We start from the raw sequence: 72,089 nt of genomic DNA, 5'->3' as shown, positions 1-72,089 counted from the left end.
CCTGCCTTTGGCTTTTGAAAAATACTTCCATATTCGAAGAAAGTAAGATTCGATCCCAAAATTCTTAACTATTTAATTGAACTATAATATATTCTTCATGTTACTTTCTTCAAATAATTACATTGTGAAACTCTGATAATGAGAATATCTAAATCTAGCAGAAAATGCAAACTGCATTAAATGGAATCGTTTTTGACGGGGTATAATTATAATGGGGATTAAGTCTCTACAGGAAAAAAATTTAGATTCCCAGACACTATTCTTCATGGGATCCACTATTTTTTTTTGAAAAAAAAAAAAAAAACACAAATAATATGGCACGTTTCTCCATGGGTCAGCAGGAAAATGGTTTCTAATTACTGTAACATATGAATTGAATTTCCCAATTATAATTAGCCTTTTGAAATGTTTTATGAAATTGAATTTTTTTATTTATTAGACACTATAAAGTTCACTTTTAAAGTTTCATGACAATGTATTAGTTAGGCTCTTAAATTGAACCACATTAAGATTTTGTTTCTAAAGGAGTTACATGTAGATAATATGAATGTTCTCCTAAGAAAGAAAGAAGCTTTTTTTTTTTCTTTTCTTTTTGCAATAACAATATGCTAGTAAGAATAGATTACTTTAATATTACCGCAAGTAATATCCTAAAGCGTAGGCCAAGGTCCAGAGCCCAGAGGGTAGTCCTCAAAATATTCACTTATAAAAGATTTTTTGATACGGAAATCATTCACTCATAGCCCCTAGGCGTCTGGAAGAGATGACCATCAAGTGAAACTAGTCACCAAAAGAGAATTTGATGAACTTGTACACTTGAAAAATAAAAAGCCTTCTTTGAATCTCTTAAACCACTCAATTAACATTGACTTAGCTTTTCCTAATCTTTTTAATTATTTTGAAAGGTTTTGGTATATTTTATATTTTTGGGTTTTAGATTCTGCATCCAAATTTCAGTTAACAGTTTTCTAATAACTAACAGTGATGCCAGCCACATCAAGCTAGGTAGGGCTACTAATCTCAGGGTAACCATGGAACTTAATCAAATTCTTATTCGATAAAAAGGAAGCTAAAGTTAAAGTGGAGGATGTTCATTCTGCTCTTGTAGATCATGAGTCACGAATATATCTTTTATCCGTAAAATAAAATAAAATATAGAATACCTCGGCATGCAGTTTATGTTAGAAACAAAGACAAATACACCTAGAACGAGACAGCTACTACGCCGGCCAATTCTTACACAACACACGTAATCAAATGATGTTTTCTATGCATCTACAATGTTCAACCAATCTTTAAAATTTTAATATCTCACACCCCCCACCCTACTGCAAGCCAAGCCTTGTTAGTTGTGTGAGGAACAGAGAGATCAGTATCAGTGTGTCTCAATGGAGCGAAAGTTGGGCAGAGAAAACAAAGGGTCTCTAAGCCTAAAAAAGAAGATGGCAGAGACACGTCGTAGAGCAGAACCGGCTCCGGACCTCACGGATTTCATGAACGACAGGTTTTTTGGGACAGCAGATGTGAACGAGAAAACCTATAACCTCACAGGTGGTGGTGGTGGCGGCGATGGTTCGGTAATGGATGATGAGGACGATAGCTTCGACAGCAGCACTAGAAGTAACAGTGCAAGGTTGACGCAAGAGTGGTTGGAAGAGGCACGACGGATTGTGGCTTCATCTCCTACAAGAAGTAACTCTCCGGGACGCCTTTTAGGGTCCCCAAGGTTTGCAACCACACAACCTGGCTCTGGCTCACCCCTTCCCTCATTGGATCGAACAGAGGCTCTCTCTAGGGCTAGGTCTGCTAGAAGGTACGTAATATCAAAGGAAAATATGTTTCATATCTATCATCAATAAAATGAACTATAAACAAGAGAGAAAAATTAAATTAAAGAGCTTATAGTATATTATAGCATGCATCACTAGTCATTTCATTTTTCTTACCCCTCTTATAATTTTTTTATTATTGTGGGATGAAAATCAAATCATATGTTATAAAATAACATTGATCTGAAAGTCGTTAATTTGAATTTGATTAACCCCATTGATAAAATACTAAAATGATAATAATGTGAAGCAGAAGCAGAGCAGTTGAAGGGATCAGTGATGAGATACTCTCCAAATCAGCAAAACACAGCCGCAACAAATCCGACACATTCACTCAACCTTCATCAGATGGGGATGGATCCCCTGCTACGGCGGTCCACAAATGGTTCTCAAACATCCTCAAACCCACAAATGAAACAACAACACCACCATCACCTCCCGATTCTACCCTTCCTCTCCCTCCTCGCCAACCTCTTCATAGAAAGTCCCGCTTCCAAACCGAGCCCTCTGCTGCACCTCACCCGCAGGGGACCCAACCCCCTAATTCCCGCCGAACCTTCAAGACTTCTACGCCGTCGCCGGATAACACCGACCGGCGAACACCACCACCTCAGTTCGATTCTCTACCTCTGTCGCCGCCGAGGAAACTCGTGGAATCCGCTCACCGGAGAATGATATCATCTTCCACGTGCTCTCTGGAGAAGATCGCGCCAAAGCATGTTGTAAAAGGAGAGGAAGTAACCCAAGACTATAGCCTCAACGGGTTCCTCAAAGAGCAGAGGATTTTGTTCCAGAGAATCTCCAACAGAGAGCTCCATGCAAACGCCAAAATCGTGCTTTCTGGGCCTTCCAACAGTTAACGAAAGAAGTGATTTTTGTTTTGTAGATGATGTGGGAATTTTGGAAAGTGATCAACTTTGTGTGCGATGCAGGTACAGCGTCAATGGTGGCCGCCATTTGCCATGCGTGGCTCTTGGGTCACAGGCACAGGGAGAACGTTAACGACGGTGGAAGTGAGAGCGTCGTGGTGGTGCCTGTGATAAATGTGAAACGAGGCTTTATGTGGAAGCAAAAACAAGCTGCATGGCTCTTTCACCATGCTGGTCTTGATGCCACCGCATTGCTTTTCGTTGATGAGGTTACCTTTTTTTTTTTTTTAATAAAAAAAATTCATTTTTCAATGTTTAAAATTGATTCTCATTTGACATGGCTAATTTTCTACTTTTTCGCTTAGACAAGTTTTTAATTATTGATATTTGTCAATGTGTGATAAATTAATACATGTTCTGCTGCATCTAGGATGTTCCATAGTTTTAATTTCATTTTTCGGATACACGAATGCCCCCACATGAAGTAGCTGCAGGTTGATATAGGATTTAATAATTGGTTGGATTAGACAACACTGAAATTATCTCTCTCGTGATCACTTATCTTGAAGATGTTTGAGGATGTTTTATATATAAATAGTAGGATGGATTGGTTTTGCTTAGTTTAGTGATCTGGTATACCGAAGCTTGTTTGCAGGTGGACATGGAAAGTCTTTTGGTAACTGGCCAACTAAGCGTCCTCGTGGTTGGGCAAGATGTCTTAAGCACCACTGGCGAGGTTGGTTCATATGAATTATTGATGAATCTGAAAAATGAATTTTTTTAAACTAGTTTGATCTTTATGAAATGCACCATGATGCATACATGGGGTTGAATTTCAGAATTAATTTTATGTCTTATTTTGTTCTTACAGGTTGGATCTCAGTGCACTGTTCTTACCGATAATTACTGTGAGGATGCCTATGATCTACTTCAAAGCCCTGTGCTGAAGAAACTATTGGTAAGTTTATAGTAAACTTAGTCTCTAGACAAACTTTTGGTGCCAATAAATTACTTTTTTTTTCCCCATTTCAAGAGATGCTTCTGAGGCTTTTTTGTGACTTAGGTTACTCTCTGCTTATATATTATTTTGCAGCTTGCTGGTATTCTGCTAGACACTCAGAATCTAAAAGCATCTGCATCAATATCAATGACAAGAGATGCAGAGGCAGTCCAGTTGCTATTGGTTGGCTCTGCCCCAAACTACAGATATGCTTTATTTGATCAATGTAAGGTTCTCCATATTAAAATTGAGTTATTGTGAGATTATTGATTATCAAGTTTAATATATGGAGTTGGTTTTGGTTCCTTGAAGTGATGCAAGACCAAAAAACTACTTCTTTTATCGAAGCTTTGAACCATAACTATGGGAAGCCTACTAATGAAAGTAAGTATCTTTGCTGACCTCTCCATACATGTTATTGGCTGCTCTTTCAATTGCAAAATGCAAGAACCATGACCTTGGCCCTCTGGCCGTGGTCGCGGCCTTGTTCCTTTAAATCTTTTCCGGTAACCTTGTTATTGAAATTGCAAAATGCAAGGACCTTGTTATGGAAACTTTTTTCGTGACCTAAAATTTTCAGTGGTGAGTCATTGGACTATACTATTTTAATTGTTGTTGTTATTGCCATACACCAAATATAATCAAAATACAGAAAAGTTGACGTAGTCATCATGCGCACGTGGCTCCATCTCTTGTAACTAATTTCTGTTAAATATTAGTTTAGTTACCTTTCTGTTATACAGTAGCGTGTCATGTAGTTGATTTTCATTGTATTAGCCTGTGTATATAAGGTGGTGCTACGTGCATCAGTGTAATTTCATTCTTCATTCTTCATTCTTTTATCAAAATGCTAAACATTGAGAGTTATCTTGACTAGTTTTTGGATAGAGACTTGATGGACCAAATCAATTAAGAATATGGGGCTTTTTATAATTTTAAATTTCAACAATGTCAAATGCACTCTAAATACAGCTTAGTTTTCCTTTCAAGTATGCTAGAATTAAAACGAGATTCTTTCTATTGGAGGAAATATATGAAATGTTTTTAAGGGTGAGAGTGGTTCAATTTTTAAAAATTCTTATGCCAGTTACGTAATATTTCTCCATCTCCTACTTTTCAATTGCAAAAAGAATAATCTGAACAGAACATTTGATTACCAAGGATATGGAACCTTATTTCGTAAAAGGAACTGCAAATTAAATGCAGTATGGACGCATTAGAATAGTTACCCCATTAAGATAATAGTAGCAGTTTTCTGTAGTTTGAAGATTATAATATGGTTAATATGCTTCCTGGCATCTTTCATTTGCACAATCTGGTTTAGACTTTATCCATGCAACTGATATTTTACAATCTGGTTTGAGTATTTCCTTTGTTCTTGGTAATCATAGGTAACAAAAACAGTGAAGGAAATATGGAACATAAAGTTCGGGAGTCTAGCTCCACATCTGACCGTGAAACCACCATGTCAAGTTCAAAAACAAATTCCAACGACACAAAAGGTTCTAAAACTAACAAGGTTTCACCAAAACCAGGTTATATTTCATTCTCTTTCCTTCTATTCCCATTATGGTTTTTAATCATGTTTAGATATTTTGAACTCTTTTGATAACTAAAGTTTCGTTAGTTATTAAACAGATATTCTTAGTAAGTCTGTTTCACTTTGTTCCAACTATAAATGTGGTGACATCACTTAACCTTGCAGTCAAACTTAATCCGTCACCTTTGCAATCTCATGCTCCACAACCAGCACCAGCACCAGCGAATGCAGAAAAGGAAGCCTCTCGTGGGAAAAACAAGTTCTTCTTGGCAAGGTGGTTTGGTTTTGGTTCAAAATGAGAACAGATATTATCCATGTATGCCAATGGCTATTCAAATTTTGCAAAATTCAAAAGAAAAAAAAAAACAAAAAACAAAAAACAAATTAGAAGCTTGTATGAGATATCGCTTTTTTTCCTTTGGCACATCATTGAAGATAAGTGTCTCGCTACGGAGTGTACATGTAAGTTTAAAAGGTTTGTCGCTTTTCCAGTTAAATTATTACCTTTGTGATAAGCAATAACATCAAGGCCTACTCATTATTTTCTTTGTTAAATCAGCCCCGGTCCTCTAGCCATGTACTTTCGAATCTTTCTGGGTGAGACCTCGTTATTATTGTTTTTGACGTTGAAGTGAATATTTAATCTAATCTCCTCAGGTCAAAATTGCTTCAACTGCTTCCAGAAAAAGACGAACTTTGTTTGTTCACTTGCTCATTTCTTTGGACCCCATAGAAAAAATCCACTATTTTTTATCTTGTAACAAATGCTGCTGTCATTTTTATATAGAGTTTTTGGTAGATGTATCGTTCTGTATACTATTAAAAAACTTATTACTCTGCGCGTAGCGTTGAATTAAATTAAGATAACAGATTTACCATAGGCCTACAATATCCCTTGTTCATTGGCGTATCATATGAGCCGAAGTAGCTGAAAGCCCAGAGGGGTACAAGAAAATGAATATAAAATACTAGCTTTGGACCATAAACTAAACCATATATTTGGGCCTTAACCAGTGTCTGCCTATTTCATTTACTTCAATGCTTCACCTACCTTATAATAAATTTTATTTATTATTTGTGAAACCACAACGATTAGATTAATGGACTTAGGCAGGTAAGCATGTTGACGATGATACTGATAATCTAACCACTAGAAAGAGAACAATGTGTATAAATATGCGTAAGGTGCACATATATACATGGATTATTGCACTCTTATTTCTACATCATCACCAAACACCCCTCCTTATTTTCTGCCACATGCATGAACATCTTATGGGAAAATACAGACATTCAGTTCAGTAATCTACTGTCTATATTTCTGTGATACAAAATTTAGACAACATGTATGTACCTTTGGTAGAAATATATATATATATATATATAGCTCAGTTATCAAGATCGGATCAAGAAAGAGCACGTCCAATGAGAAAAATGTAGATGTAGACATAGATGCCTCTAGATGGAGAATTATTGAACGTGTGATTGTGATACAATCTGTATTGTCCAAGTATGCTTAATTGTTCAACCCCAGCTGTAACTAACTCCCAAACCCTGTATGGCCCCACTGGCTTTTTCAATCCAAATCCATTTCTCTCTCTCTCTCTCTCTCTCTCTTTCTCAACCCAATCTCAATCTGCGTCTTCACCCCATTCCATTTTGTTCCATGACTTGGAGACCCAAGTCCTTTTCCAACCTTATTTTGCCGGCGTTGATGATGATATATCATTAGGCTAACATGGTCCTTTCATTCAACCTTCCAAGCATAGAGAAACAAGCAAAACTCTGATGCCCCACTAACACTAAAGCCTTCCACTGATCCAGAACTCCTTGTGTGAGTTGATGATGGAGGTGATGAGGATGCTAATGGTGGTGAAGAAGATGACAGAGATTTAGATGATAAAATAGGCTTAAAAATGAATAAAGCATGCTTTAAACCAGGACTAAAGAGCCAATCATGAACATCCCAATATACCTCTAGTCTCATTTTGTTGAGATGAATTGACTCATTGCCTCTAAACTTCCATTGCAAGTGCTTGACATGAATGACCAAGTGCCCATCAATCTTTATCTCCATCTCTGGCTGAACCCCACTTACAGAATCGCCATTGCCCTTGTTCTTACACTCAATTGAGATCTCATGCCACCTACCCTTCTCGTGGAACTTAGCTCTAGTTGAGAACTTCTTCTTCCCAGATATGTGTTCCTTCTTTGAAACCAAAATGGGATCAATAAGTGCTGGCCTACACCCGGTCCTTCTGTAAGCATCTTTCTTTAGATCACCAAGAAGCAGCACAACCTCTTCATCACAAACTACTGCTACATAGTACTCTGAGGTTGGTTCTGTTTCGCCATTAAATTTTGCAGCTTTAAGGTCCCAGAAAATATCAACAGCTTTATTACCATCTACTATGAAGCGCTTGGAACCTTGTTTCCTCCAAAAATACCATGGCTTTAGCTCAACCTTGCAGCTATACTGAGTTTCTCCTTCTGGGCCTTCCACTGATACTGATAGGCCATGAAGCAGCAAATTTTTGCACCATGTGATGGTGATCAAGCGGCAGTGATCAGCAACCTTTGTTCTGTAAACGCTCTGACCTGAACGGGTCACAGCCCCATGATCATCACTCAGCTTCTCTGCAGAAGAAAAGCAAGCAGGAATCCCAATTGAGTCTTGCATAGTTCTTGATGTTGAACTTTTGAGTGTACAATCTGATAGGACAAGTTAAGCTAGAGTTTAAGTTTATTAGAGAAGTATAGAGATAAGAAGTTGAAAATAAGAGGACAATGGATTGGGAGGTATTTTAACATGAACTCATGAAGGGAGTGAGAGAGCCTCAGAGATATCAGTCACAAGCTGAATGAATGTTAGATGCTGCCAGAGATGATGTTGGCAGCATTAGTTGGATTTAAAAAAAAAATATTTCCAAACTGGCATATGGACTGGCAGTGAATGAGAGTGAGAGATGAACAACCCTTTTTATATTCTGCACCTCTGTCTTATCTCTCTTACTTGTCACCTCTTTTAATTATTTTGGGTTAAAGTTTACCTTTTAAGTTCTAAGTTGAATTTGTACACACTTTATAGAATCCAAGGTTGTTTTAATTCTACTATATTCAAAAGTGCTTATTTCCAGGCATAGTTAGATGCAGTGAAGCCATTTTTTCATCAGATTTGGTGTATAGATTTTTACAAACTTAGGAGTCATCTACTCATAACAGCACATGACCTGGGACTAAGATAAGGTCAAAAATAACCGGTCAAAACTGTTAGGGAAAAAGAGCAACTGTAGCTGTAAGGGTTAGCTTTCCAATGTAAGGTGCCATCATATTTTTTCCTTGTTTGAAAGGATCTCCGTATTACTATTGCATGTGACGTTTAATTAAGTTTAGAAATATTTATGCTATATCCCTTTTTTTCATCTCTCTCTAATATTTCTTGTTGTAATTAAACTTTATTGTTGATTTCATTTAAGATACTATTAATGTATTATTTTAGGGTTTTATTAATCTCATGTTAAATGACATAAATTATCTCATGTCATATAGATAAATTTGTGGGCTCCATTATCTGAAAAAATAAAAATAAAAGAAAAGAAAAAAGTGGCACAGTTATCAAAGAATGTGTAAGAGGAAAAACTTATCTCATGAGAATAGTTTTTCCTATTATTTTATTAACTTTTTATCAAATCCAATAACCTTCATCAGGGTTGAAGTTTTTTCTATTACAGGCTTGTGAACTTAGCATTTTATTTTTTTATAGTTTTTATCCGACCTTTTTTTACTCCAAGGAAGGGTAGGAGAGGAATCTAAGGAGTGGTAGCTGCAGAATAGTCTGAGGATTCTATGGTTGCAGTTGCAGATCTGGTCTTAAAGCATAGAATTCTGCATTTTGCTTCGAGACAAAGAGGCCTTGATGATTTTTCAGCAACCCTCAAGTTTTGCAGGCTGAATATGGGAGATTAATGTAGAGGGAAAAAGTGAAAAGATGAAATAGCTAATAAGACGTTCTAGTAATTGCATTGGACTTTTGTAATAGCTTTAGGTAATTTAGCAACCTGAACTGATCACATATAATTGGACAACTTTCCAACTGCTTCAGACCTAACAATTTAAACTCGACCCCCATTCAACAAGAAAAGGATAGCTACTAATAAGTAATGAACATCTAATCTTATGTAAATTAGTGTAGTATAGGTTGGTTGAAATAACATTATTCTAATTCCAAAAAAAATGAAATAACATTATTCAAAAGAGAAGCAGAAATATAAAAAAGTTTTCTACTTGGATGCTGTGTAGCTGTGTCAGGACTGAGAGCAGGTCATTGATGGTCAACTTTTTTTCATTTGAATGGAAATGGGCCTCTTTCTATTTCATTTTTTATTTAAAAAAAGCTTGCTTTGAAAATTTTGAAGTTAAAAAATGTTGCACCTAACAATTTGCTCCAAATAGCTATTATATTTGGTCAAGTGACGAGTAATTTGTATTACGTTGTGTATTCAATTTTCATTTATATTCAAAAAAAAAAAAAACAATTTGCTCGAAATGAAGGGAAATAAAATAAAAAAATGAACAAAATGTGAATCATAGAAACCGGGATCTCCTAAAACTAGATAAGTTAGTACATAGCCATCAGTAGCCTATGAAAGGTCTTAGAACGGTATAATTGAATCGACATGGAAAAAAAAAGGGGGGTTGATTTAGCAATGAAAGAAATGATGATCTATGTTAACCAAATTAAGATTTTCCATTGTCCTGGTTTTTCTTTTGTTAGTAATAATGCTTACCTATATCATTGAGTATACTTTACTACTTTTACCATTCTAACCTTAATAATTGTTAGAGAAACAATATAAACAAAATAATAAAGTACAAGTGATTAGAACAATTTTTTTATAGTTAGTTGTTTGATGACCAGAGTTAGAACTTTTGTGATATACATACAATAACGTAGAATTTACTATAATATCTTTTATTTTGAATAGTATTTTGTGCGCGATAAAACTCATATACAAAGGGACATGGATTATTGTTTTTTTTTTTCTTTTTAGAACATATATTATCTCAACAATTAGAGGTTGCAATATGGGTTGAATCCGACGGGTCAACCCGCAAATCCGTCAAAATTGGACGGGTTGAGTTACACATCTCAACCCACCATTCTGCCCCGCTTGTTTGTGGGTCAAAACGGGTTGCGGCCAGTCGGGGCGAGTTGATCGCGGATCAGTTTTTTTTTCCTTAACTTTTAGGTAATATTTTATTTATTACTAAGCTTTCGTGATATAAATTTTATTTTATCTTAATACTTCCCTAGAAAAATAAATTAAAAAAAATTTATTTATGTAAAAGTTTATTCATTTATGGAGGCAAAAATAAGTCCCTAAAAAATATCTGACTGATTATTAGTATATATTTAAGCTTGAGATTGGAAAAAATCTAAAGAGAGTGTGAAAAGAAAATAAGTAATACTATAAAATTAATAAAATATAATTTATTTTTAATTTTTAATTTTTAATTTTCTTTTATTTTTTAAGCAGGTTAATCCGTCAACCCACTATAAAATTAAGTGAATTATTTCAACCCACATTCAAGAAGCGAGAGAGGGTCGACCCATTTTGTCACATTTATCAACAATTGAACAAAGTAGAGTTCAACACAACACAGTTGCACAAAAAGTTGAGTTATAGAACAATTTTTTGTGTTATTAGCTATATTTGATGATGTTTATTGACAAATTTTTTGGGATTTGTGCTATATTGTATTAAAAAATAATAGACGATATTTCACAAAAGAAAATATGGTACTTTATTTATTTTTATCTTTTGTTATAGCAATCATAATTATCTCTTTGAAATGAATCGGATGAGTATTCTCACAAACTTCAAATCTTTGAGTCAGCTATGAAATTAATTTCAACTCGGAGCTTCATCACAGTTAAAACACATCACCCCTCTGTACTTTATTTATTTATTAAAATATGATAGGTTATTCTATCTACTTTTTTTTGTTTAGCCTATCACTCTCTAATACCATTAGATCAAAATCTCAATAGGAGAAAGAAGTGATAAAGGTAGTTGAGATTTTAATCTAATGACATTGAAAAATGGTAGACAAAAGTAGACAAAAAAGTAAAGTAGATAAAATAACTTATCCCTATTAAAATAGTTTAAATACTAAAAAAAATTTAAGAAATAGTACAAACTTCCAAAAAATTGTGAGCAGCTAAATCACGTTATGAAATCTTGTTACTTACACAAAAAAGAAAAATACCAATAAATATTATCATTGAATATTTTATTTTTATAGTACGGGAAAGAATGCATAACATAAAGAGAAAATATATTTTTTATGTTGTATGAGATAATTTTATTTTATGCATACATAAAAAGTGAGTGAAATCCACCTTTTTCCATCTCTTTTCTTCTTAGTGGATTCGACTCATTTTTTTGTGTGTTGTATGAGATAATTTTATTGCGTGCAATATGATAAACATATTCCTTAACATAAAAAGATATTATATTTTATGTTTTCTTAATCATTGCATTCGTCATCAAACCGTTAATAATATAAAAAATTACCATGTGTCTCACTTGCTTATATGGTGTTATATATCTCTCAGTATACATACTACACCGTTAATAAGAAAATGATACAACATTATGATAACTATAGTCTGTCGCTAGTAAAAGTTTTTTTTTATAACCTGCAGGTATGTTAATTCAATCTCATCTGGCTACTTTATCTTTGGAGTGTGGTCTAAAGGCTAACTCCTTATTGAAACAACGAATGGCCCCCAAAAATTTACTTGTGCCAGGGTTTGAACCCACAACCCAAACAAACCCTTGTGAATTCAATTGCCAATTGAGCCACCCTTAAAGGTTTAGTAAAAGTTTTTTAATCTCAAAGGGATATCATGATGTAAAAGTTTATATATTGTTTTAAAATTAATAGTGAATCAATATTTTAAAAAAAAATTATTTCATCTCTTGCTAATCATAATACATTAATTTTATTTATTTTAGTTTTAAATATTATTTAGTATGGAGCAATTGAAAGAAAACGTCTAAAGGATGTTTTGATTGTTGGAAATATTCAAGTGTGAGTAGTGATAAAAGTCCCACATCGATTAGAAATGAACAGAGTAAGGACCATATAAGTGCAAAAGACTCATATAACTACATTCTTAAGGTTTCACGTTGAGATTCGATGTCGGCTCACTTATTGTGGTTTGTCATTTGGCCTATTAGTAGAAGAATCATTTGTAAATGATTTTGACTCTCTCATACCATTCTTAACAGTGGTATCAGAGCCAATGGTTTGGAATCACTGTTCACTATAATACCCATAACTTAAGTATTTAAATTAATTACATGTAGTTCAACAATTAAGTACATATAAGTAGGTGGAATTAAGAAAGAGGCTTAATTAAGAGAATTAAAGTCACTTGTGAGTAAAAAGTGCAATCAGTGAGATTTTTGGGGTAAAAATGTGTGTAGACAAAATTACCTGGAATGTAAAAGTAAAGTTATAAATATAACTGAAAAAATATTCTAGTTCATTGGGTAAAGTTTGGTGGTGAATGGAGGTGAGTAGATAGATAAGCTTTTACCCAGTTCAATTTCACTTAACCTATGTAAGTGTAAAAAACACAAGGCCCTACTTCACTTTCTTCTTCTTCTTCGACAGTGGCTGAGGGAGAGAGGGAGATAAACCCTTTTTAAAGCTCAAAACCTTAGCTCACCCATTTCTTAACCAAATCAACTCGTTCCAAAGCCAAAATCACTTAGAATCTTCCCCTCATTGTGAATCCAAGCTTAGTTTGGAGTGGGAAATTTGTGGAGAGAGATCTTCCCTCTAAAAGATTTTGAAAATCTGGACATTGGAGGAGTTTGGGGGCATTTTCATCAATGGGAGCTTAGGAGACCTCCATTCCTTGGTTGTGTGACCTATTGTGGTAAGTTTTCACTTCTCCAACCTAATTTTCATGGAGTTTTCTAGAGGTTGAAGATAATGAATAATGTTTTTTGTGGGTTTTATGAGTTTGAGTAAGATTGAGGCTAAATTCCTTTGGAAATGTTGTTATGAATGATAACTAAATGGTAGAAATGAGTTTAGATTGTCATTTTAGTATACTTTGATATTTGGAGAAATCTATGCTTGAAATTGAGGATTTTATTGCATTGTTAGCCTTGGTTGGTTGTATGTTTGATGATGTCCCTTGTATGGCTAGGATTAAAGCAAGTGGATCAAGTGGAGTGACCAGTCCTTGTGGTTATGATCAATTGAGGAAATGAAAGCTTTGAGGAAAGTTCAAGTGTAAGGTAAACCTTCGGACCATGGGGTTGATCCCCTTGAGTGATCCATCATACTCCATTGAGGAGGAATGGTTTATGGGTGTGATAATTACAAAATTGGTAGATTAAATTACGGTCATGTTAATAAAGGAATGAACAACATTTTAAAAAGTAAAGTTTATCCATATTCTTAATTGAACCAATGTGATTGTAACTGTGCTTAATATCATAAATCAATGTTAATGTTTTTGGGTCTACAACGGGGCGTTACACTCACACTTGATTCTTGGCCTATTTATTAGCTAGATGACAAATCGGCATTCTTGCTTGGGTACTTGGAGGAACATGTATTTATTGAACAACCATCTGGTTATGTGAAGGTTTATGGACTAAAAAAGTCCCTCGAGCTTGGTATAGTTGTATTGAGTCTTATTTTATTAAGTTTGGTTTTACAAAGTGTCTTTATGAACATACACTTTTTGTTAAGATTAGTGATAAAGGAAAAAATGCTCGTTGTTTTCTTATACGTAGATGATCTCATATTCACTGGAAATTATGATGTTATATTTGAAGAATTTAATAAGTTTATGATGAATGAGTTTGAAATGATTGATCTCGGTATGATGCATTACTTTATTGGCATAAGTGTAACACAATCAAGTGACAAGATTTTTATTCCTCAAAAGAAATATGTGAGAGATATTCTAGACAGGTTTTAGATGAAGGATTGTAATCTTGTGCAAACTCCAGTTAAATGTGGCTTGAAGCTACACAAAGATCATGAAGAACGGAAGGTTGACAACACCTTCTATAAACAAATCGTGGGAAGTTTAACGTATCTCACTACAACAAGGCTTGAGTTTAATTAGCAGATATATGGAGAATCACACTGAAATACATTTGTTAGCTACCAAAAGAATCCTTCGCTACTTGCAAGGATAAGAAATTTTGAGATATTTACAAGAAGGGTGTAAAATCTGATTTAATGGGATTTACTGACAGTGATTATACAAGAGAGCACATCAGGTTATGTTTTTGTGATTGGTACATGTGTTGTTTCATGGGCATCGAAGAAGCAACCAATTGTCACTTTGTCAAGGATAGAAGTTGAATTTGTTGCTGCTACATTTGGTACATGTCAAGCCATTTGAGTAAGGAGAATTATTGAGGAGCTTCAATTCAAGCAACTAGGAACTACTAAAATTATGTGTGACAATAATTTAGCAATTAGACTATCCACTAATCCTTTTGCAAAGGGTTTTGAACTCTCTTGTACCATTCTTAATAGTGGTATCAGAACCAATGGTTTGACTCGGCTAAGTATTTGGAGATGCTCATGCTTCAAGGCCTCTGCAGAAGGCTAGTATGACTATAATACTTGAAGAGAAAAGACTTCTGCAGAAGTTTTCCTTAAGGGGAGTATGATATTGGGCCTCACACTTGAGGGGAGAATATTTGAAATATTAAAGTGGGTAGTGGTAAAAGTCACACATCGGTTACAAATGAACAGTGTGAAGACCATATAAGTGCAAAAGAGCCATAAATCTACAACTTTAAAGTTTTGAGTTAAGATGTGGTAACGACTCACTTATTGTGATTTGTCATTTGGCACATTAGTGAAAAAATCATTTGTAAAGAGTTTTGACTCCCCCATACCATTCTTTGATAAATTTATTTAGTTAACATAAGCATATACAAGAAGAAGGTATGATACTTATTAGATTAAATTATTATTTTATTGTATTTTGTGTTTACTGACCAATATTCTCTTTGTTATGAACGGTTATAAAAAAATAAAAAAAATGCAACAATTAAATTTAAAAAATGCCAGACCTAAACATATTTGTCAATTATTGAGCTGTTTGATCATGAATATTTGGTTTTCAAATGTCATTCGTATTTCTGTTTACACTTATATATTTACAAAAAGGAATGCATTTATTTGGTGTTACTACAATGAAAGGTTATTTTGGTGATAAACTATACAAGTCTTCAATTCAGCTACCCAAATTTAAAAATTATTCCTCTTATTTTTTATTCATAAATACAAGGGAATACAAGAGTAGAATCTACATTTGATGACAAAATACTCATGAACTAACATCTTAGTTAACAAACCAATTAGATCAAACAGTATTTTATAGTTAGGTGTAAGTGTGTAACCTTATTTTGCAAATATGAAAGAGACTCATGTAAATATTATAATAGAAAATATATATAAAATGTGAATAAAAACAAAACGGAAAAGAACAAGAGAATAATTTGCTTAATCTATTAAGTTGCTATGGCCACTGCACCAACCTGTGCAAAACCCATACCCACAAATTTTGCAACGTAAACTGTAAAGTAAGGTTGCCAGCCGTGGATGGTCCACTAATGTTATGGGCCACGTCCCACAGCCTGGTCTGTTCACTGCTCAGGGCTCAGTAAGAAAGCACACATGCATGTCCACACACAATGTCTCGAGTTTAGACACACATAGCGTGCTTCCTCCACCAAAATTTCCATAATAGTAGCTAATCACTCTCTTCTTTTGTTGGGAGCTTGGTTAAAGATGGCCCTTATGAAAAGCTACAGGATAAAGGGACTTCATGTTTATAAAATGAAAACGATTGTTTTGAAAAGATAATGTTCTCCTATTAAAGATCATTCACTAATTTTTCAATTTCATTAATGATTTATGGAAAATATTACTCTCCTTTTATATAAGATAACTTCTCTCATGTTCTCTCACTTCTATTTTTGCACCCATCTTTTTTTTTTTTTTTTTTTTGTAATTATAGGACCTACCAATTTTCTCTCTACAACATAAGATAACTATCTTATCTTATGAAAAATGAGACTAATATAGCCCGTGATTTATGTATGACTTGAAAAGTATTTTAAAGGAAACTTTTAATTTATCCTGCTCAACTTAAGGATATATATTTTAATCATTAAATTTTAAAAGTGTGCATTTTTTTCTAGACATTGTATTATTATTATTTTTATCAAATATTACTAAATTAAACGTCTTTTTCTTTGAGTTTCTTATAATTTAAAAACACGTTTAATTTTTTTATAATAATTACATAATTTTTTAAATAAATAAAAAAACAGTCAAAAACTATATTAATATTTTTTATGTTGCTTCTTCTTTAGAAACAAAATAGTATTTTTTTTTTTTTAAAAAAAATTATATATCACGAAAGCATTCTTTTAAATCTGAGTCAAAAATACCCTTGTGTTAAAGGAACACAATAAGGTTCATACCAAAAAGGAACACAATAACAGTTTTTCATTACCAAATTTGTTTAAAGTAGTCACCTAATTTAAGCGTAGTAATTTCTGTTAACGTTCGACAGAAAATTAGTCGCAATGATTAAAATACACATTTTTAAAAATTAAAATGCATGTGGCCCTACGGAATAAATTAGACTTTTTTATTTAAAATTAGAAATGCTTGTTACCCGACACGTCCTGGAAAAGCACATTTCTTCCAGTGTAAGTAGTTTTTATTATTATTATTATTACAATCAAAATAAAAGAAAGTTTAGTTATTAACTAAAATTTCTAAAAAGTTGGGCTACACAATACAACACCCTCACTTTTTAAATAACATTGAGTTGCTGAAAGTCGATAAGAACGGCTTGTTCCTATGATTATTATCATATAATCATTTATTGCTAAATTAATAAAGAAAAATAACTTTTAATGATATGCTAATAATATTACTGAATGATAATATGAAATATTTATATTGTTATTTTTTTATTAATCTCTTTCATTTGTTCTCCACTAAAATTTCGTGGAAATTCTTTACTATATGTCATTTAGTATTTACTCGTACGTTTATCGTCCCAAGCCACAGCCACTATATTTTTGTTTAATAATGAATTTGAAAGGCCTTCGTTCAAGAACTTACAAGCATTGTATCTGAACAGTTATCCAAGACTCCAAAAACAAAACGCTACCGATCTTGAAGGTCTCTGATAGCCGAATTAGGAGCGAACAATGGGACAGATTTTTAAAGGTCCAAATGCACGTAAACAACTGGGCTGATTTTATTGGCCCGTAAACAAAGGAAACCCAATAAAAATATAGCTGAGATTTAGAGAAACTTTTAGGTGATGTTTGGTTGAGGAGAAGTAAAATTTTTGATGGGTAAGTGTATGTGGGTATCTGTCTTCACCACGTTTGGTTGGGGATTTTCAATAGATTTTCCCATCTAACTCACTTGGCTAGGAAACGAGAAAGAGGACCAAAAATTGGAGAAATGCACTGTTCAGAAACCGTTTGAAGATGTGGAATTGTTGTTCAAAATCGGATAAATGAAAAAGGTGATGAAATATTGGTCAAGTTTACCCCTGCTTCAGTTTACTGCGTAAGAAAAAAAAATAGGTTCTGAACAGTATAACACGGAGGTGTTTTTTTAGGATATTTTTGTAAATTTCATTAAATTTTTCCATCAATATTTTATCTTCAACCAAACACACATTCAGAAATTTAATTCAATTTTCCTGGTAAAATTTTGCCCAACCAAACAACTTTTTTACAACTTTCCTATCTAACTCACTTTTCCTCCGGATCTCTAGTATTTACATTTCCCTAGTATTAAAAAATTTCTCCCCAACCAAACACTACCTTAAGGGAAATGTATATGTCAAGTAACATGATGCTAACAAATTTCCTACTGACTCGTCGAGACATTTTTTTTGTTTTTTATTTTTCTTATATGGTAGGACCCACTAAAATCTGTTTGTGTAGGAAAAATTTTTAATATCCTGTTACTTGACATTAATATTCCCCAACTTTTAAATAGTGTCTAGAGTTAGAGAAACTTTTAAATGTTTTTTTTTTTTAAAAAAAACTTTTAAATAGTGGCTATCGTGTAATGTTTTCTTGAAAAAAATTATGCTTATTTTTTTCATGTCTATTTTATCTTTCTTTTTTTAACATTGTTGGATTAAAATCTTAATAAACTTTCATCATTTTTCTCTCCCGTTAAGATTAAAATTCTGATACAATGGTGTTGTTGAGTATATATATATATATATATATATATATATATATATATATATATATTCTATCTTAATAGTTATGTCGAAGATTCCCATCATCACTACTTGTTCAACTATATAATAAGATAGCAATATATGGTCCTAATGACAAAAGAGTGTGGTTATATTTGCATAAGATTTTAGGTTCAAATTTTGTGAATAAAAAAAGGGTTAATGTATCTCCTGTTAATGGAGATAACTTATCTCAAGCGAATCCAAAATGATGTCGTTTTGAGATTGAAAAAATAATATTTTGTAATTACAATTTATTTTTGGGTTATATTAGTCATTATCATCTTAATTTTTAATCTTCCAACCCAAAATGATGTTGTTTTATGTTTACTTAAAATAACTTTATCGTAACTAAAGATAAAATTTATGGACATTTTGAGAATTTTGACCCCATTTATGGTCTCTTTATTTGGCAGATTTCTCTTTGGTTTGTAATATTCATAAGGTTGTGTTGACTTGATATTTTTTGGGATTTTTCCCTTCTATATTACCCCAAAAAAAATATTAAATGAAAAAATATTTATCCTATTAAATGACATAATTTATGTCATTTTACTTTACAAAGAGGTGGGATCCGCATCTTTATTTTTTTTGTTCACTCTCTTTTCCCTGTGATCTATCTCTTTCTCTCACTTAAAATGATACAATTTTACATCATTTAAAATGACACACTTTTCTCATATTAAATATCAATAATTATATAAATTATAACTGTAATTAGTTAAAGGGTTTAAAGTTTATAAAATTACTTTAGATGACTTTATCTAATGTTTACCAAAATATACATAAAAAATATGCAGGGTCCATGTGGACCCATGTGAAGAGAAGAGAGAGAAAAAGAAAACATGGGTCTCACACACTTTTATGTGTGTATTTTGATGAACATTAAATAAAATTATCTAAAGTAACTTTAGAAACTTTAAATCCTTAGTTAAATTATTTTTCCATTGAAATATTCAAAATATTATCACTTTATTAAAGCTTTCTTGTTCAATTTAGCGAGAATGTTAAAAAATATTTATAAAATTAGCAAAAATAATAATTAGTATCTCGTTAATTTTTGGTATTGGCATAAAATGAAAAAAAAAATTAATTTACTAAAGTGTCATCTATGTTTAAATCAAAGAAAGAATAAAAAATAAAATATACCAAAATAACCTTTTTATACCGCGTGAATTGCATCAGAGCAAACAGCCTGGCTTTTTGACCTCTGTAGCCCTTATTTAATAATTAATTACCAAATTGACTTTAATTATAAGCTATTGCAAAAATTTAACATTTTCAACAAATATAACATCAATTTGCCCCTGTTTGACCGATGGCCATTAAGATACCCGAGTATCCCCCTCCAAACTCGGGTATTTTTCGCGAAATAAATTTGTTCTTACGCAAGTTGAATATTTACCTGGGTAAGGAAGGGGATACTCGGTATGCAGTTATTTACCGGGTAGGGAGGGGGATACCCGGGTATTTGTCGGCCAGAAACCCCAATATCAATGGGTTTCGGCCATTGTTACGAGTTGTAAGTTTTTTTTCCCCAAAATCTCTCTCCCTTGATATGTCTATTCTGAATCATCACACATGTATTTCATCCCATCATCTCAAAAAGCATAATCTTGGGAGGACATTGGCATTACACCTCCATATTCCCATTTTTTCTCAAAAATCTGAATCTAAACCCAAACCGAAACCCTAGACCCAATTTTCGTGTGAAAGATGAGTTCAAGTCCAAACATGTTTCCTGTAGTTATTTACTACAATGGGAGGCATCACTACAAGAAAAAATCTTATTAGTGACGAAATTTTATGAAATTTCGTTACAAATTTCTACATTGCAAGTAAATTTTGTCACAAAATCCTACGTTGCAAGTTTATTTGTGACGAAATTTGATTATTTGTGTCAAAAATTGTCATTTATGACGAAATTTTTCGTCATAAATAAACTTTTTTTCTTGTAGTGCATTTTGAAGGTCCCAACGGTGTCCGATTTGAAGGAAAAACAAAAATGAAGAAAATCAAATTGGGCACTACATGCAATAAACTAAAGGAGAAAATTCATCTAAAATTGGGGTTATAAGGCATCCAATCCATTCAGCGCATGATAGCCAGGTTAGAGACTGTAGTTGATATGGATACAATATACAACATTTGGTAACGATATCAATGATGATGAATATGTGGAGTTTGTAACAGATGCGTTTGTTGGCTGGAAAGTATTAAAATTGATTGAGATATATGTTGAAGTTGATGCTGGTCAGTCTTCATCTTTACCGGTGCGTACAACCACTGCACAATGTACTGTTCAAGAAGATACAGTTGTACGCTCATCTGCACCTGCTCAGGTGTTAAGTCAGATAACATTGGATGAGGATGAAGAGGAGCAGTATGTGGACAACGAAGATGAGGGAGAACCTGAAAGTGCTATTCCACAAGGTAATTCGTCAGACACAGACGTGGACCGAAATTTTGACACAGACACGAGCGCTGTAAGCCTGGGTACCCCAGTCATGTCACCACTTCATGTTGACCCAGTTAGTAGTGGTAAGTTATTCAATTTTAATTTGCAATGAACAATTATTATTTGTATGGATATTGCTTCAGACAATAATAATGATGCTTTAGATGCAAGGACTGAGGTACAACCATTTTGGAATGCTGGGTTTTTAAAAAACCTTATTCGCGACATTTACCTGGGTAGACCCCTCCTACCCGGGTAAATAATTCAAACATTTTTTCAGAATTTGAGCAATACACTGTTATCCCATTGACTACTCGGGTAGGATGAAATTTTCAAATTTTACTCGGGTATCCCCCTGCCTACCCGGGTATTTTACATACTGCACAGTAAAACAGGGGCATATGGGTGATATGTCTTGGTTGAAAGGCGAATTAGTAATTAATTATTAATTTAAGGCTACAGTGTCAAAAAGTCTAAACAACCCTTATCTTTGTTTTGAGTCACGCGATATAATTGTAGAATAAAAAGTTATAGCTCATAACTTTTTGTTAATAAAATTAACGATTACATTATGAGACATACTATTTTATAACGTGTATACCCGGTTTGTTATTATGTCATCGTATTAAGCAACACTTAATTAAAAATGCGGAATAACTTTTCCTTTTCAATTATGACGTCATTAATATTAGCCAAGTTGATTACTTAATTACTTTCAAAATATTGCATGTATGTAATTGCAAATAAACAGCTATCTACACTGAATAACCTCAACATATAAATAAAAGTGAGTATCTAAGTCATGGATCCACAACACGTAGTCCGGACATAATCCTGATACATTAATACATCTCGAATCTAAAATAAGACATAATCAATCAATGTGAGATAGACAACCACCATGCTCACCAAATAAGGCAACAAGACCCAATAGAGTCTCAAATCAAATAATGAGATAATAACAGTAAAACATATCAACATCCAAACATAATCCAAGCATAATAATCATAAGCAGCATATATCTAACTCAGCTCCGGCCTCCTGCTGCCCGAGGTCTCCACCCTCGAGTTACCTGAACCTGAAATATGTGCCCCAAACGTGGGGTGATATCTCTAAACAAAAATCTCAGTAAGGCAATGGGTCCTCAAGGATTTCTCCACCCCAAGCTCACTTACATGTGCAATATAAGTTCAAAGCAGTCATATCATATAAGTTCCAAAATCAGTGCAATGCAGCATATCATCATGTCATGTGTGTTAACTATTCTACTGATCAGAGGAAGTGTAGGATGTACGTACGTATACAACCCACAATAGTACACGCCAATGCCGTACCTGCCCACAGGAACCTAATCCTGTCTAGGCGAACATCACATACATATCATAGGGCATTTGCACTTAACAGCTCAACAACATTTCAATAAATCAATACATGAAAACACATCATGCATATAAATCATTCCCCCGTGGGGTATGATGGAACCAACAATGGCTAAACCGAGGATAGGAAAGCTTACCGCTAAGCAATCAATCCAATCCAAGGTCCTCACAAGCTCAAAGTCCACAAACAGCAGAATCACAATCTGTTTTAGACCAGCAATATCATCAACAATCAAACTTTACAAGCATATAACATAAAGACAACACCTTCCTCTTATGTTTTATGTCTTTAGGCTTCTCACAAAGTCACAAGCCCTTAATCACTTTGATTCTGACTTAGTTTAGTTATTACAGAAGTTCACATTGACCAAACATGGGTCCTCAAACCCAAAATGTCATTCTGTATGAACAGTACAGTTACTGTCCTCGAAAATCCAGAATATCCGGATATATGTCGGGTCCATATCCGGATATCATATCCAGATATTTCGCGACAGAATACAATTTTTGCATTTCGCGATATATCACTCCCAAGGTAGCATTTTTAACCCATTATGACGTCCAATCATGCATTTTTATTCACTTTAAGGTTCATGTTCAGGTTGGTTACTTACTTAACTCATTAACATGCCAAGACTCAACCTTTAAGCAACTAAAACTCATGATCAAGGTTCAACACTTACCCCAAGCACCAAAATATAGGTGAATGATGCTCTCGGAGCTCTCACTACAGCTCCAAAGTTCAGCACACACAAGGACATGAAAATGGCACACAAGCAAGGTACTTTCTCTTGAAAGATCACACCTTGAAGCTCAAAATGCCATGATAATGACTCCCTTAACCAAGTTAATGAACTCAGCCCTTAAACCCTCAAAACAGAGACCCAAAGTTCAAAAACAAGGTCTCATACCCACTCCCAAAGCTATGTCTCACACACACAAGGAGGTTTGGCGAAGGAACTAAGAGCAAAGGTGCTAACTTTGGCTCACCAAGTGGAGAAGAAGGGGTGGCAACGTGGTTGGTGGTGTTTCAGAAAAATGGAGGCACATAGCATGAGAGGAAATGACCTAGAAGTCTGTGCCTCTTAGTATTTATAGGCGGATTACGTTTAATCACACTGTATTAGCGCTAATAGCTACGCTTAGCATTTTAATTCCGAACTCAGGATTCTGAACCTACTCATTTTCTAAGATTTGTCATATTTTTATTTCATTTTTCGCAGCACCTTTCCGGTACGCGCTTTTACATAGCCAGTATCAGTTATGGCACCAATTCTCATTATTTCGACTTGAAACTTGTTTTACTAGTCCTATATATTATTCTAGGAATATTCCCACACTTATTATAATTTTCCGGGATACTTCATCGGTACGCCTTTATACCGTGGAGCAGAACCGATATCTGCACTTTTCGTGATAAAAGCGACTTTAAGTATTATTAATCACTTACCATAATTATTTAAGTCTTCTCATAATTATTAGGGTCCATTATAGAATTATTTCCTAATTCTCACATTTATTTAATTAATTTTCTAAATTAACGGTGCGGGTTCTTACAGTCAACATAGATAATTTATCTACATTGAACCTAAAACGACATTGTTTTGAGGCGAAAATCAAGATATTTTATATTTATAATTTATTTTGGGGTTATAATAGTCTTTTTCATTATCATTTTTTAATTTTTCAACTCAAAACGACATCGTTTTGGGAGCGAATGTATATAACTTATCTACATTCACTGTAAAAACATTAAAGCTTATTTTATATGAGTGTAATTTGTGTCTTTATCTCTCTTTGTGTCACACACGGTGTTTAAAAACTCAGTCCGACCATCGACTCGATTGGATTATAGGATCACTTTCGCTGACCCGATTTTATATATTAAAAAATATAAATATATATCATATATGAAAAATTTAAAAAAATTAAACTACCAATCATCAAAGATTCAAAATATGCTTAGCATAATTCAACCAATTACATCCTCAAATCAATATTACACAAGCTAATCAAAGTATCAAACTATCAAATAATAAAACACATAACAAAAAGTTATATCATCAAAATCAGATCTTCCTTATTCTTCTCACACACCTACAACACATGTGGGAACACACACACCTTGAAGCTCAAAATGCCATGATAAGGAAATAACTTCTGTGAATGATTGGATCTAGTGGATGTAAACATTGATGATATTTTATTTTTTCCCAAAAATGTATGCTTTGATTTTCTTTTTTTATAATTTCTCTCTTCATTTCTTGTTTTTTATATCTCTCCATTCATTTTATAATATAATTATAAAGAGTTTTGATAATTACAATAAAGGAAAATTAAATTTTTTGTTTATTTTGATAGTTTATTTGAAATATTTTTAATAACCTTTATTTATAATATTTCTATATGTAGGGGAGCATACATCATTTTTAAATTAATTCAAACTTTTCTAACAAAATCACCACTCTTTTTATGTCATATATAAATTTCAATAACTTGGAAGTTGTAACTTAATACGCGGCTTATTAAAACTTTTTCAACGATAAATAGCACATTATAATCACGACTTCAATAGTTTATTATATAAAAATATGTTTTTTTAGTAAATCATGTAACATAATTATGAATTAAAAAATAAATATTTTAAAAAAATCACAAGTCATTTTTGATGTCCTTGATTTCATTATAAATATAAAAAATAACAATCTTATTGAACTTGTTAGAGAGTTAATGTTATTAGTGGTGTCAATATAGGTTATGACACGCGGGTTGACCTGCGACACGACACGAAACTCTGTGTTTGGGTTGACCCACAAAAAAATCGCGTTGTGTTCATGCTGATGTATTCGTGTTCGTGTTGATCCATAATTATTTTTAATTTCGACCCATTTTTTTAATTTTTTGTTAATTACCGTTTTGACCCCTATTTTGCGTGTTATTCGTGTCATGTCAACCTGAAAAAAATTCGTGTCATGTTTATGTTGATGTATTTGTGTTGTATCAGCTCATTTTAACACCCCTAAACATTATGAACTAAAATTACCAGCTTACAGTTGAAGTCATAGGCAAGTTAAGACATTATGAACTAAAATTATCAGCTTACAGTTGAAGTCTCAGGGGGCGTTTGGTAGAGGAGAAATTTTATGAATAATAGGGAAATGGTTGGAAAGTGAGATAGGTAGGAAAATGTAAAAAAAAGTAGTTTGGTTGGGAAAAATTTTACTGGGGAAATTAGGTAACTTTTTTGAAATCTATGTTTGGTTGTAGGTAAAATATAGATGGGAAAATTAGATAACTTTACGAAAATAACCCTGTTTGTAAAAAAAATTTACGGTTACTTTGCAGTTGGTGCTGATTATAGCACATGGACTAGTGCCAAGACCTTTGCAGTTGGTGATAGTATTGGTAAGAACTAGTTAACTTTTTTTTTTTTTTCAAACACAATGTTATGCTATTAGTCTCCAAACTCATAATTTTTTGTAATATATGTAAATTAATTTTTTTTGATGAACTAGTTCGAACTAATTAAATACTTCATGTACCTTTTTTAATTTGCTAATATTTTTCATAATTTTTCAAAAATCATTAGAGATAATAACATTAAATTATCAAACTTTTTAATTATGCTATAATCAAAATTATAAATGCCACAATTATCAAAAAAGAAAGCTACAGTTGTTGGCATAATTAGTGATCCCACTTAACTTGCTTTATGTAAAACATTCAATTCAGCAGCTAGACATGTGAGTTCTCTTTCAATTATGCTTCATGTAATACATGTAAATTTTGCACCAACAGTCTCAACTATGAAGTATTTAATTGTTATGCTAAATAGTAAATAATAAAAAGAATAAAAGAAGCAGCTCAAAATATTATTTATTAACTCTTTTCAATATTTTCTTTCTGCACCCCACTTGTATCATCTTCCTGTAGTTTGCGCTTCTGTCCTTTTTACTGTTCATAGACGAAATATCCTTTCTGAGCATTCTACATATGTTAAGACTCAAAACAGAATCACACTAAGGAAATGGAAAATGTCATTATGTCAATACCTGCAACTCCTTCTACATTGACATATCCATGCAAATTTTCTCTAGCTGGCTGAGTCTACTCTTCCTTGCCCCCAACTCTCTACAACATATTCAACTCAACATGAAATGCTCCAATTTGTTCAAATAACAGAACTGATAGCAATTAATTTGACCATAATCGTTATCACCACTCTTTTTTTTTCTTTCTCTTTTTTGGGCTAAAATATTAATCATCCTTTCTGAAATAAAACTTCAGTTCTCAAAACAACAAGGTTCCAGGATTATGGGTTGTCAATAATAAATACCACACTAAGATCCATGCAAACATACAACATTGAACACATTAGTCATAACCACATCCCAAACCTTCTTTCTGTATAAAGGGTGGTTGCTTCTGAGGCTTCATAGCAAAGATCCTATTCTTTAATCTGAATTAATATCCCCAAGCTTTGTTTTCTTTGCCAAAGAAATAAGCTAAACAAACTTTCAGAAGTAATTGTGTTAACCAACCATTCCCATGAACCCATAGACTGGGATACCGATGAAAAAAATGCTAAGACTCATGAGCCAACACATTACTACACAAAAATCCTAATACTGTTAGCTTTCATTGCAATTAAGATGTTTACTAAAACTAACAAGCTTTAAATTGGACAAGCAACAACAATTATAGAGATATTGCTTTTTCCTCTACACAAGTTCATCAATTTCTAAGACACTGCAAAAAGAAGGGGTCATTAGACTCTGAGGATGTTATATTAAATTTAATACCTAATGAAGAAGACAAAAGCTCTAGTAGAGTAGATACCGCCGAGGCATAGTAAAATGGGTACAATTCGTATCTGATATTACAACCCGAAAGCAGGCTTCTTGCACCTCGTTTCCCATTATAGCAACTTGGAAGAGCACTTTTGCAACCCATTCTCTCTGTATAATCAAGCATCAGATTTGTCCTTTCGTAGGCATCCTTTGTATACAAGGTGGACAGACTGCTCTGTTGAGGTGCTAGGACATTGAGCAGATAGCATAAGCCTCTCCATCCTGTGAATAAACGGACATGAATACATAAGGATAATAGATTGATAATAGCTTGATAGCCGGTTACAAGAACTGAAATACTAAAAAGATAATATCATATCCTACAATTGTATAGGGATATTTTACCTAGTCCAGAAGGTATTTCACCCTCCAAGGAATTAGAACTGGAGTTCCTATAAAATTAAAGAGAAGTTACGTACCAATAACTAAAACTAATATGAAAATGAACAAATTTAATGTAGGAAAACACATGCTGCATGCAATAGAAGACATTTATAGTATATGGATACAAAATTGTGGCCAACAAGCATATATATATATATATAAGATTGAGGCTTGCACTAGAATCTGTAAGGAATTCTAGGACTCAAATCCACACAGAAAATTGCAGAAACATGAGGAAATAATTTAAATAATACTTTATCATTCACATATGCATTTCACCGAGCAGGTGGATTGCAAATTTGATAGCAGCTCAGAACCATGTCATTCATACTCATTAACTCCCAACGATTCATTACTATATAATATTCAATCAAAAACAAAACAAAAATTATCCAAATTCTAAAATAAAATCTAAAATCAGAGCAACTAGCACTGAGAAAACCTAAAATAAAAAAATTATTTTCATTATTATCATTGTATTCTTATTTTATTTGACCAAGCAATCATGAGCGTAAATCAAAATGGAAAAGCTCAATTAATTAAAGGAAGGAAGATGAAACTCTACGAACCTGGAGTGTCAAAAATTTGATGAGATTGAAAGCTTGTGGAGAAAAAAGAATCACCAAGGTGATTGTAAACAAAATTCCATACGAAGAAGATGGGTATGTTAAAGCATAAAATTTGGGAGATGGAAAAGAAATTTCTGCAAGGAGAGTTTGGGCTTCCTTACTTAAGCACTCCAGAGAGTACCCATTTCCATTCACGCACTTAAACAAGGGGTACGCTCGTCTTTTGCCAATAACACCATATGACCACATACATAGATAACCACAAATACCTCCTCAGCCAAGGGAATTTCTCGCCGACTATCTGCCTTCAGATACATGCATAAACTGGTTTCATAGCAAACAGATTTAGGTGGCTAAATGACGAAACTCTCTCAACCAAACATGACCATTGTATTTCCCCACTTCACATTTCCCTATCATTCTCCTCAAAAACCTTCAACCAAACGCCCCCTTAGGCAAGTTAAGGATTACGGGAGAAGTGAATGAGATTAATTATGATTGGTGAGTGATGATTTATGCAAAGTTTCAATCATGAGAGCAATAAAGATGAAGATGACTCTTTTTTTATATATAAATAAATAAAAATTAAACACATAATTTAATATAATCTATTCAAATTCCTCCTCACTTGTGACTTTTGAAAATAACACGGAAATATTTTTAATAAAAAATAATCAGATATAAAAGAACCATTAATTTTTTTTTAAGTGAGCTAGTGAAGTGGCTCAACCGCATGATTCAAATAAATGCCCGGACAGTACCATTCAAATTAACTTTGTTAAACTTAACTAAATTGAAAACTAAAAGTTACCCAAATTAAAAATTAAGATTAAAATATCGGGCGTATAGGTAAAAAAATAAAATTGCCTGGTGGTATATTAATATGCCACACAAACACAAGAGTGGATAATTAACCTAAATATAATCAAAATTCCTTACCTTAGTAGGGTCACCCCAATTCGGTAGAGGGGAGGGCTCAAGTGAAGTCCCTCCAAAATGTGAGGCAGAAACGGATAGAACTTAACATGAGGTCCTCTTTTGTTGTCTCATTTCTCATAGGATAACACATATTCCCAATCCTCTTTCTCTATTGCTAACCCCATTTTCATTTCCAAACCCTCTCTTCCTCCAATGGCAATTTCTTCAGCAGCAGCGGCAGCAGCAACAGCTACAACTGCCACTGCAACAGCAACTTCAGCTTCCTCAAAGTTCATATACCCGCATGCTTCTCGCTCCCCTTCCCTCTCTCTCTCCCTCAAACCTCACTCACCCACAACCCACCTTTCCTCTTCCTTCATCAACCCCTCCACTATCCTCCACCTCACTCCAACCACCACCACCACCACTCGCCACCGCTCCTTCACAGTCCGCGCCGCTCGCGGCAAGTTCGAGCGCAAGAAGCCCCACGTCAACATCGGCACAATCGGCCACGTCGACCACGGCAAAACCACCCTCACCGCCGCCCTAACCATGGCCCTCGCTTCTCTCGGCAACAGCGCCCCCAAGAAATACGATGAAATCGACGCCGCGCCGGAAGAGCGCGCTCGCGGTATCACCATTAACACCGCCACTGTGGAGTACGAGACGGAGAACCGCCACTACGCCCACGTGGACTGCCCCGGCCACGCCGATTACGTGAAGAACATGATCACCGGCGCCGCCCAGATGGACGGCGCCATCCTTGTTGTCTCCGGCGCCGACGGACCAATGCCGCAGACGAAAGAGCACATCCTGTTGGCGAAACAAGTGGGTGTTCCGAACATGGTTGTGTTTCTGAACAAGCAGGACCAGGTTGATGACGAGGAGCTTCTGCAGCTGGTGGAGTTGGAGGTTCGAGAGCTTCTTTCGTCTTATGAGTTCCCCGGTGACGATATCCCCATTATATCTGGTTCTGCATTGTTGGCTTTGGAGGCTTTGATGGCGAACCCTGCACTCAAGCGTGGCGAAAACGAGTGGGTTGATAAGATTTATGAGCTTATGGATTCTGTTGATAGCTACATTCCAATCCCTCAGAGACAAACTGATCTTCCCTTTTTGCTTGCCATTGAAGACGTGTTTTCCATCACGGGTCGTGGAACCGTGGCCACTGGCCGTGTTGAGAGGGGTACAATTAAGGTTGGTGATACGGTTGATATTGTTGGTGTGAGGGAAACTAGGAACACTACTGTGACCGGGGTGGAAATGTTTCAGAAGATTCTTGATGATGCCATGGCTGGGGATAATGTGGGGCTGTTGCTCAGAGGTATCCAGAAGGTTGATATTCAGAGAGGGATGGTTTTGGCTAAGCCTGGAAGTATTACACCTCATACCAAGTTTTCTGCAATTGTGTATGTCTTGAAGAAGGAAGAAGGTGGAAGGCATTCACCCTTCTTTGCTGGTTATAGGCCACAGTTCTACATGAGGACTACTGATGTCACTGGCAAAGTGACATCCATTATGAATGACAAGGATGAGGAGTCAAAGATGGTGATGCCGGGAGACCGTGTTAAGATGGTGGTTGAACTTATAGTGCCCGTTGCTTGTGAACAAGGTATGCGATTTGCTATTAGAGAAGGAGGAAAAACTGTTGGAGCTGGTGTTATCCAATCGATCATTGAGTAGATTGTGAGATTGGTTTCCAACTACATTACTCTTACGTGGTGGACAAATTCACTATCATCGGTTTGTGCAATTTACTTTTGCCATTTTACACCACTTCTGCCATATCCATTTTCTTATATTTTGTAGGTTTTTAGAAGATGTTTAGACAAGTTGGATAATAATTTTCCAGTGCTTTGTTTGACTGACTTCTCTTTTATAGTCTCAATTCATCTGTTAAGTACTTGAGCAAGATGCCACAAATGCCTGCTTTCCTGAAATTATGAGATTTGTCTTAGAAGGCTGAACATTATTTCTCGTTAGTACAGTCATGCTATGTTTGGATGGAGGGTGTGGAAGGGGAGTTACTTCCCTTGTTTGTGTGTAGGCAGGGAACTCTTCATCCCTAGCTTAGGAGTAAAATTTAAAATAAAGGGAATGTAAATTATTTTTCTCTTATTTAAGATAAATTAAAATAAACTCTTTTCCCCACTATTTACCCCCAAATTCAATGGGGAAGAATTTTGAGGGTTTGAGGACCATCCCCTTCCTTCCTCTCCTTCAAATCTTACAAAAAGGGGTTTGGCTGACTTTTCCCCTCCATTCTCATCCCTTTACCTTCCTTACCTCTTGTCCAAATTAGACTATTACAGTGTGTGGTTGTCTCTCTGTGCCTCTCTCTCTTCACTCTTTTTTTTATAGTCTTAAGGTATGCAGAAATAATGTAATTGGCGTTTGATGGGACCTTCGGAGTTATAGAATTAGTTTAGTGGTTATAGTGGTAAGCGCAGGGGCTTCGCTTAAATAATAGGAGGGGGTGGAAGGGAGATTTATTCTGAATTGTTAGCTTTGGGGAATTGAGCAGTAGCTCAGTTGTAAAGCCATTTGTTGAATGGGAAACCTGGGAAGGAGAATTCTCTCCTTTTTCTGTTCATATTTTATTCACCAGTAATAGATTCATTCATTTTCTTTCTATCTCATATACTATTTTTCTATTTTTGTTCGTGGGTCCGTAAGTCTGTAACAATTTGGTCTGACCTGCCAGATCCTTAATTGGCAGACAGGGAATCAAGAATCGAAGCACCAGAGAATTCTGTGGAATTTTTGAAGAGAGTGGCCAGCGATCATGGAGATAAGTTATCTGAAACCAAGAAAACTTTGGATGGGATTGATTGAATCTGGCAACTTCTTGGACGATGGATGCAAAATCAGGTTATCAAATCGGAGGATAATAGCACCAACGAGCAGCCTGTTAATGAAGGGGTTCGACCTCCTTCAAACAAGCATAATGAGGAGAATGCGGAGGGAAGTGGTTCAGAATGTGTAAGTGAGGAATCTCGTTGTTGGATAAGAAATATTCCTCTTTTGTTGGCAGTGATCCTTGGGATGGATAGCCAAGGGCTGAAAAATTCTGAGGTACAGCAGATCAAACCATTGGAGAAGATGCAACTGGCTTTCAAGTTTCATCTGCATGGACTGATCTGCTGTACACTTGTTTCGGTTCTGGCAAAAAAAAGGCATTCAGTTTGTCTTGAGAAGGTTTTATGTAGGCATTGATCCCAATATTTATTGGAAAGAGTTTGGGGAATGTCTAAGAAAGGCTAACTACACTGCTATAAAAGGGTTCCAAGGATGAGTATGTCCAAGAATTTGAGGACCCTGGCAGTTGTAGAATCAGTTATAAAGTAGTTATAGAATTAGTCAGGTGGTTATAATAGTAAGAGCAGGGGCTTAGCTTAAATAGTGGGAGGGGGTAGGACGGAGATTCATTCTAAATTGGTAGCTTTGGGGAATTGAGCAGTAGCTCAGTTGTAGAAAAGGGAAGCCCTTTGTTGAAGGGGAAACCTATTACAGATCCACAAGAAGAAAGGAAATAGATGAGGAGAGGAAGAGATTAAAATAGACTTGATATTATTGAGAGTAGAATTCATACACACTGAAAAGTAGTTGGAGCATTGACGAGGCCATATGGCATTACCAAAATTTCGAAGCGCCCTTGATGTGTTCGAACGGCCGTTTTTGGAATGTTCTTGTCTTTCATTAGAATGTGGTGGTACCCGGCTTGTAGATTGATCATAGAGAAGTAAGGTGCCCCATGTAACTCATCCAAGAGCTCTTCAATGATGGGAATGGGGTATTTATCCAGGACGGTAGCCTTATTTAGTGCCACATAATTTGACACCACTGCCAGTTTCCATCCTTCTTAATGAGGATCACCAGACTAGAATACAGAGTTGTATTTTGGTGTATAATCCTTGAATTCAGCATCTCATCCACCAGCTTCTCAACCCTGTTTTTCTGTATATGTGGGTATCAGTTTGGCCTAACATTTATTGGTTTTGTTCCCACTTTGATGGGTATAGCATGGTTACTCCTTCAGACTGGAAGTTATCCTTCTGGGGTGGAAAACAGCAAGCTATATCTGTCAAGCAACTTATGTAAATGGGATTCTTTGGGTTGATAGGGTTTGATCTTTCCCCTCTGTTGAGACACTTCTTCGCGGTTGGTGTCATGATATATTCTGACAGAATTAGTAAAAAAAAAGATTCCACATTGGATACCTTGTGCATGGCCTTGGGAGATACCACTGCCTTAGTTAAACTTGGGTCCCCTTCAAGCATAATAGCCTTACCTTGGTGAGTGAAAGACACACATGGATTTCCAATTTTCCCTGATGTCTGCCCCCATCTCTATCCACGTCATCCGCAGAATTAGATCCACACCTCCTAACTCAAATAGGTAGAAATCACCAACAAACTCTTGATTAGCCATTGTCCAATGCAGCTCCTTACAACACTCCTCTGATATCTTCTGACACCAAAAGGAGTTGATAATGCCTGTAATCTCTGTTGGCTCACTAACCCCCTTGAGATGAAGTTATGGCTCACCCCACTGTCAATCATAATTAGCATGAGAGATTCACCCACAGAGCCCCAGAGCTTCATGCTGTCGGGTTGTGGAATTCCCCTGGCAGAGAACAAGGATAGGTTGAGCGTCTAACTGGAAAATTCTTCTGTTTCACCATCCCCTAAGGATTTGTCCTCTTGATGTTACCGCTTGACAATTTCTCCATTGTCATACGGCTATTCGTCCTTTGTCAGAATTATTACCGACATGCTTTTTTTCAGGCATCCGGTGCATTGGGCCCAACGTTTGGCCACATTCATGTGACAGAAATAAGCTCCTTGTGCGGGACCTGGGCGCTTGGTACATTGAGGGTCTATGACCTATTTTTGAACTCTTATCCGAAAATTGGTTCGTGCCATAAGCACTTATGTTTGGGCGGGATGGTGTCTGACCTTGTAGCACACTGGTTACACTCACTTGACCTGACCTGGACAACCCTGTTGGAGTTACAATTGCTCCTCCTAAGCCGTGTTTGATATTCGACAATGGACGAAGGAATCAAACCTGACTCGGTGCTGCAGCTGGTGGCATGAAGCTTCACTTTCACCACTCTGGCCATATTAATGGCCTTCGTGATGTCACCAGGGTCATGCTCATGCATCTGCACCCTATACTTCGCCTCCCATTTAAACCACCCAAGAAATACCGCAAGAGTTGCTCATTGGGGATCTCTGACGCCTGTGCTACCAAGATCTCAAAGTTCTGGACATACTAATCCATGGCTCTGGTTTGCCTCGAAGTGGATAAACTTTCATAGATGCTACCCCTATTTTTTTCTCCAAACCTCCACAGCATGGCCAATGTTAGACCTTTCCAGCTTCCCACATCAAATCTGGTGTCTTCTTTCTCAAGAATCTAAACCAGTGTACTGCAGCGCATTCCATGCTTATGAACACAAAGTATATCTTTGTCTCCGGTTTGTTTACTGCACTTCGAAGAATTTCTATGCCCTTGCAATCCACTCCATAGGATTGCTGACGTCAAAATCAGTCAACTCGACTTTTCTTTCCCATGTCAGAGACTCATCTTAGATGGACTCAAGATTATCATTGTGTGGTGTCTCCGTTATTTCCTTCATTGGTCGTGAACTTGACGTGTGAGCAATTTGCTTGTCTTCTTCTCGCACTAGGCTAATTGCCTTGTTTCTCTATCCACCTATCCAATAACTGCTTAATACCATCGATGCCTTCCATATTTTCCGGAATCTCAGCCACATGAACCTCCAATGAATGAAACCATGCTCCATGCTCGCTCGTCGTCTCCTCCAAGAACTCCACTAAAATCTTCCCTGACTGAGAGATCCGGTAGGTCCAATCAAAAGTTAATAGAGGAAGAGAATTAGCATTGTTGAGATGAACAACACGGAGAGAGATCTCCTTTCAAGAGTTTTCCCTTCTCACAGATCCTTAACATAATCCCCAAATGAATCCCTTCTATCCCCTTCTGCTATTTAAGCTAGGACTCTTGTAATTTCTTAACTTTCTAACTCCTTTACTGACTCTAATTGCAGCTAACTAAGCAGACATCCAACCATCTAACTAATCCTGAGTTTGCTCCCCCTGTTTCTTTCTCCTAGTACAGCTTCCATATTTTCTTTGGATCTTGTTGGGTCCCATCAAAACTCTCGGTGGGAGAATTCTTCATTCTTTTTCTTTCTATCTCTCATACTATTCTTCTATTCTTGTTCGTGGGTTGATAACAGTGTTGCAATTTCCTGAGACAGTTGGTGTTCATGCCTCTTCATTTTGGTGGTTGAAGTCTTGCTGATATTTTATTCTGGATGTATAGGTCTTTATTGAAAATAAATATACAATTGAGGATTCAACTACTTATCTTGGTAAGCTATTAAGGTATGAAAACATGTCACATTTCTCCACACACAGATTTGAGGCCCTCATTGTGTTCAGAGCAGTAATGCGTCCTGAATCCTGATCAATTTTATATCCAGAATCAATAAATTGTTCCTTGTTATATTTTTCTAAGCCAGAACACCCCCCCCCCCCAAACCAAAAAAAAAAATGCGTTATGTAAGTAGGTTCGGATTAACAGTTGTATTTCTGTTAATGCCATTTTCATGGGAAGCAAATAGAGAAGTTGGAGGCCTTACTTGGACTATTACATATATATGAATCTAGTACCTTTGATATTTCTTATGCTAAAATACAACTTTTATTTTGTTAAATGGAATGAAAAGAAGTTCAACTGCTCGCAAGAAAAATTGCTTCTGCAGTTCACTTTGTTGAAGGAGATCGAGGTAAGCAACTGGGCGGCAGCTAAAGCTGAATGATAAGATAGATGCATAATTGACTAGAGCTACCTGTGCAGCTTTAATCTCGGGACTTTATTAATTGAGATAGGATCCGTTTACAAACTATTTTTGCAATTACACTAATGTAGGACCGGTCGTACACTGTGTGATTAATGTAGGACCAGTCCTACATAGTGTAGTTTGTAAGAGTTTGTAAATAAAAAAGTTTGTAAATATAATCTGCCCCTTATTAATTAGTCATTTATGTTTGCACATTGCTTGACTAGCACAAGCCTTTCGGCCTACCAGTATTAACAATTTCAAATGCTGCAAATGAACACATGCAATGTTAGAACATGAATGGGAAGGATGGCCGCTCGCGTAACCTAAAAATCGAGTGAAGTCGTTATGATGAAAACTTAAATGGATTGATTTAGAAAATGAAAATAAAAAGAATCAGTAGTCAATAGTACACTTCAATATTTTTACTCCCTATGGTGACGTTCATATAGCACGTTTTTCTCATTAATCGAGAAAGAAAAGGTCACGCGCTTCGTAAAATACAAGATAAATGATATTGTAACAATCAAATTGTATTATTATCATGTTATTACCAATCAATTTCATCATTAGATCGATTATGTTGATCCAACGATTATATTTATTTTCATCTTTATATGGTTATGATTTTTCAAATTTAATACTTTATATTTATTTTCATCTTTGTATGGCTATGATTTTTCATATTTAATACTTTCACTTCAAATATAAGAAATCATAACCATACAAAGATGAAAATAAATATAACTGTTAGATCAACATAAGCGATTTAACGGTGAGATTGATTGGTAGTAACATGGTAGTAACACAACTTGATTGTTAGAATATCCTTCTCCAAAATACAATTGTGAATCCAACCTTTACATCATAAACTCGTATTAATAGGATGGTTAGAACTAACTTCACGTTATACAGTTGTAGTAATTTTATTTGGATTTATAACAATAAACTTTTTTCTATTATTGGTCTATAGAAATGCCTTCTCAAAGGATACACTTAATCTCTCAGATGAATATTAATTGTTCACCAGGCTTTGTTTGAGAATTTGGAGGGAAAAGGAAGAAAAGAGATCCAAGGAGGAGGGAAGGGAAAAGAAATGAACGGTATGTTCTTTCCTTATTTGGGAGTTAAAAATATGGTAACAGAGAAAAAATGGAGGGTTAATAAAATATTTTTGACATTTTATCCTTTCTTTAAAAACAAATTTAATTATTATAGTTTATAAAATTAAATTAAATTTAAAATTTCTAAAAGAAATTATTTATGTAATTTTCAAGATATTAAAAAGATCATATTTTGGATGTAATTTTTTCGTTGCAAATGGCAAAAATTTCATCGAACAATACTTTTTCCACCAAATTTTTTCGTGAAAATACGCTTCGTCAAAAGGTGATGGAATTTTTTATCCGTCCAAATTTTTGATTGAAATAAATTTGCATAGAAATTTTCACCTGAAAAATTTTTGTTGAAAATATTTACGAGCGATTGATGACATGTTTTTTCTCAATTTTTTTGACAGAAAAAATTTTTGTCAAAATTTTTCGACCAAAAATAAATTTTGTCGAAAATTTTCACGCTGATTGATGACATTTTTTTTGAAATTTTCAACAAAAAAATTTCAGTTGGAAATTTTTCACGAATTTTTTTTTTCGATGGAATTTAGTTTCCTTCAAAAGTTTTGACAAAAAATAATTTCTTAAATATTTTTCGATAGAAAAATGAATTCCGTCGAAAGTTTTGACGGAATTTTTTTAGTCAAAAATTTCAAATAAAAACATGTTATCAATTCGCAGGAAAATTTTTTACAGAAATATTTTTATTAGAAATTTTCAACAAAAATATTTTCCATTTAGATTTTTGACAGAAATGTTTCTGTCAAAATTTCGAAAGGAAATGCTTTCACTGAAACTTTTGACGGAATTTAGATTTCATAAAAAAATTTGACGTAATTTTTTTCCATTGAAATTTTTTGCCAATTATTATGACCAAATCTTGTTTCGTCTCTAATTTCGTCTTTAGTTTTGATGGAATTTTTTTTCATCTTTATTTTCGACGCAATATGATTTTCATAAAAAATTCTATTACTTTTTTCAAGGAATATTTTTCGTCATTAAATTTTATCTGTATTTATGATTTTTTTTAGTAGAGTCATATTTTAAAAATAAATAACAATTATATAATTTTCACATTTCAATGCTAACCTTTTGCCTGTTTTTGGTCTAAGGATGAGATTCTTAATGATAGTTGGTTGTATTCACCATTTTTTGCAATAATAACTTTTTCTGTAGCAGGATTAACTGCATTTTATATGTTTCGGATCTATTTACTTGTTTTTTATGGATATTTAAACATTCATTTTCAAAATTTCAATGGAAAAAAACGAGTTTATTCTATTCAATATCTTTTTGGGGTAAGGGTAAAGAAGATAAAAAAAAGAAAAATCATTTATTATCTTTTTTAACAATGAATAATGATGAAAGGACTACTTTGTTTCGCAATAACAAATATTCACAGCAAATTCATCGAAATATTAAAAGCATAAGACATCTTTTTATGGATATTTCCTATTTTAGTACTCAAAATACTGCTTGTTTCTATCCTCATGAATCGGATAATACTATGCTATTTTCTATACTTGTATTAGTACTATTTACTTTGTTCATTGGGACCGTAGGAATTTCTTTCAGTCAAGAAGGAATTAACAATTTAGATTTTCTATCTAAATTGTTAATTCCTTCTATAAATCTTTTACACCAAAATTCAAATGATTCTCTCGATTGGTATACATTTGTCAAAAATGCAACTTTTTCAGTTAGTATTGCTTTTTTAGGAGTATATATAGCCTCCTTTTTATATAAGCCTGTTTATTCGACTTTACAAAATTTAAACTTATTGAATTTTTTTGAAAAAAATCTTCCTACAAAAATTGTCTCAAATAAAATAAAAAATTTAATATATGATTGGTCGTATCCCCAAATTAGGAGAATTTTAATTTTAAGGGTGTTAAAAGTTTTGAAGAATTTTACAAAAATTTCCAATTCATTTCTCCCATCTTTTTTTAAACTCAAAAACAAAGAAAGGAATAAATAAAATTCCCTCTTCTTAAAAAGTGACTTCCAAAGAATCACTTATTAGAGATGGTCGGGATGTGAAATGATGAAATCCAAAAGCAGATCTAAAACGAACTTGTATAGAGTATCCCAAAGAAAAAACAAATAAACAAACTTACTTTCATAGAGAGATGTGAAATAAAGTTAAATACATATGGCCTCAATTTAAGTAACTATAGCGTAGACTACTTCACCCCCTAAACTCATGCACCACAATAAAAACCAGTGCCTGTTTAACTAGCATCAAAAGGCCATGTAAGGAGCTGCTATCAATTGTGTCACTGTAAATTCTACGAATATGTTTCCTCGAATACAGTTGATAATACCAACTCTTGAACAAAAGCTGCCCTTAGCCTTCTCTCTTGTTGATCCTGCTCATCACCCATATCTGGTTCATCTGTTCCAGACCTGCAAAGACAAGACCACCAGCAACATGTCAACGATTTAAGGAGAGACTTTTCATAAGCTTTCTTTCTACCTCTTTTTTTAGTCCAGGATACAAAACTGTTAAGAACCACATCAACCCAAAACTATAAGGCTTTGGGTAAAGGCTTTTTTAATGATTTATATTATTCTCTAACACACCCGCTCACGCAAGAGTCCTTTGGGTTTAAAGCATGGATGATACTACACAGTCCCAATTTTTGGTTTTACATTTTGTGCTTTTTCTTTAATTTCACTTGAAAGTGAAGGCAGTAAGAATCGAACTCGTGACATTGTGGTCTGATACCATGTAAAGAATCAATTTAACCCAAAAGCTTAAGCTATTGGAAGAGACTACATTAATGATTTTATATATCTCAACACGCCCCCTCACACGAGAACCTACTGGGCTTGAAGGGTGGACAATGCACAGCTCCATCTATCTACCTGTGCGAACAAAGAAATTCCAAACAAATTGGTGGGGAGCGGCGAGGATCGAATCCGGGACACGAGGCTCTGATACCATATAAAGAACCAATTCAACCCAAAAGCTTAAGCTATTGGATGAGGTTACATTAATGATTTTATATATCTCAACAAAAGCAAAGCAAAAGAATTTGAGCAGATTAATCTCAATGCAAAGCAAAACTCTTTCATCCTTTTTTTCCCCTTCTAATTTCTAAGTCTCATTAACACCCGAAAATTCTTCCACCTTGTCTTAAAAGGTGATAGCTACTAGACCCATGTTAACGACCTCATGAAATGCTCGAATCTGAGATTGTAGTTTCCCCCTCCAATTTGTTATTTCTTAGTTCTTGTATAAAATTTTCACTTTAGTCAAATCATGATGCAATTATATCTTGTTAATGAAAATGATTAAGCAGATGCTGTTACTTCCCTCTGCTTCCTCCCCAAAACGACCATATCAAATATAACTTTTATGGGGACAAATCAGACGAAGAGTAAGATATGTTATACACAAACTTTCTTAAAATATCAAATTATCGATCAACTTGAATGTGATATTAGAAAAAAACAAAATGCTAAATCAGAAAATAGTCGTCTTGCTTCATATGTATGCATTATCATATCATGAAAATTTGAAGAACCAGATATTTCATACACCTTAAATTAATTTACTTTTTCTCTTGGTCCTTTTCAAAGTGAATGTAGAATATTGATCCTCTGCCAATGAATAAGCTTCAAGTATAAGTGATATATCTTGGAAACCTACAGATAATTAGAAATGTACAATGCAAATACAATAATTTGACAAACACCACCAGCCATATGACTTCACACAGTAATGTTATTCCTGATAACTTTTCCATACGCCACCCACTACATCTTCATTTTGAGGGAAAAAGGAAGAGAAAGAAAGGTGTAAAGGGTGGCGTTCAGAAAAATGATGTAGGAATAACATTACCTATTTCCCTATATCATATGAAGCATTTTTTCTATTTGACATACGGAATAATGAATGCATTGTAATGATAATACATTCAGATAGTCTACTTCATTTATGAGTTTAATTGACATTAGTCAAGTTATGCAGTTAGCTATATTTCTACATATATTAATATTTCCTAGAACAGGAGTAGCAAAAGGGAGCAAAGGATAAAAAGAAAGCAATCCTTTTGTATGTGGCGCACACTGCACTATAAGTTTCTCTCAAGTTTTTTCTTGTTAAGCCAACATACCACCATTACAAAATCTCGATGGTAAAAGAACAATACCTTTTTGCATCGGTGATGTTTATATCCTTCTTGCTGGAGCTGTAGTCTTCACCAAGGTGGATATCATTACGGTTTTGAAAAGGCATGTTGCAGATAAATGGTGACAAAAGCGGATCAGGCATTGATTCTTGTTTGTTTCCTGTGGCAGCCAGTTTCTTGCCAAGCATTGCTGAATTACCATACCAGATGCTAGATTTCTCAGACTTCCAAGCGCACTTTAGATCAAATATCAATATATTGAATTGAGTTAGACAACAAACAAATGCTCATAAAGCCAAATAGGTGCTACATTACATTTTAGAACACAATTTTTTTGAGATAAGCAAAGATACCTTTCGTGAGTTTGAATGTATAAATTGAGGAATTGCATCCTTCCCTAAGTTTTCTTCACACACAGGACAAACCTGATATAGGAAAATTGAAGCAGAGATTTCAATCATGACTTACCTGCATGAAATGTATAGAAATGTCTGATTTCATTTTTCCTACTTTTTAACTATAATGGCTACTGGATCCCTGGATTCTTTATCTTTTTAATCCAGATCAGGACAGTGCACCATATCAAGCAGACACATAAATTATCTTTACAGATTTATATATTAACTGCATATAAGCAAGGAACTATAATCTATAACAAAGTGATTGAACAGTTTATCTATCAATCAAGGAAAAAAGGAAAAATAAAACGTTATATTATAACAAAATTGTAAACATGATATCACTTTGCTTAAACAAAATTTTAAGAAGCAGAAAGGTTATACCACATTTTTTAGGGCAGAGCAATGCTCCTCTTCCAAATTGCTGCAGAGCACAGAAACTTCAATTTCAAAATCACAGAAAGGACATCGGAAATTAGATCGGCCATCATTATCCACATCTGTGTAATGGATCGCAGAATAATTATCTGTGGTTTAAAAGGGATCAGTGTAAGCAAGCAATATCTAGCACAAGTACAAGAACTACATAATGCATGACATAATAGAAGCGTCTCAATATCTTAATAGATAAAAGCAATAGGAAAAATAAATGAACTGCACATGATACACTGATTAAACTGCACAAGGTCACAAAATACCATCACGAAGGATAAGCACATGTCAAACTTGGGAGAGCCTGAGCTAAAATAAAAACTTTGCCTTATGATCAAATATACCACATGTCAAGACATTACACTGAGCAGCCTCCCATTCATTTAACTTTCTCCAGCAACATCATAAACTGCTACAAGGTTTTATTATCGTAAGAAACAAACTCTATTTTCGTTCGCTCCTAAGACTGAAGATGCTAGACTGCTAATTATATAGATAGGATCTCACAGTGAGTCAAAAGACTTTTTATGGTAAGAGAAAGACATATGGAAGCTAAATAGAAGCTTCGTTGTAAATATTGCTTCCGATAATCAGATCCTAGAATCCATTTGTCTAAATTAAGAAAAGAAAATTTTCACACTCTTTAACTGCAGAGAATGACATGTATACATTAAAAACGTAGCTGTGAGATTTATACACTGGTAAAAAAAAAAAGAGAGATTACATGCCACTAGATAGCAAAACACTGACTTTTCAAGCAAATTAGGTCCAATTACTCATTTAGAACATAACGAATATCCTCAAATTCAGTCCCATAATTAACTCAGTGCTTCTGACAAATAATGACAGCAACATAGGCAAAGCCTAGAACGCTTTCTGTAATAATATGTGAAGGTGCTAGCCACAAGGAAAGTATGACACAACTTTGAAACCAAATGTAATGAAATGGGTTCACTCACTCTGGTGTTGACAATTCAAGTGTGAACCATAAAAGTCACAACCCAAATGCATTTCCCCAGTTCTACCCACCCAAAAGGGTTCATAAATACTGAGAACTCAAATAAAACCATGGCTCGAACCTCAAACCCGAAAACAAATAGGAAAAATAAAAAAGGGGGGCACTCAAACAAAACAACACAGGGAAATAACAATATGAAAACAAAGTACCTGAGTGAAGTGTAGTAGCTTGGACAGCAGAGAGGTGCTTGGCAGAATGAATACTAGACCTGAAGTCGAAGTCGAAGTCCATGATGTCACGAACACACAGTACTGAGCACTGCACTGGAAGTGGTGGTTTTGTTTTGCCTTTGATCAAAGAAAAAAGAGGTGCCTTTGGTTTTGCCTCTAAAGTCTCAACTCAAAAGAAAGAGAGGACTTTGCTTTGGCATTAGTCATCATCACCAGCTTTGTTGGTGTTGTGATGTTTTGCTTAGTCATGTATTTGGTTTCTGACACTCTGAATGCTTTCCGACACACAAAAAGACCAACCATGATTCCTGACACTTGACATTTTTTTTATTTTTATAACCCTTTATTATTAATTACCGATTTGACCTTGATTATAAACTATTTCAAAAATTTAATCCCCTCAAAAAACATAACATTAATCTGCCCCTGTTTGACCGTTGACCACCAAGCCTACCCGGGTACACCCCTCTGTACCGGGTATTTTTTGAAAAAATTTGTCTACCCGGTAGGGAGGCGTGTACCCGAATATTGTTCTTCGCACCTGAGAAATTGCTTGAACTATTTACCCGGGTAGAGAGGGGTGTACCCGGGGTAAATCTTCGACCACCCGAGTATGATTACTCTTTGGATCTCCCATGCACTCTTCTTCTCCAAGCTTTGAATATGGAGGCACCCACTATCACGTGCTTCGCCTCTGCAACTTTTTTGGGTCTCTAAAGCACACAAATATTTTTCAATGATTATTTCAGAAAGGGAATTCTCAATTAACACTATAAATCCACAACCACAAACCTTGTCCCATGCATGTCTTCCCTGAACGTGATAATTCGTCATTTACAAGTAAAATGAAAAGCTGCATGCTCACACTAAATTTCTGTACCATGAACCTGTCTTTATTTTCTTTCCGTCTCACTCTCCCCAATAGACCCGGTACCACATTTATATATAGGAGCGCGATTTTGACATACATAAAAGTAGACCCCATCATAATCGATACGAACATGGACCGCTTTGATGAGCAGTAAAGTGTTGATGTATGGAAATTCCAAATCCATTCTCAAAGCTAAAAGCTCTTCAAATTGGTTAGGCATGCTTAACTTGATAATACTCATCTATCTCATTAGCTGTAAAAAAGAGAGAAAAAAAAATTACCACGAAACAATTAATTACACATCCGCAAATATAATTAACTTGTGGTAAAATCAAATAAATCATATCTGTTCCATCAGCTACAAGTTGCCCCAGTTATAGCAAGTACCAAATGGGTGGTCGAAGATTTACCCGGGTACACCCCTCTCTACCCGAGTAAATAATTCAAGCAACCTCCTCCCTACCCGGGTAGACAAAAATTTTCAAAAAATACCTGGGTACAGAGGGGTGTACCCGGGTAGGCTTGGTGGTCAACGGTCAAACAGAGACAGATTGGTGTTATATTTTTTGAGGGAGTTAAATTTTTGAAATAATTTATAATTAAGGTCAAATCGGTAATTAATTAATAATAAAGGGTTATAAAGGTCAAAAAGCCCTTATTTTCTTGTTCCCAATTACTAATAATTTAATAACTCAGCGAATTCTAAACAAAGAAAGGACAAAGAAACCACCAACACACGAGATCCATCTTGATTAACTTTGTATGAAATGATTATTAAGGAGTTATACTTATATAATAATAATTTAGATCAGAGTAAAATAACCAATTGCTGAATGAATTTTAAATTGATAAAACAATAATAAAACATTTTGTCTACTACTTTATAGTAGTTGCCAGTTCTTTACATTATTATTATTTAATTGTATCTTAACGTAGTTTTTGTCCTTTTCTGGCTAATTATTTAGCCACCGAGATATTTTCCGCTATTTTCGGAAATGGAAGACCTTAATTTCTTAAATAATTATTATGATAATTCAACTCTTTAGTAATATAATAACATATTATTAAATATGATAAAAAAAGGTACATAATTTTTTTTACATGACTAACAAAACTTGTTAACTCTTTGTAAAAAAAAAATTACATTGAAAATATATGAAAACCAAATTTAATATCAAGTCATCCTGAGAAATTGTGTTTCCAATTCATTAGCTTTAAGGATCATACAAGCCTTCAACACGCAAATCAAATAACCTAGCCATATATCAATTCATCACTTTGACCAAAATAATAAAGAAAAATTTATCATGTCTAATAATGGTTTCCCTAATAAAGTTTCTCAGACATTTCTTTTCAAGGTGACTTCAAAAAAAAAACTTGGCTACTTCTTAAACGCAAGTGGTCTAGTTCGTGTTCAAGTGCTCCATATGATATAATATTCGACTCTGCAGTTTTTAATTTTGTATATGGGAAATCATTTTGAGATTGCTTTCATATATTGTGATGTATCAAAATTTGCGCTATTTTTTTTTTAACAAGTATTGAGATCTATCATTTATTGTGTTTATAGCATGAGAGATGTTATCTATATGACATGAGAAAGAGAAACCCTTATTATATATTGCGATCTTTTACGATTTTGAAAAATTGGAGAGGATCTTTACCTTTGAATCTTTTATTTTATAATAAAATTAAAAGTTAAATTCTTGGACTCTAACTACTTTTCTCAACTGCACTTCAATACTAATAAGCATAATTTTCTACGGGAATATATATACATGAAAATAATTACCATTAAATAATTAAAAAGATTTCAATGATATATTATCAATGGAAAGTGTTGGAACAGACAACTAAAAGCAGGACAAAGAGCATTGAACGTATGAGCAAAGGAGTTAGAGAAAAAAGCTACTTTGACATGGAGGACACAGGGTGGTGCCGTGGCAGTGACCATTGAATACACAAAGGGCCAAAAGTAAAACACGCAACCTCAAATCTTTAAAGGTCGGTTGTACTTTAAAGCATTCTTTTTCTAAAATCATAAAAAACAAAAGAAAAAAAAAGTTATTGAATATTTTAGGAATTGAATTTGTTGTGTAGAAGTAGAACCATAACTTTTTGGGCTTTTACATTCATCGAATCATATTGTATTCATTCATGCATGGTTGATGACAATGTTATGCCTAACCTTTTGGAAGGTGGAAGCAATTAAGAATACGACGAAGGAGCAAATGGGCCGCGCCATCACCATCTTCCAATTGCCATTAACGGATGTCCATGGATCTGTAGCCTTGGGGTCGCTACTCGCTAGGCTAAACGCGAGGCATTATAATATTTGTAAAACCCAAAGTGACTACATATTACGTCTAAAAGGCCCACTCTTCTTAATTCCTTTTCGGCAAATGATGCAAAAGCCCACACCTTGCATCACTGAGATTTATTATTATTATTATTATTTTTTTTTTTGCTACAATCAGAAAAGGAACAAATTTCTGTTAGGCCATTTGCCAGCTGTGTCTTAGTTTTCCATTTTCTTTTCTTGGCGATAGCCCTCATAACCCTATTAGAAAGAAAGAAAGAGAAGGAGCAATTTTTATTTTATTTTTTTAAATTAAAACTAGGGAGTAATACATGCCTTGCATGGATATTCTCACAATTTTATTTGATAGATTATTGTAGGTTACATTAAATAAATTGAATTTACAAAAAATAATAATATCCGTGACGTTTTTCAGTCATTTTGATAATAGTTGTACATTGATTCAATTGTGATTTTTGTTTATTTTTAATGTTAATTAGTTGTTTTAAAAGAAACTTGTCAAAAAAGTTTCTTTTGAAAATAAAAATTACTGTAAATGTGATATTAATCTAAAAACTTATAAATTCACCAAAATAAAAATATAAAAAATTATAATAGTATTAAATCAAGCTATATTTGACCGACATAATAAAGATAAGATCATAAATTTGTTCCCTAAAATCATAAAAATAATTCATTATTCTCTAAAAAAATCTCCCCTATTCTATCCTAAGACAGTTTAGAGGCCAGCCGTTGGTAGTTTTGGTGTTTCCCTATAAGTTTGTTTTGCTTTTCTTTTCTTCTTTTACTTTAATATATATATATATATATATATATATATATATATATATATATATATATATATATATATATTCATAAAAAATAAAGAAGTAGTTTTATCGACATTTTTGTCCAATAATACACACCCACATGTTTGATATTGATAAGTAACTTACTCAAAATTTAAAACTTAATAGAGTAAATAATACGTTTAATTAGTATGGACTGTAAAACATGATATTAATTTTTTAATATTGTGACGTATGATTATTTATTATCTTTGTTTTAGTTAGTCAGGGAATAAAATGGTAAGAAATAATGAGGTGTTAAAATATTACTGAATGTTAATATAAAATTTCTTTAGATTGAAATTAAGTTCACACTAATTAAATATATAACTAATAATTTTCAAATAAAATCTTTACCAGCAAAAATTATTCAAATAAAATAAAATCCAATGCGACAAATTAAGACAAAGACACAGAAGCCTCCGAGTTCCCATTTTTCTTTGAAGCCTGTGTCTAAAATGGAGGTTACTACTTACCACTACCGGTCATCGTTAACCTGATTGAAAAGCAAGAGACGAATGGTTACAATGATAAACTTAGCTTTACTATTATTTATTTATTTTGAATAAATTACATGTATCTTCCATATGAGACAATTTTGTTCGAGTGGGTTCAGAATTAAGGATAAACTTAGCTTGACTATATTTTGAGCTTAGTATAAATGCTTCGTGGGTGGAGCCTGCCCAGGATTCAGCAGGCACGTTCGTAACACATAACCATAGTCAAACAGCAAATTAAAGAAAAGGGTATATATGTTCCTTTGAACTCATTACGGTGCGTAGTGTAATTGTCAGCCATTGATCAAAAGCTGGTTTTAGTTGTAATTTATTCAAAATGATCGAGTATATAGCAAGTTGAACTAAATATAAAACCATTAACTTCTTAGCCCATTATGTCTCTCCTGTTTCTTAATTACTTTAGGAAGTGCACACTTCCAGGGTAGCCTACAATAGAATTAAAGCATTAACAAGTCGCAGAGGGTTATCAGCATGATCCTGCCCTGTATCCATATATATAATTAGTATCTCTTTTAGTTGAAATCATATTTTTACGAAAACTTAATTCAAGAGGGGGTCCTGTGGCTGATAATTATAATAATAAAAACAGTAATCAGTTCGAAATTAATTGTCTTATTGAGTATACAATGTCAAAAAAAATTTAGTAAGTCATGAAAGGTTGCATCTCAATATATAATCTAAATTGAATTTAAAATTTATTATACTACATTCTGCAAATGCGTTCTATATGCAGTGCCGGAGCAGCCCATTCATTGAGATAGGGCCAACAAAAATTTAAGTGGAGCCTAATACTAAATTTTTTATTCAAAAATTTAGCCAAGATTATTTAATTTAGCAACGTTAAAACGTGACTAATTTTTAAATTTTATCTCAGACTCCACCCAGCCCCTAAGTGGCTCTGCTAGTGTCTATATGACATGTAGGAGCTACTCATGTTTTAAAATTTTCAGTTACTTAAGCACACAGTATATCTGAAGAAGTATATATAGGAGTGTGCAAAATAACCAAAAAATTAAACCGAATCATGAATCGAACCGAACCGAACTGAAAAATAACCGGTTTTTAAAAATCAGTTCATGAACCGAACCATTTTTAAAGAATCAGTTCATGAACCGAACCAGTTTAAGAACCGAACCGTTTCCGAACCGAACCAAATTGATTTTTATAATTTTATTTTTCATTTTTTTTATTTTTTTTCTTTTCAAAAGAGGGTCGATCCGAACTGGTTCCGAGCCGAACTACTTTCGAACCAAACCATTTAAACTAATTCGGTTCGGCTTCTCAAAAAAACCGGTTCGGTTTCTCAAAAAAACCGGTTCGGTTCGACCTATGCGCATCCCTGCATATATATGATATAGCTATTACATGGAAGGATAAATTTATCCGCATCAAATGATTGATTCCCATATAAAGATTAAAGCATGAAGAAAGCAGCAACAAACGAAAATAAAACTAGAAGAGTTATTATATTAAAGCAGTAGCAAGTAGGCAATACATATTTACATTCTCAAACCTAACTCAAGGTATATCCATTACTTTAACACGACCATTATTCAGAAACAGTTATCTATTCATTCATCAGCAATTTCTGCAGCCTTATAGTATAGGTAGAATAAATCTGAATGAACTTGATAACCTGAAGGCCACAAGCTGCACACTGACATGCATGGTTGCAGGCTCTCAAAAGACCAGGAAAAGAAAAATGAAAGTGGAAAAGTGATCAATTGAGAAGAAGAAAACCAATTCGGACCAATATGCTTAATTCCCCTTGGATGTGTAGTGTAGGCCTTTCATTTTATGGCTTTTGGCTAAACGAGACCTCTAGATTCGGGTAATGTAGGTTGCAGACGCTTCCCAATTCGTCAAAATGAGAGCTAGACATGTGCTGCCTCTGTCTTATTGATGACAAAATGAAACCGGGAATTGCCACAAAGTTGAAGGAGAAGGAAAATTGGATGGTGAGAGAGTATATAAAAGACATATTTGAGCTTCAACAAATTAATCAACTTGGTTAACAAAAAGGGGGAATGGAGAGGAGAGAAAGAGCCATATACAATAGATATATAATATATATATATATATATATATATATAAAGTTAGTGATAGACAGGTTTCTTGTTTATGAACATATGACATATAAATAAATAAACTGGGACAGGTTATGTTTGTATCTAGAAGCAGAAAAACGTCTGTGGGGCAGGTACTGAAATATTGTGATGCACGCATATTGTAGAGAGGGCTAATCTTAGTCTTACATTCCCGCATGCAGACATTTTTCTCTTTAATGTACAGAGGGGGCACGTTTCCACAAGGGAAATAAAAAGTGGAAAGGATGAAAAGGATCTTTTTGCTGGTGAAGTTAGCAAGGTGTCTCAAAGCCTCAAGTGCTGCCTAGCTTCTCCAAAAGGGTGTTTGTCTAAGGTGCTTCAATATGTTTTTGGCTTTTGATTCCTTTATCTTTTGGTCGGTTGTGTAAAAAAAAAAGAATAGCAATTTTGAAATGCTTTGTTTGTAAGTGCTTGCTGTAGCATGTGAGGCTTGTCTGAAACTTTTTACAGGTAGTGAACTTCACTAATCTGCAGAATATTTGAGGGGGTGAATGATGTCTCTCCACGTGCAAGTAAAAAAAAAAAAAGTGTCTGCGCACATATAGAAGTTAAGGATCAGTAATTAGAACATTTTTTTAGTACAAGCATCCTGTTGATTGTAATTAACACCAATGTAATAATTTAAAATGATTTGCGCCAGCTATATGGATCAGAGCTTCCATCAACTTCATCCCAACCGTAAAGAACCAATTCAACTCAAAAACTTAAGTTGTTGGGTGATGCTACATTAATGATTTTATATATCTCAACACGCCCCCTCACACGAGAGCCCCACTGGACTGCGAAGAGAGAAATAGAAATTTCATTTGAAAGAAAGTGGGTAGTGAGGATCGAACCTGGTACACCGAGACTTTTATACCATATAAAGAACCAATTCAACCAAAAAACTTAAGCTGTTGGGTGAGACTACATTAATGATTTTATATATCTCAAGGCCGATTCCAATTACATATTCATTAATCATTATATATATCTGCAAAAAAAAAAATTAGGTTGTTTTATCGAGTTAAATAATTGCTTTCCTCAATTAAGAATTGAAAACGGACTATTGGATAAATAAGAAGTGAAAGCATACAATTACCCAAAAAAAGAAAGAAGTGAAAGCATACATGGAAGAAGAATCTCGATCAACATGGATCTTCATATATGCCATAAGATGGTATATTTTTAAGATTCAATAAGGGTTTTATGAAGTTTTACTGAGCTTGTTTTCTACAAGATTCTTGTTATTGGTATGTTCTCTATTATCTTCGTATTGGCTTGTTCTCTAACTAAAGAATTTAAGTGATTTTTATGAAAAACTTTCTTGTTTAAACATTATAGAAGGTGATGAGAAATACAAATTTTGTAAGAAAACTCTTCTTGTGGCCATCTCAAATTATTCTCATTTTGGAACATTATCCTTTGTTATTATATCTTGGAGGGGAGAGATTTTTCGGTATTTCCGAGTGCCTACATCTCTTTAAAAAGGGTAAAAAATTAGGACTTAAAAAAAAATATAGATGTATGAATTCAAATGAAATAAAAATTTTCCTATTTAAGAAAAAGGAGTACTGAATTGGGTACTCTTGTTCTACCAAAAAAAAAAAAAAATTTCAAGTTCTAACTCGACTGCACTCAATAATTTGTCGCAACTCAATATTAATTGAGTCCAAGTTTAAGTTTTTGATATGTTTTTAGGTCGAGTTTGAATTACATTCACCCAAACTGATTTATTATTAATAGACGTAAGTTATGGTTACAACCTATTTTTGTTTATAACCTCTTACAATCATATTTTAACTGTTAATTTTCGTCAATCAACAGTTATTATTTATTGTGAATTAATAATTAATTAATGAATTTGATTTACGAAAATAATAACCGTTGATTGACGAAAATCAACGGTTAAAATATAATTGTAAGAGATTATAAACGAAAATAGATTGTAATACAACCTTCATCTTATTAATAATATTATAAAAATATAATTTTAAAAAATAATAATATTAAATTATAAGATTTTTAACTTAAATTAATATTTTGACATCATGTATAACTTATAAGATTTTTTCTTATTATTAAATTTTATAACTTAACTATAATAATATATAATTTTTTGCATTTTATTTAAGTATTAATTTTTATAATCTTAATTCATACATTAATTAATGATAATCAAGTCGGCTTTAAAATGAAAAATAACCCAGACAAAATATAAGGTTAAATTTGAACCAAGATAAACTCACTCCGAGACCTTGCTTAACCCCTGGTATCTTAAAACGAAAAAAAAAAGTACATCCCGTAAGTGAAATAAAGTCCTGTTGCTCAATAACAGTGCTTGAACTAAAACTGATTAGGTTTTTAATAAACCAGTTAAGAAATTTAACTAAAAACAAACAAAAAAATAAAATTCGTAAGTGGAACGAATTGCGTGGAGGACAAAAGGATTATGGGCCTGTGAATGTGGCCCGTGGGGTGGACCGCCAGCAACAGTGTCAAAGGACCACCACATTGCGTTTGCGTAGTGGAAACACTTCACCATAATAACAACAAATGGAAATAAAATAAAAGCATGACCTAATGGCTTTATCTAAAAGAAAACGTGACATGTTGACATGTTGTGTTTTATTTGCAAAATGACCCCACACTGGCACGCCACGCCCTTAGTTCAGAAATGAAATTAGAAATGTGGGTGCAAACTTGTCGTGCAAGGCAATTCTGGTGATTCCATATACAAACTGGAAAGTGGAAACCCTACGCCACACATTGTATACATGGTGGTCCTTGCACTTTTGCCGAACAGGAGAACCCATGTGTATTATTTGTTCACAATTCACACTCTTTTGAGTTTTGACAGCATCTCCATCATGTACAAGTTTTTGTGTCATGAAGTCAATTTTTGTATAATTAATTAGTGAGTTTTGGATACAAAGTGGTTCTTCATCCACTTTGAGAAATATGGCGAGAATAATAATAACAATAATAATATATATAAGTTAAAAACAAGAAATTAATAAAGTAAAGATATGTTCCTTTTTACCTTAAAAAGTTAAAATCATATTTGCGGTCATGTAAATTGGTTTTGTAAACTTATTTTGTTGTTTTGTTAAATTTAGGGTTATCAAAATCAAGTTTCCAGTGAGTAAAGTTGATTTTGAAAGAAGTATAAATTTTTAATTTTTCTGTTGAGTAGAATTGATTTTAGGTGTATAACCTATAAACTTTTTAAAAACATATATATATATATATATATATATATATATATATATATATATATATATATTAACGCTTGAAAAGTTATTCTACTTCATTATCTAAAACAAAACCAACTATTCTAAACTCACTTTTAAAATATCATTCTCCAATATGAATCGTTACCTTTATTTAGGATCAATTCTCTAACTAAAGGTCTAAATAAAAGCCAATATATAGTGTATATATATACACGAAAGAATAACTTATATATCATTAACTAATGTGCGTATGTAACCAAAAAGATGATTTATCAATCTAACTAAACTAACCGGATTATGCTAATATATTACTACAGTTAAAGGACGATTGGGGTTTAATTAAATATTAGTTGAATTAATTTGATTAGTAAAAAAAAAAACAATTAGTCACCCCATTTTTTTTTTGATACATTAGTTACCCCATTTAAATAAGAGATACAAATTTAATTTGATGTAATATAACTGGAAAAAGTTTTTTTTTTTTAATATCACTTATTTATGTATCTCCACGTCATTAAAAGAGCTTAACTTTTAACATTAATTAAGACCATGCAAAATGAATAATTAAAAAAATTACATTAATAATAGAACAAAAATAAACTCTAGTACGGTTTGAGAACGGAGTTACATTTTATTATTCTTATTATTATTAAGCTTCAGGGCCGAATTCATGAGGTTTTCCTTTTTTTTATACGAATTCATGAGTTTTGTATTGAATCAGAATCCATCCTTAGTCCAACTTAAAGTATTTATTACGAAAAAAAAAATATAAACTAGCCAGAATAATTTTTTTAGCACAAATGATAATTGAATTTAACATATTTCTTTTAATCACAAAAAGTTGCACAATGTTACTACTAGAACTAACTTAAATCATATTATTTTATGATAAAAAAAATAAGTTTCACTTAAAAAAAAGTGAGACATCCTAAGATATACAATAAAAAATAATCAGGTTTTATCTGTGGAATAATGCAATGCATTAAACATAGCGGTCTTATGGCTATTAAATATTCATTTTTTATAAATAACTTTTATGAGAATTTGTTTGGGGGAATTACGTATTAAATTTATCTTGATTAAAAACAGGCCTCAGTTTTTAAAGAGGGATACAAAAATCAATTAGCAAGGCCTGTCCTAGGCCCAGATTTAGCCCAAAGTAGACTAACTGGGTTGGTTTTCCCCTTTCATTCAACCCACTCACTGCCCCAAAATAAATGAAGCTACTACAATGGGGTTATTACAAGCCCATGGATTGGACCCGTACCCGACAAAACCGATTGTTAAACCATCCTTAGCACTCATTTCGATTTTGACTAAGGTGTTGGGAATGCAATGCTCCAACATTCGTTGAGGAATGAATCGGTTAAAGGCAATTGGTGCTAACCTCAGATTTCTCGACTCGCCACTCGCCATCAGAGTCATTGCAACTCGGTCGCTGGAACTCACTCGGAATCAGGTGACTCATTTCTCTCTCTATACTCCATCTCCCATTGTGGATCGCTTTCCCAACAATTATCAGAAGCTTTATTTTTCTTCGAAACCGAACTCCATTGCAGAGCTTGTTTTGATCAGAGATTGGTCTGACAGGATAGTGCGTGAGTTAGGAAAACGTTGCCAATCTCTGACCCATGAATCTGTTATCTACGTTTTGTGGCGATTGGATGAAAACCCAGAAAAAGCTTCGTTTTTTTTCAATTGGGTCAGTGAGAAAGAATGGTTTAGAGCAAGTTCGTCAGTGTATAGCTTAATTCTTAGAGTCTTAGCGAATAAGGAGACGGTGAGACAATTTTGGATTACTCTATGGATGATGAAGGATAAAGGGTTTTATCTTGATAGAGAGACTTATTTGGCAATTTTAGCTGGTTTTAGAAGGGAGAAAATGAAAAAGGATTATGTGGCTCTGACCCACTCCTATAATCGGATGATTCAGGAAAATGCAATGGAAAGTGTTGTCACCAAGGTGGTTGGTATTATTTCAGGGTCTGAATGGGGTAATGAGGTTACCAATGAACTAGCAAAGCTTAAAATTCAACTGTCGGATAACTTTGTAATAAGAGTTTTGAAAGAGCTTAGAAATTGTCCTTTAAAGGCTTACAAGTTCTTTCATTGGGTTGGGGAGCAATCTGGTTATGAGCATAATACAGTGACTTACAATGCTATTACAAGAGTTCTTGCCAGGACTGACTCAATTGAAGAGTTTTGGCGTATTATCGAGGAGATGAAGTGTGTGGATCATGAATTGGACATTGATACTTACATAAAAATATCAAGGAAGCTTCAGAGGGATAAGATGATGGAGGATGCTGTCAAGCTTTATGAGCTTATGATGGATGGTTCGTACCAGCCGTCAGTTCAGGATTGCAGTGACCTTTTACAGAGCATCTCTGCGAATGATATGTCAAATTTGGATTTAGTTTTCAGGGTAGCCAAGAAATATGAGTCCATAGAGCATACTCTCCCCAAGGCAATCTACGATGGAATCCATAGGGCTTTGACAGGTGCTGGGAAATTTGATGAAGCTGAAAATATTGTTAAGACTATGAGAAATGCTGGCTATGTGCCTGATAACATCACCTACAGTCAAGTGGTTTTTGGACTTTGTAAGATGAGGAGGCTTGAAGAAGCATGTAAGGTGCTGGAGGGAATGGAATCTTGTGGATGCATCCCTGATATCAAGACTTGGACCATCTTGATCCAAGGGCACTGTGCTGCCAATGAAATAGATAAGGCATTACTTTGTTTTGGTAAGATGATTGAAAAGGGCTATAGTGCAGATGCTGCTGTGTTTGGCGCTCTGGTTGACGGTTTTCTTAATCAAAAGAGAATAGATGATGCATACAAGTTGCTTGTAGAGATTGTTACCATGCGCAGTACATCTCCGTGGCATGGTACGTATAAGAAACTGATTGAAAACCTATTAGGAATCGGGAAATTTGAGGAGGCACTTAACCTTCTTTGTTTGATGAGGAAACACAAGTATCCTCCATTCACCGAACCCGTTGTGCAGTATATTTCAAAGTATGGGACCGTAGAGGATGCAGTAAAATTCCTGAAGGCATGGAGTAAGGGAAGTCCCCGGTCCCATTCAGCCTACCTTCATGTTTTTGAATCATTCTTCCGAGAAGGTAGACTCTCTGAAGCCAAAGATCTATGGTGCAAGTGTCGCCGCCATATAAGTAAACGTAAACAAATCCGTGAACTTTTTGGTTCAGTAGAGAATCGTATGACTGCTACTTGATACTGAGAATTTTACCCCGCTGATATGCATCTCATCTTTCTTCAAATAACTACAATTATGCAAGTGAAGATTGGTTCCACTGGTAGGATTGAACTAGTAAAAGTCAAAGGTCTTGGATTCTGTTAGAAAGTATGTAAATATTGTAAAAGAGCTAGTAATTACAAGAATATCAAATATCCTAATTAACGTAATTGCAGGATATTATCACCCTATTTATGATATTGACATACTTTTCAACAATTTTGATTCATGGTGGTCATTCATTGGTTGGTTATCACGTAGCTCTTGACTTGTGGCATGTCCTGACCTTGAAATGGGACAACTTCTTTTCTCCTAGACTTATATTTGCAAGTTGCACCTAACTTATCACAATTATAAAGTTTGATCGAGCTCTTTGGTGGATTTGGTCTTTGCACGGTGGAGAGCCTGGGTTGTACAAACCAGTGATGTCATATATTAATGGCAATTTTTTATAAGGTTTACGAATTCCAGCTTCTATGTTCATCTATCGGAGATGGATATGTTCATGCTTGAGAACTCATAATTGGGAGAAAAAAAATTGAGGTAGGAGCGCTGTTTCGGCTTCTAAGATTAGTTCATTTTTATCAAGTTCCGCTGATATCTTTGTAGTAAATCATGGTTTGCAATTTTACAGTTTTATTCTGGTTTTTTTTACGAGTGCCTGAGTTGACTACCCGTTTTGGAGCTAGAATGGTGTTATTTATTTTACACCGATACAGGATGCGACATAATATTTCGACATGTAATGTTAATTTTAAAAAATATTAAATTTTGATACATTAGAATACGTTTTAATATTAAATAATATTTTTTATTTATGTAATATATATTATATTTAATATTCAATAATTTAACAAAAAAATGGAACTAAACTTATAATATTCATTAATTTATCAAAGAAACATAAGATATTTCAAATATTTATATTAAATTCAATAAAATAATAATTATAATCCAATGAATCTAATAATTGGAACTAAAAAAGTAACATAATGCAACTTTTAAATCTTTTTTTGAATCTCTGCAATGCGTGTTGGAGTGTCGGAGTTTTGAAAAGTGTCAGAAAATATCGGATATGATACGTAAGTTTTTGAAGTGTGAGTACATTATAGGGTATTATCATTTTCACTAAAACATTGACCTATGTTAAGCTTTCCATTGTTTTGCTTTGGTTATGTTATGAAGTTTTTCCTCGTTGCTAACTTCAGATGTCGTAGCTACTAGCTAGTATAAGGCAATGTTATGAAGGATGTTAGAATTACTCACAAAATTTGATGCTAATTTGCCTACTTTGTTTTTTTATTTTTATTTTTTATTCTATTTGTTCATCGCTTGGTAACTAGTTCGATTTAAGACAAATACAGTATTAATGCTTTAAATTCCTTCCAAAGATGGCACTAGAGAAGATTGAAGACATGCTCTTATCCCCACATGTTCAGTTTCCATGCACCAACTGAGCTACTAGAATTTGATTACTTTATGCCTTTTTAATTTCACTTTATTGTTTCTTTCAAAAAAATTTGCGACAAAAGAACAAATAATAATTTAAAATTAGAAAAATGACTATTCAAGTTAATATACTAAAGTTATAAACTTTTTATCTATTATGCCAAAACATTATACAGGTAAATTTTAAAAGCTCTCTTCAATCTCGTCTATATGCATTTAATCCTCCAAAACTTCATTCACAGTGAGTGGTAAGTGTTGCAATCAATTAGGCTTAGCCCAGCCAGAAGATTTAATTGGGCTATTGAGTCGGGTTATGGAAAGCCCATGAACTGGATCCATACCCACAAAACCAGTCGTTAAACTAAAACCCTCCCTAACAATAACAGCGTCCATTTCGATTTCGTCTTTAGAGCGCTCCAACGTTTGCGTTTTTCCCTCTTACGAAGCGATGAACCGCGTGAAGGCAATAGCTGCTTCCCTCAGATTCCTGGACTCGTTGTTCGCTACCCGAGTTCTTGCAACTCGGAACCAGGTGACTCACTTCACTCCCTATACTCCAATAACCCTTCTGGGTGGGTCTAACGAGTTACGTTTTTCCAACACTCACCAAAAACTCTACTTTTCTTCGAAACCGAACTCCATTGTGGAGCTTGTTCTGACCAACGATTGGTCCCAAGGGTTGGAGCACGAGTTAGAAAAATGTTGCCCATCTCTGACCCATGAAACTGTTCTTTACGTTTTGAAGCGATTGGATAAAAATCCAGAAAAAGCTTCGTCTTTCTTCAATTGGGTCAGTGAGAAAGAATGGTTTAGAGCAAGTTCATCTGTGTATAGCTTAATTGTTAGAGTCTTAGCCAATAACGAGACGATGAAGGAATTTTGGATTACTCTAAGGATGATGAAGGAAAAAGGGTTTTATCTTGATGAGGAGACCTATTTGACAATTTCTGTGGGCTTTAAAAAGGCAAAGATGAACAGTGATTCTGTGGCTCTGACCCACTTCTATAATCGGATGCTTCAGGATAATACAATGCAAAGTGTTGTCACCAAGGTGGTTGGTATCATTTCAGGGTCAGAGTGGGGTGATGAGGTTACCAATGAACTGGAAAAGCTTAAGGTTCAAGTGTCTGATAATTTTGTAATAAGGGTTTTGAAAGAGCTTAGAAATTGTCCTTTAAATGCTTACAAGTTCTTTCATTGGGTTGGGAAGCAATCTGGTTATGAGCATAGTACAGTGACTTACAATGCAATTGCAAGAGTTCTTGCCAGGACTGACTCAATTGACGAGTTTTGGAGTATTCTTGAGGAGATGAACAGAGTGGGTCATGAATTGGATATTGATACTTACATAAAGATATCAAGGCAGCTTCAAAAGAGTAAGATGATGGAGGATGCTGTCAAACTTTATGAGCTTATGATGGATGGTTCATATAAGCCATCAGTTCAGGATTGTAGTATAATCTTAAATAGGATCTCTGCAAGTGATAAGCCAAATTTGGATTTAGTTTTCAGGGTAGCTAAGAAATATGAGTCAACAGGGCATACTCTCTCCAAAGCAATTTACGATGGAATCCACAGGTCTTTGACAAGTGCTGGGAAATTTGAAGAAGCTGAAAATATTGTCAAGACTATGAGAAATGCTGGCTATGAGCCTGATAACATCACCTACAGTCAAGTTGTTTTTGGACTGTGTAAGAGGAGGAGGTTTGAAGAAGCATGTAAGGTGCTGGAGGAGATGGAATCTTGTGGATGCATCCCTGATATCAAGACTTGGACCATCTTGATCCAAGGGCATTGTGATGCCAATGAAGTAGATGAGGCATTGCTTTGTTTTGCTAAGATGATTGAAAAGGGCTGTGATGCAGATGCTGATTTGTTGAACGTTCTGGTGGATGGTTTTCTTGGTCAAAATAGAATAGATGGCGCATACAAATTGCTTGTAGAGATAAGTAGTAAGTGTCGTATATCTCCGTGGCAAGCTACATATAAGAAACTGATTGAAAAGCTATTATTAGTCAGGAAGTTTGAAGAGGCACTTGATGTTCTTCGATTGATGAAGACCCACAACTACCCTCCATATCATGAACCCTTTGTGTCGTATATTTCAAAGTTTGGGACAGTGGAGGATGCTGCAGAATTCCTGAAGGCGTTGAGTATAAAAAGTTACCCGTCGCTTGCAGTTTACCTTCAGGTTTTTGAATCCTTATTCCGAGAAGGTAGATTCTCTGAGGCCAAAGATCTATTGTACAAGTGTCCTCACCATGTACGTAAGCATAATAAAATCTCTGAACTTTTTGGTTCAGCTGAGAGTCGCATGGCTGGTACTTGATCCCTAGAATATTCTTGAAACTGTAAGAAATTTTCATGTATGGCCTGTAATGTTATCATTAATATTTAATAGCTATTTTTAAAAAGATTTACACATTCCAGCTTTTATGTTTTTCAATCGGAGATGGATGTCCATGCTTGACAATTCATAATATGAAAATATTTTTTGAGGGGGAACGCTGTTATGGCTTCCAATGTTAGTTTGTTGTTCCGCCCTCAAGTAAACTAAAATACCAGGCACTCCGACTCAATGGGAAGATCAGAAAGTAAACAGTTCCTGTTAATACCTATCAGTTGGCTTGCTAAAAGAAGTCGCAAGTTTACATGACTCTGATGTTATGTTTGTGTTCAAGAAAACTCAAGATTGCCAAGGTCAATGCTTATCAGCCTTTTAGTGGTGCTGCTGCTAGCCTCCCATCATTGCGTAAACTCAAGCACTGCTGCATTGAACATTTGTCTTACTAAAAGTTGAATCACACCGAGACCAAAAGATCTAACGCATGTAACCAATGTTATTAAATTAGACCCGATTATTGACCCGGTCAAGGTACTGCGTCACTGGTTTAATTAGTGGGTTACTGGTTCAATCGCATGATCCGGTAAGTATATGCAAATCTACAATTTATATTAAAAAAACTATAAATATACTTAAATACTTGTAAAAAAATATACCAATTTCAAATATTTTAATATGAAAATAATAAATTACACATCATTGTCCAACAAAAGATCAATTAAACATATAATATTTGTGATACTAGGGTTTCAAGTTGAGTAAACGACATCTCTAACTATAAATCAAATCAAAATTTCTTGCATATTGCATAATCAAGATAATATTAGTGTTGTAGAAACATAATTTATGTAAGTTAATAAGTTATAAATCACTCAAATATTTTAAAAGAAAACAAATCATTTGTGTTTGAGAGTAAAAAAAAAAAGAAGACATTAATTTATGAAAATAAATTAATTTTTTTTATAGACCAGGCCGGGTCACCAGTTTTTACGAAAACCGGCCGGGTCGCACGGGATCACACCGGTTCTGTAACATAGCCGGTCCGATATAAAAATCGAATCGGTTACATAACCGATTCATCAGTTTTTGGATCAACCCAGCCGGGTCAGTCCGATTTTTATAACATTGTAACATTTCCTTGATTGAGATTTTGAAATGGGTGCTAAATCTCTCTCGACCTATTCTTATCAACATACATACACGTATACTAAAATAAATGGTCTTATAATTTTGCACACACAAAAATATATTTTCATATGATGTTATTTAATAAAATTTCTTATATTAAATTTGACAAATCCACGAATATGATTCAATTTTCTTGTTTTCTTTCTTCCTAAAATATTATTAAAAAATTACACTTCTCTCTAGAACTTTGTTTCTTCTGTCTTAGTTGGCATTAATTTTTCTAAATGTATATTATTGTTGAGACAAGATGGAAGACAAAGAAAGATATATAAAAGATTTGGATAGGCACCAACAAATGAAGAAACTAGAAAAAATAAAATGAGATGTTTTTAGGAATAGAGGAATCAGGAATGACACTTGTAGTGAGTGATAGGAGTGAGCGAGGGGTTAGCGGGTAGAGCTGATAAAACGGGCTCGGCTCGGCGGGCCAACCCGCTAAATGGGGCGAGGCGGATTGAGTTTTTCAATCCATCTCAAAAGTGAAGCGGGGCGGGGCAGACTCATTTTTTGGCGGGTTGATGGCGGGCATAGGCGGGCCGAGGCGGGTCAATGTAAAATAGGCTCGGGCTAGCGGGCCAACTCGCTCAACCCGCCAAAAGGGGCGGAGCGAGCTGAGTTTTTGAACCCACTTCCAAAAGCGAGGCGGGACAGGCTGACTCATTTTTTGACGGGTTGATGGCGGGACGGGGCGGGCCGCCCACTTTGCCACCTCTATTAGCGAGGCATTCATTTCTCTTCAAATTTATATAAATTTTGAGAAATGATAATTATTTTTATTTTTTATTTTTTTGTCATATATCTAATTCCCCCTCCTTTAAAAATCTACATAGGCCTTTAGTTGTAATGTAACAATCATTTCTATTTTTATTTTTTATCACTTAATCATAAATTTAAAGGAAAATTTTATAGTATAATTTCGTCCCCTTTCCAAAAATTTCATAGCTCCCCATTGCTTGCAGCCGAAATTTTTAAGGTACCACGGTGGTACCATATATTCAGTAGGGAACACCAATCAAAAATAGAGAGAAGATGAAAGTGAGATGAAAAAAATAAAAAATAAAAAAATATATGTAAGTAGTAGATTTTGAAAGGAAGTGGTATACACCACCGTTGCACCAAAAGTTTGCTCGCTTGCAGCTATCGAAGTTGGAGGATAATTGATCATTGTGGCTTTGTGTTTAATTTTTTTTTACCACTTTATTTTTATTTTCAAACTATTTATTAATTTTAACCTTTTATCAAAATTATATATCACTCACGTCGAGTAAATAATTACTTTTGCAACCCTAATTAAGAGAAAAATAAATAAATGAATATTCCACTTTGGCACTGACCAAATGGCCACTCATGTTACTTTTGCATCCCATAGTCACAAAAATTAGGATAACAAAGACAAATCGCTTTCTCATCAACCAGAAGAGAAGTTCCGTGTGTCTCAGCTTATCCCTTTCCTTGTAGCAGTTGTGAGGCAGTGATATCCTCGAAACTAGTAACATGGCCATGGCCCAATGAAGACAAAGCTATCTCAGAGTCACGGTACGCAATGAAGAAGAGGCAAGAGCTTGAAGAACAACATCACCAAGACTTGGAAATATTGAAGGCCGTTGCACAGGCCTGGTACAGCCACTCGGGTAGTTCTAGGCCTATGAGTGAATTTGATGCACGTCGAAGAAATTTCCATGGCAAGCCTTCAAGGTTTAAGCTCGAAGCATTAAACAAGTCATCAACTAAGGACACAAGCCCTTCCACTCATTGGAATTTTCAGCAGTCACTTTGGGACTCCTATGAGCTCGTGACAGTGTCCAGAAGGATAGAAACAGGGTTGGCTTTAGATAACCCATTTGATGACTTATGTGGTTCCTTTCGAATCCAAACAAGGCGTAAACAGGAGAGTAAGAATAGCCTCAGGAATCTGTTTAATCATATGTCTTCTAGGCGATTTAATGCCTCCAAAGTCCCACAGGAAAATAACACATGAGTTTCATCTTCTTTTATTAAAATAGCCACTTTTATTTTTTTGTTTTCGATGTCTAATAGCATCAGTTTGATTTTGTTTTGTTTGAAGGATGTGTGAGGATGCTGGTACTCAAGTCACAACAGGTAAAGTTGAAATAAACAATAAACCATCTTATGCTAATTAAAATATACGGTTTAATTTTCTGCCGTTACTACAGATAAGTTATCATAAACTTATCTGCAATAAGTCCAATACAATATTATTTTGGGCGGAAATCATGGTGTTTTTATAATTTTAATTTATTTCAGAGTTATTATAGTCTTTATAATTATAATTTTCTAATCGGCAAAAATATGTATTTTTGTGTAAAATATATTGCAGATATACTGCTCTATATGCTTCATTAATAATTCTTACATGGAAAAGTTAAGTACTACATGTATAAAACACCATTCCTAGTTTGACATACATAATGGCTGGCAAAGCAGGCATTTTATTTCACACAAGCATATTGCTGATTTTGGTATATTAGGCAACCTGGGTAGCAAACTGGATTCATGATCATAATAAGCTTCTTAAAGCCTAAAGGTCTTCCACTTTTGCAATTCAAAGCCACCCTTGTTCTTCCTAGGGTAGTCCTGATTGGTTTCAGCATCCACGTTTTCTTCGTAGATGACTTCAGCAACCCCATTCTCAGGAACCGTGGTTTGCTCATACTCTTCTACCACTGCAAGCCTCTCACGAGTTTGTGGGTTGTGATGCCCACCATTGAATCCCTTATCTTCCTCAGAGTTAACCTTCTTGGTGAAGACCTGGTGAGCATTGGGGTACCGAGGGACATCAGGGAGAACACTGGGAGTCCTGTGCACTTTTGAAATGTGGGCATGGTAGTCCTGAGAGCGCAACATTGCTATGCTCTTTGTTGGTTTTTGCTCACAAGTACAGGAATAAGCACATGAGTAATCCTACTAGCACATGGTGCAACTTATAGGCAGAATGGCAGATATACATGCTTTATTTTATTCTCAAATTGACAGGATTGAATCTAATTCCCTGGCTTTTGCCAATTCCAAAAGTTGATTCAACTAGTAATTTAGATTCCATTCCTCAAACATTCAATACCGGAAGGGACAGAGTAGAACATTGGATTTAACATGTGTCCAAAAAAAGAATGGAGCTGATAATATATCTCATATTGTAATGAAAAAAGGGTGGATCATAATCCTGATATATCGCTAGAATTGACATGTGAATAATTGAAAATAGCTGCAGAATACAGAGGTACAATTATTATGGGCAAGTTGTTTAGAGAGGGAGAAATTCCTTTACTATAACTTTTAATTTTGGATGTCAGTTCACACATTTATTCTGGAAACACTATCAGGATACCATCCAAGAGAATAGAATTCTAGCCACGTTTTGAGAGAGCCTTATGGTCCCGAAATTGTACTAATAGAGAGCCTCACTTTCATAAAAGAACTACTGTTTAGCTGGACGTGGACTCAACACTGCACTTGATTTGACAAAAAACAAGAATGAGACACCATGCAGTGTTTGCTTCCCTAATAAGCATTGAATAAGGCAGCTAAGAAGATATTGGGTTTCTTGGCGGTGAATTAGAACGAGACAATTTCCCTTCCTCTTAACCTTTCAAACATTAAAATAAAATAAAATAAATTTGCCAACAATGAAAGTCCAAAACATTGATTAGGGAAGACAATACATTCATAAACTTAACTGAATTCTATTTTTATATTTAAAAATTAATATTAATTATTTTTATTAAAAACTCTTCCATTAGCACATAAAAAATATTATGAACATAAATGTAAAACACTAAAATTTTCTTTTAATGCCCCCGACATAATCAAAACCTGGAGAAAGGTTACACTCTTCTATTGTTCTTCCCCAACCATGATAGAGGACTCCGCGCTGGATTATCATTAATGTTCATTTTTCGGAAAACAGAAGTGACCTTTGAAAATTGTAAGCTTTGCAATTGCATTTGGTAAGTTCTTGATTTGGTAATTTGATAATGTTGGACTTTTCCTCCTCAATGTTGTATAAGGTCCAACGTTACTTTTGTTGAACTCAAAAAACAATAGTTTCCACTTTTAATAGTCAAGAACCCTTTTTCTCTCCTATATAAGCTTGTGGTATATGAGAGGTTAGGGTTAGACATTTTTTAGAGAGATTTAAAGAAAAGCTTAGAGCTTTGTTTGTGTGAGCACATCTAGAGAGAAGTTTGAATACCACCATTATAGGTAAGTTCTGAGTGTATCACCATTTGTTCGTGAGATTTTTTTTATTCTTGTAACTCATTATTTATATAGTGTAAGTTTGATTCTGAACTAGTATCTCATGGGTTTTACTTCTTCACATTGGAAAATGTTTCCCACGTTAAAAGATTGCTATGTTTCTCTCTCCTTCTGCGTTTATCGTTTATGCTACGCACAGGCCAACCTCTGATTGCCGATTTTGATATACGACACACTGTTGTACCGTGTTGAGGGTACTGAGTTCTCAATAGATAATTCAGACCTATAGGACATCAAAAAGAGATAGTTAGATTTGGATTTTTATTTGTTCTATGAATTCTGTTTGGCTCTTGGTTCTTGGTGATCCAATGGATCTCAACCTAAAAGGTGATCTGATGGCGGTTTGATTCGTTTAAAATAATCATTTCATTCAAAATGCTCAAGTCGTTAAGTGATGGAACTTCAATAATTTTATATTATTACCTCTTTAACACATCCCCTAATGCAACAGCTTGCAAGCTCTGATGTGTTATATTGAAAAAACATGAAAAGTGCTTGAGAAAAAAAAAAAGAAATCTAAAATTGATAAAGTTCATACAGCCCAAGTCATATATACAGTTACGCAAGTTCAATTGCATATAAAACTTTTTGACAAAATGCAAAAATCTTAGCGGACTCAATCAAAATGAGTGCTTGTTGCATAAATGGCGAGTCTATTGAAAGTCACTAACAATCGCCCACCCATACTATAGTTAACAGGTTTTAGTTAACAGGGACTACTTTAGTTAAAATATCTGCTAGATTATAAGCAGTATGAATTTTCTCAACAAGTACTTGACCATTTGAAATGACATCTCTCATGAAATGCAGCCTAACATCTATATGCTTTGTTCTTTCATGGTATGCACCATTTTTGGACTGACTATTATGACTGTTAGACTTATTTTGTCCATTATGATTGAAGTTACTAGCCTCCCCTTTGGTATTTACACGCCCCTTCATGCTACATCTCCCTTTAACAACCAGCCCTTACCCAGATGATTTTTTATAAGCTGAAACTTCCAACTCCTTGGCTCTAAGAGCCTCTATAACCTCTTCAAAGGTCATATTTGGCCTGCCATACTTGATGGCAGCCTTCACGTCCTTATAGGAATCTGGGAGAGAGTTAAAAGAGAACCACAATTTGGTCCTCTTCACTCACTTTAGAATCTGCATTAGCAAGGCTCAAGGTGAGTTTCTTGAATTCATCAAGATTCTCATCAATAGTCTTGTTAACATCCATTTTAAAATTTATAAAATTTTCCTTAAGGTACATTTTATTAGATAAAGATTTCACCAAGTATATTGACTCAAGTTTAGTCTAGAGTTGGTAGGGATTAGTAATCTCACTAACTTGTCTAAGGACATTGTCAGTGAGATGGAGAACAATCAAGCTATGGGCTAACTCTTTCATATCAGACTTTCCTTCACACAGGTAAGTCTTTCTCCTCTCCTATTGCTTTGGCACATTTGTTATTGATCAAGACAACTTTCATCTTGATCCTCCACATGTTAAAGTCGCCTTTATTGTTGAATTTCTCCACCTCCACGTGTGTACCTCCCATCTTGAACACACCAGCGACAAATAGCACACAAAGATTGTTGAAGATGGATTAGAAAAAAACAGAGAGCAAGAAATAAAAAAATTATGACACAGGCCCAAGAACCTATGCTCTTGATACCACTGGTTCTGTACTCGAACAAGAATCTCAAGAATAAACCTATTTTCACCTGCTAAACAGAGATTAAACCCAAAAGAACACAACACCTCTTCACGATAACCTCAAAGCCTCACTCTCTCAATATACCGCACAATCAACCTAGGGAAGGACCCTAGATCATGGTACCACACTTGCAACTACTCTCACAGAAAACACACACTCACAAAAAGAGTAGAGAACTAACTAAGATGATTGAAGAAAACCATAAACCAGAAAAGGGAACCTTTGAGAAAAGAGAGAGCTAAATTCCTATTGTTTGTTTTTTACAAAAAGTACACACGAAAAAAGCTAATCCGGGTGAAATTTGTAAAAGTAAAAATAGTGATAATAACTCAACAAATCATACGGGCCAGAAATAGTACTAGTAAGCCCAAACCCAAAAATAATAATTTTGCAAATTATTATAACCCAATAACCAGCATCACAACTCTTTAGGATCAAATCATTTGAATGATTCATTCATTCATTTCATATGAAAAATTAAAAAAATTAGAAAACTATTTTCATTTACATCAAAAACAAATAATTAATATTAGGGTTTTATTAATCTCATGTTAAAGGAGATAGTTATCTCATGTCATAGAGACAAACTAGTGAGCTCCACCACCTTAAAAAAGAAAAGAAAAAGATGGCACAATTATCGAAGAGTGTGTAGGAGAGAAAACTTGTCTTATGTGACATGAGAATAGTTTTTCCCTTAATATTATTATATTTATTTTTTTTGAATTAATTATAAATATATTTTTACTTATTTACTTAAAAATAAATTTACGTTAAGATGAAAATTTTTATATTATCTATCACTTAATATCAGTTATAATATTATCTATCACTTAATAGTTGCAGTGTTTTATAATCCGGATTGATAAAATTGGGACTTGGGAAATTAGTAAAAGGAGATTCATAATTTGGGGACTCTACATATGATAAAATTCAGAGTGTGAGACTTGAGACTGACACAAGCTTGGATCTGCTCCACCTCTTCCACTGGCCAATAAGAATGAAGAATCCAGACTTTCAGCCAATCAAAATGCAATGGGTGGGATTACCCTATCCCATTCCAGAGCATTCCCACCATACAAAGGGACTGTAGAAATTGGACAAAATATTTCACTTTTCACATTGGTTTAGAATTAAACCCTCAGTTATTAATTAGAATACACCTTATAATATTTGTTGTATAATTTATATTATACCGATTGATCCGGTACCTCCACTGAATCAGTTGGCCAAACTTTAAAAAACTGATTAATATACTCAAGCATTAAATATAATATCAAAAATTATTATATCTTTTATATTCGAAATTTGTGCAATAAGCTGAAAAAATAAAAACAAATGTTAATATTTTATACAATTAACAAAATTTTATTTCTTTTTAGGGTCAAATGATTTGAATAATTAATTGATTAATTTCACTAAAAAAATTTAAAATTTTTTCCCAGGAATTTACCTCTAAAATAAATAATTTATTATATTACTTTTGTATTTGATATTGGGGGAAACAAGTTGAAAACATAAAAAATAAATAAATGTAGACGGCCTTTTTTATAACATTAAAAATAAATTATTACTTGACTTAATGAATAAAAAAAATATTTAGATTACTTCGTCTAAATTATATTTACAATTTCTTTTACCTTATAACCCCTTATAATTATTTTATTAATATTGGATCAAAATTAATATAATAAGTCTCATTTGATCTCATTTTCTAACTATTAATTAAACGGTGATCCATTGTAGGAGATTGTAAGACTATATATATATATATATGGGAATAACATCTATTCTTTTAAAGGATATAAAATTATATCATTTAGATCCTAACCGTTGATTTTCGTCTATCAACGATTATAATTTATTGGATTAAAATTATTAATTAATTAATAATAAATTTGGCCCATTAAGTTTGGCCCAATAGATTATAACCGTTGATGGACGGAAATCAACGGTTAGTATCTAAAAGGATATAAATTTATATCCATTAAAAGGATAGATGTTTTTTCTTATATATATATATATATATATATATATATATATATATATATATATATAAGAAAAATATTTCTCAAGCTGCTTGAGATATATTTTTCTCCGGTCACTCCAAAACTATGTCGTTTTATTTATTTATTTCCTTATATTAATTGATTCATCTTTGAATGGTTATGGTTCTCTTTTTCTCTCTCTTCCTTTATTACTGTTGATCCATTTTTGTACGGTTATGATTTAGTAGTCGGAGATAAAGTTATCTAAAGCAGGCATGAACTTACATGCCTAAAATTGATTGTTGGAACAAGACTTGGACCTGTATAAAAGCAAGTTTAATAAAAAGGTCTCAGGCTCCAATTCAAAAGTTCGACCTTAGAGCCTCTCAGGCTGGCCCAGTATATTAATTTTTATTTTTTTTTTATATTTTTTTTTTTTTTTGATAACATTAAGGGGCGAAGCCCCAATTATTTTATATTTTTTATACTACTTGTAATAACATTTTCTCTCTCCTTAATCCATTGCACCCCATTTTATAGGTTAAACAGATTTTTTGAATGATTTTTTTCTATATTATGTTGTTTGGGTATACATTGAATTTATGAATATTTATGGAATTACTAGGGCTTTTGATTGTATATTTTGTTTGGATAAATTTTTGTTGTCTTAATTTTTTTAAATGGGCTAAATCAGGCTTTATTTTTTGTAAATAAGTTAGGCTATAGGTCGATAATTATATTCATAACAGGTAACAGTCTTGGTCAGGCTGACACATTTAAACAGAGGCTTAGCCTTTTAAGACCAAAGCTCGGTTCGGCTCAACCCGTTAACACCTATATATATATATATATATATATATATATATATATATATATAGTGTTTCTCATGTTATAGGAAATAAATTTATCTCTATACACACGTAAATGTGTGTGGGACATATATTTTTTTATAGGTTCATTTTTTCTAATGTTACTTTAGAAAATTTTGTCTAATATTTACCGAAACGACGTTGTTTTGGGACGAAAATCATGTGATGGTAATTTTAATTTATTTCAGGGTTATAATAGTCTTCATCATTCTAATTTTTTAATCTTTCAACCTAAAACGATGTCGTTTCGTTGATCATTAGACAAAATTTTCTAAAATAATATTAGATACTTTATTTTCTTTTTTTATCTCTCTTTTCTCCTCACATATTTGTAGGAGAATGAGAAACATTAAAGCCACTAAGTGTTTTAAAACTTCGCCTTATCCCGGGGTCGACCTCTCCGGGTCACTGACCCCTCTCTCTGAGGGTTCGAGTTAGTAATTAGACTCTACTTGCACGTTGACCCTTCTAATTCCTGAAACCTTCCGGTTGAACCCGTGACTCCCAAATAGAGGGGTCACTGCATTTAAAAAAAAAAAATTATACACGAAATGACGTCGTTTGATGTGTAAAAGAAAAAACAATTAGAACTAGATCTGAAATGTGAATCGTTCTTCTTCTTCTCTTTCGATCTTCTCTTCCAGACCCAGTCTCCTTGTTCTGATGATCTCCTCCATCGTGTGGTTCTTCTCTCCCCACCGTTAATTTGTCGTGTCGCAACCTATCCTCCGCTATTCTCTATTGGGTAAGGGATCTCCTCTCACATACTGTTGTAGGTGCATGAGAAGGACAAAAAGAGCATGAGTTTGATGATATAACTTTTCATTAACTTCATTAGAATATGTGTTTTATTCTTTGATAGTTTAATACTTTGATTAGCTTGTGAATATTGACTTGTGGATGTAATTGGTTGAATTATGTTAAGTATATTTTAAATATTTAATGATTGGTGGTTTAATTTTTTTGAATTTTTCATATTAAATATATATTCATATTTTTTTAATGTATAAAATCGAGTCAGCGATATAATCCCGTGACCCCCTAGTTGAACCCGTTACCTCATGATCCTTGACCTCGGTCGAATCGATGGTCGGACCGAGTTTTTAAACACTTATATACATAGGGTTAATCTTTTCTCATGTTACATGAGAAAAGATTAATCTCCTACACATACAAAGTAGAGGAGAGAGAATACATGAGAGAGAAAAAATATAAAGTGGGCAATGCCATTGATTTGTGTGTAGGAGAAAAATGTTTTCTTATGTAACATGAGAAAATATTAACCCATAAGTTTGAAGGGAAAAACTATTCTCATATTAAGTTTTTCCTCCTACACATCCTTCGATAATCGTGCAACCTTTTTATTTTATTTTATTTTTTATTTTTTCAGGTGGTAGAGCCCACAAGTTTGTCTCTATAACATGAGATAACTTATCTCATTTAACATGAAATTAATAAAACCCAAGAAGGAAAAAATTATTTTCATGCTAGATGAGATAACTTATTTCATTTAACATGAGATTAATAAAAATCCATACAAGAAATTGTGAAAAAGGGTTATGTTTATCTCATTTTACATGAGATAAACAACTTTCCTACACACATAAAAAGAGGTTGGGTCCAATAAATATTTTTCTCTCTCCTCTTACCTGTGGGTCCCACTTATACTTTTATTTCTACAAATAAGATAACTTTTTTTAAAAACATAAAAAAAATATATCCCTATGAAAAAACATAGACGCTTAAATTAGACGAAAGCTAATCGAGACCAGCACTTAATCCCTGAAACTTTCAAATAGTTGGCTCTAAACTTAAAAAAAACCAAGTGAACTAAATGTTTCCACGTCCTGATATTATGCATTAAATTTGAATTT

At 34.0% G+C, this 72,089-nt stretch overlaps 7 protein-coding genes across 8 annotated transcripts; 4 read left to right on the top strand and 3 right to left on the bottom strand.

The window, feature by feature from the left end:
- Positions 1–6,497: 6,497 nt before the first annotated feature.
- Positions 6,498–7,932, bottom strand: LOC133308292 (uncharacterized). The gene has a single exon (XM_061508901.1). The coding sequence runs from the start codon at positions 7,916–7,918 to the stop codon at positions 6,986–6,988; it is 933 nt and encodes a 310-aa protein (XP_061364885.1). The 5' UTR covers positions 7,919–7,932; the 3' UTR covers positions 6,498–6,985.
- Positions 7,933–29,279: 21,347 nt separating this feature from the next.
- Positions 29,280–31,055, top strand: LOC133308274 (elongation factor Tu, chloroplastic-like). Its single transcript, XM_061508882.1, has one exon. The coding sequence runs from the start codon at positions 29,355–29,357 to the stop codon at positions 30,822–30,824; it is 1,470 nt and encodes a 489-aa protein (XP_061364866.1). The 5' UTR covers positions 29,280–29,354; the 3' UTR covers positions 30,825–31,055.
- Positions 31,056–39,285: 8,230 nt separating this feature from the next.
- Positions 39,286–43,524, bottom strand: LOC133308293 (protein DEHYDRATION-INDUCED 19 homolog 5-like). Of its 2 annotated transcripts, none has more exons than XM_061508902.1 (5): positions 43,261–43,524; positions 42,046–42,188; positions 41,617–41,688; positions 41,285–41,499; positions 39,286–39,533 (listed from the first exon to the last, which is right to left on the bottom strand). In XM_061508902.1, exons 1-5 carry the CDS (start codon positions 43,340–43,342, stop codon positions 39,416–39,418), a joined length of 630 nt encoding a protein of 209 aa, XP_061364886.1. In that variant the 5' UTR covers positions 43,343–43,524; the 3' UTR covers positions 39,286–39,415. The 2 variants fall into 2 exon arrangements, with proteins under 2 accessions (XP_061364886.1, XP_061364887.1); XM_061508903.1 differs by having other exon boundaries at positions 42,049–42,188.
- A 10,973-nt stretch (positions 43,525–54,497) lies between these two features.
- Positions 54,498–56,588, top strand: LOC133308265 (pentatricopeptide repeat-containing protein At3g48250, chloroplastic-like). The gene has a single exon (XM_061508874.1). It carries the CDS (start codon positions 54,498–54,500, stop codon positions 56,379–56,381), a length of 1,884 nt encoding a protein of 627 aa, XP_061364858.1. The 3' UTR covers positions 56,382–56,588.
- A 1,577-nt stretch (positions 56,589–58,165) lies between these two features.
- Positions 58,166–60,180, top strand: LOC133308288 (pentatricopeptide repeat-containing protein At3g48250, chloroplastic-like). The gene has a single exon (XM_061508896.1). It carries the CDS (start codon positions 58,300–58,302, stop codon positions 60,178–60,180), a length of 1,881 nt encoding a protein of 626 aa, XP_061364880.1. The 5' UTR covers positions 58,166–58,299.
- A 2,563-nt stretch (positions 60,181–62,743) lies between these two features.
- Positions 62,744–63,639, top strand: LOC133308275 (uncharacterized). The gene has a single exon (XM_061508883.1). The coding sequence runs from the start codon at positions 62,927–62,929 to the stop codon at positions 63,359–63,361; it is 435 nt and encodes a 144-aa protein (XP_061364867.1). The 5' UTR covers positions 62,744–62,926; the 3' UTR covers positions 63,362–63,639.
- A 121-nt stretch (positions 63,640–63,760) lies between these two features.
- Positions 63,761–64,306, bottom strand: LOC133308277 (uncharacterized). The gene has a single exon (XM_061508884.1). The coding sequence runs from the start codon at positions 64,246–64,248 to the stop codon at positions 63,916–63,918; it is 333 nt and encodes a 110-aa protein (XP_061364868.1). The 5' UTR covers positions 64,249–64,306; the 3' UTR covers positions 63,761–63,915.
- Between the last annotated feature and the right edge of the window lie 7,783 nt (positions 64,307–72,089).

The sequence above is a fragment of the Gastrolobium bilobum genome, unplaced genomic scaffold (assembly GCF_033153095.1).
Source record: "Gastrolobium bilobum isolate Gb01-03AN ecotype WA unplaced genomic scaffold, APGP_CSIRO_Gbil_v1 utg10499, whole genome shotgun sequence".
NCBI lineage: Eukaryota > Viridiplantae > Streptophyta > Magnoliopsida > Fabales > Fabaceae > Gastrolobium > Gastrolobium bilobum.
The sequence above is the reverse complement of the archived record's forward strand: the minus strand, read 5'-3'. Positions and strand labels throughout refer to the sequence as shown.

What these genes read in the sequence shown, in the direction of transcription:
- LOC133308277 (XM_061508884.1), bottom strand. Translation starts at nt 64,248, where the DNA reads ATGTTGCGCTCTCAGGACTACCATGCCCACATTTCAAAAGTGCACAGG.
- LOC133308293 (XM_061508902.1), bottom strand. Translation starts at nt 43,342, where the DNA reads ATGGACTTCGACTTCGACTTCAGGTCTAGTATTCATTCTGCCAAGCAC. An exon ending in AGCTACTACACTTCACTCAG is followed by an intron (nt 42,189 to 43,260) that starts GTACTTTGTTTT and finishes TTTAAACCACAG; the next exon opens with ATAATTATTCTGCGATCCAT. An exon ending in AACATCACCGATGCAAAAAG is followed by an intron (nt 39,534 to 41,284) that starts GTATTGTTCTTT and finishes TTGTCTTTGCAG; the next exon opens with GTCTGGAACAGATGAACCAG.
- LOC133308265 (XM_061508874.1), top strand. Translation starts at nt 54,498, where the DNA reads ATGAATCGGTTAAAGGCAATTGGTGCTAACCTCAGATTTCTCGACTCG.
- LOC133308275 (XM_061508883.1), top strand. Translation starts at nt 62,927, where the DNA reads ATGAAGAAGAGGCAAGAGCTTGAAGAACAACATCACCAAGACTTGGAA.
- LOC133308288 (XM_061508896.1), top strand. Translation starts at nt 58,300, where the DNA reads ATGAACCGCGTGAAGGCAATAGCTGCTTCCCTCAGATTCCTGGACTCG.
- LOC133308274 (XM_061508882.1), top strand. Translation starts at nt 29,355, where the DNA reads ATGGCAATTTCTTCAGCAGCAGCGGCAGCAGCAACAGCTACAACTGCC.
- LOC133308292 (XM_061508901.1), bottom strand. Translation starts at nt 7,918, where the DNA reads ATGCAAGACTCAATTGGGATTCCTGCTTGCTTTTCTTCTGCAGAGAAG.